Source organism: Quercus lobata, chromosome 3 (genome assembly GCF_001633185.2).
Source record: "Quercus lobata isolate SW786 chromosome 3, ValleyOak3.0 Primary Assembly, whole genome shotgun sequence".
Classification (NCBI taxonomy): Eukaryota; Viridiplantae; Streptophyta; class Magnoliopsida; order Fagales; family Fagaceae; genus Quercus; species Quercus lobata.
This window is the reverse complement of record NC_044906.1, coordinates 7,377,356-7,449,444: the sequence shown is the minus strand read 5'-3', so window position 1 is coordinate 7,449,444 and position 72,089 is coordinate 7,377,356. Positions and strand designations below refer to the sequence as shown.

The window sequence follows — 72,089 nt, the reverse complement described above, 5'->3', positions numbered from 1 at the left end:
AACAAAAAACAAGCCTCCTTCAGTTTTTTTTTTTTTAATAGAGAATTTCAACTAATGGTGTTCGCTCCTAATGATAGCTCTTTATCATTAGACCAAGACAACAATCAATTTTTAGTGTAGGCGGGAATTGAACTCCAAATCTCTTATTCAACCATCAGAAATTTTACCAATTAAGCTAACTAAAACCCACAATCAACAAAGCATGAGTTTCACTTCTCAAAAAAAAAAAAAAAAAGCACGAGTTTCAAATAGTTTAATTGATAAAATTTTTCAATAAAAAAATGTAAAGTTTTGTATCTTTAAATAAGAAATTTGGGGTCAAACGTTGCATATACTAAAATTTAATTGGTATAGATTCTAGTTAACTCAGCTAGTAAAAAATTTTTGATGGTTGAATAAAAGATCTGTGATTTAATTCCAGCCTACACTAAAAACCGATTAGTGTCTTAGTTTGATGATAAAGAGTTATCTCATCATGAGTGGATGTCATAGGTTGAAACTCTTTAAAAAAAAAAAAAAAAAAATCTAATTGGTGTTTTGGTATAACAATAGAATACAATTTTCATAGAACATACATCATAATTTAAAATTTTATCTATATATTAAAAAAATTATGATCCTAAAACTTATTAATTAAAAAAGAAACGATGATCCTCATAATTATTAGACTTTCACTTTTTAGAATTTTCTTTGCAACTCAAGAATTACAAAGAAAACATCATGGGAACAAAAGTTTTAAATTATTCTTGAAAACTCTAGAATCTTTTTAGTATAAAAATTTTCTTGGTACCCACAGACCTCCTATGTTTATATCATAACTGCAATTGGTCTTTTTATGTTTCCGTCTATGTTTTTAAAAATATTGCAATTTTCCAAAATCATATTATGAAATTTTCCCTATGAAGTACTAGAAAAATCATGTCAATAGCCTTCTGACTTTGCATTGCTCAATCCTTTCCTATAAAAGAGTTCCATTTCCATTTGCTGTAAGGAAAAATAAAATATCAAAGTTAATAAATACACAATTACACCATTCATGAGAGTTTTATCTCATAGCTTGTAATATATATAAAAACTAGTGTTATGCCCGTGCGATGCACGGTTTAATAAAAAAAATATTTTGTTAATATAATTAAATTTAATAAAAAATAAAATGAAAAAATAATTAATTCAAAATTTAAGATTAAAAAATAAATTGTACTTGTACACTTAAAAGAAATTTAATTTTTATTTCTTATTTTGATATTTAAATCATTTATTTTAGTGTTGATTTCATTCAAATGGTTATAAGTTATATCAACCCTAAACCAGCATATGTATCCATATGTAACATTCTAAATTAATAATAAATAAAAATATAATACTCTAACTTAATGTAACATTCTAACTTACTAATAAATAAATATAAAACCATAACTTAAAGTAATGTTTGTAATTGTATTGTGTTTTAGCCTTTAAGAACACATATGTTATTTGTTTTTTAATCATAAAAAAAAAAAAAAAAAAAAACACAAATATTATTACACATGAAAAAATAATAAATTCAATAATTGAAATGGTTGAAAACAAAATTAAGCCAAAACCTCAATTCATTATTGAAAAAATATCCAAAATTTTGAGCTTAAAAAAAAAAAAAAAAGAAAAAAAAGAAGGAGTTAAGTAAAGATAGACTTACATAGAAATTTGGACAGATGGATTCTCTTATATCCAATTTCATGTTTGACAGCAAATTTTGCTTTTAATTAAAAAATATAGATTACATGGAACAAAGCACCAAACAAAAACCACAACAAATTAAATCCATTATAAAATATTGATGTCAACAACAAATAATCATGTAATAAGAAGTTAAAAAATACAAATATATTGCTTGCTATATTGACTTCTAAAAAAACACTAAAAGGTGTGATCAAACATAGAATTTCAGCCTATCTATAAAACTTGTTGATAAAAATCATATTATATATAATAAAAAGACAACAAATACATAAAATTTATTCAATTTGATGAAAGAAAAAAAAATCACCTACAAGGTTGTAGGTAGGGCAAAGAGGAGAAATGAAGAATATAGTAAATAATTGTAAAGTACGTAGTAGAAATAATGAAACACCAAAAAACTGTGTATATATATAGTGGGAATTTTAGGTTATGAAGAAGATGATATGAACAAAAAGAAGTAGTTTAGGTGAAACTCAAATACTTTTTTTTTTTTTTTTTACTTTATTATTAGGAAAAAGATGACATAAGATGCAAATTTATCCATAAAAAAAAAAAAAAAACGTAGGAAAAAAAAATGCAAGTTCTATCTTTTTTTCCCCCGTAGCCTATGTGATTTATAAGTGGAGTTGCCTATAATTAAAATAAATAAATAATAATAATAAATGGGAAAGCATTTGGGAAAAAGAAGATTCAAGATTATTATTGGTAAAAGAAAAGAAATCACAGAAAGTTTTTTAAAGAAACGTAGGAAAAAAAAATACAAATTCGATCTTTTTTTTGTTTTACTTTTTTTTGTCTCTCTTTTTTATTTAAATTCTATCCTTAGATAATTCTATTATATTGATTTTAGGCTTTGTTAATAACATTTTAGATAAACACAACTGTTATAGTTGTAAATCAAATACTACTTTCTTTCATTACTTGATTTGTCATATTTATCCAAAAAATATTCATATATCTATTCTTAAAAAGATGCAAATTTATCCACCAAAAAAAAAAAAAGAAAAAAAGAAAAAGAAACGTAGGTAAAAAAAATGCAAGTTCTATCTTCTTCTTTTTTCTCCCGTAACCTATGTGATTTATAACCTATGTGATTTATAACTGGAGCTGCCTATAATTAAAATAAATAAATAATAATAAAAAATGGGAAAGCATTTGGGAAAAAGAAGATTCAAGATTATTATTGGTAAAAGAAGCACTGACATATGTTGAAATCTAAGAAAAAAAATGCGGGAAAAAAAATTTAAGAAAGTTTTTTAAAGTAACGCGGGAAAAAAAATGCAAATTCGATCTTTTTTTTTTCTTTTACCTTTTTTTATCTCTCTTTTTTTGAAAATTCTATCCTTAGGTAATTCTATTCTATTGATTTTAGGCTTTATTGATAACATTTTAGATAGACATAACTGTTATAGTTGTAAATCAAATACCACTTTCTTTCATTACTTAATTTGTCATATTTATCTAAAAAATATGTATATATCTATTATTAAAATCTAAAAAATTATTAAAATTTCTGCAATTTGGTGAAGTCACGTGGCGCAACCACGATGTCTAATCCCAACTTTTATTATATAATATATATATATATATATATAATATGATATGATATAATATGATATAAAGGGAAAAAATCAATTTACCCACTATTTTTTTTATTGTTTATTATTATTTATCATTCTTATATTTATTATGTTTTTCACACAAAAAATATTTTATATTTTCTTGAAATTTTTAAAATTTTCCTTAGGTAAGCCAGTTTCTTCACTTAATCAATCAAAAAAAAAAATGAATGAACAAAAAGTAAGAAAACATAGAAAATACTTTCTCCGTTTTCCAAAAGTAAAAACACAACCTTTAAAAAAAGATCATCATTTCATCGATATTTTTTACTACAAAAAAGTTCTAAAAGCCAAATTATATATTTCAACACATTTTCCAAAATTATATTATGACTAATTCTTCATACCAATTACTAGTAAAACAATTTCAATAGTTCATATAAAAATAATAATAATAAGAATTCCTTCATTCCTTAAAAAAAAAAAAAAAAATTATTATAAGGAAAAAAATGTAACATATCATAAAGATGTTAATAAATACACAATTACACCATTCAATGTATCTGTTACATTACCATGCAAATTTTATCTTATATTCTTGAACTTAAACTAATGAAGATTATATGAAAGAAAAAGAAAAAAAACACTTTGCTCACATTTTCATTTTTTATTTATTATTATTATTATATATATTCCGTATTTATTATAATTTTATATATAAAATATTTTTATATTTTCTTTTGGGATTTAAAAATTTCCTTTTCAAGTAATAAAGGAATATTTAATTAATTTTAACTTAATTAGCAAAAACAAAAACAAAAATAAAATACTTCTAAGCTGTAACCAATTTTGTGACTTTGTCAACGAGGTTGGTAAGCCAATTTCTTCACTTTAATAATCGAAGGAAAATCTTGAATGAACAAAAAGCAAGAAAACACTGAAAACACTTTCTCTGTTTCCCAAAAGCAAAAACACAACCTCAAAAAAAAAAAAATAAATAAATAAATCCCTCCGAGTCAGTTCCAACTTTATAAGCACCGCATTATAGAGAACCTTTTTTTTCACTGATGTATTAAATGCTTGGCCGTGTACAGAGATTGCGTATTAAAGTGCTTTTACGAAACGTGTTTTGGGATTTTTGTGTATATTTGGAAAAGTATCTGAAAGGTGGGTTTTGATTGGACAAGTTGAATAAGGTCCAAGAATGGTGATTCTAAGGGATTTGCTTCATGGGTTTTTCTGGGTTTTGGATTTCCGGAGTGGGGTTTTCTGATATTTTGTGGTTTTGATCAAATATCAATTCAGTGCCTCTGATAGTTTGGAGGAAGTTTTGGATGATCAAGAACTGAATTTGGTGATTTTCAGGGATTTTGGGATGTGGGTTTTTTATATTTTTTGGTCTTGATCAACTATTATTTCAGGGCATATGATATTTTTTGGAGGTTTTTTTTTTTTTTTGGATGATCAAGAACTGAATTTGGTGATTTTAAGGGGTTTTTATTATTGGGTTTTACCGGGTTTTGGATTTTCTGAAGTGGGCTTTTGATATTTTGTGGCCTTGATCATAATTCAGTCGAGGGCAAGTGAGATATTGGGTTATTGTAGTTCAATTTAGGTTAGTGTTCAGGGTTTTCCATTGGTGGTAGTGAAGATGGGGAAGACTGAGCTTGAAGAGGGAGCGGCTTGTTGTTCTTCTTACATAGGCAATGATCAAAACATCGATATTGATGTTGCTTTCTCTTACATTGTAAGGGTTCTTTTATTGATGTTTTATGTTGATCCTTTTATGGTGTGATCAATGCAAATTTGGTTGCTTTTTGAGAATTTGTGTCTGGATGTTGTTATCATGGGCTGCACTCGAAAGCTTGAGCTAAAGTCGAAAACAAAGAATGAAAATAAAAATAAAATAGAGCTGGAGTGTGAACTAGTGATTGATGGTTGGGTGGTTTTAAGAATTCTGATGGATCACTAAATGCCACATGCAATAGAATTTTTATTTCCTTTTATTTGTTTGCTGAGATAACTAAGGAAAATGTTTGGTTTTCATTGTTCATGTACTGGTTTTTCATTATTCAGCAGACTTATGTCAACAAATTGTTGGGTTGGGAGGATTTTTCTTTCGTGGATAATAGATGATTATGAGACTAGGCTAAATCAAGGAATTGTTTCAAGGATTATTACTGTTGATGTGTAGTTTATAAATCAAAAATATTTCTAGGTTTTATTTAGTTATTTTCTCTTTTCCTCCATCTTCTCTGCTGGCAAAAGCATTTATAAATTAGTTGTGTAATAGAATACAACTAACTCATGGGAATAGAACACGTTTTCTTTTATTTCTGTTTGAGTCTAGAGACAATGTTGGTCATGTGATTTTAGAGTTCATACCAATGCTGGTCTTCATTAGATGCCTCAAGTGATTTACAAAATATTTTTGGCTTGATTAATAGTTCAATTGATGTGATTTTGCTGGACTTTAAGATAATGGGATACTACATCCCATCTATATTGGATATTGTTTCTGCGGGGACTTCTTACTTGCTTTGATAGTCAAAGGCCGATGATCATCTCAAACTTGAATGAGGTTGCTTCTGTTAATATCTATCAAAAAGTTAACTAAGGCCATGTCCAAACCATTTGGATTTATACCTCCAAATATAAAATATCAAAAGATATGTTTGCTGTCACAAATTATCATGTTGAGGATGAAATAGCCATAATTTCCTAATTGTCACACACTGACTAGATTCCAGAAGAAGGAAAGAGATATTTACTTTGAACAGTCTTTAAATGGTAGCAGTGCCACAAGCCTAGATCCCCAACAGAGATATTTGATATGGGTTTGGTGGTGAGAGCCTAGGTTACCAAACCTAAAACTTGTGGCATAGAATATAGATCACTATGTCTCAAGTTAGGCTGTGGTTGTATTGGCTGCATGAGGAATGTAGGTGTTTTGGGTGTGAATTAAATCATAAAGAGACACAATGAAAACAGGAAGAGCTTCCACATGCATAGGGAACATCATTTGTTGGTTTAACTGTTTCCTCTATATCTGGTAGTCAACTTCAATTAAATTTCCATCTGAACTTATTCACTCATCAAATATGCTGCTAGAACATAAGTTCCATAGATTGCATTCAGTTGCTCCTTTCTTTGATTTTGATTGTCAACCTGATGGTTCTTTTGTACTTTCTGAACATATTCCATATTGAAGTGCCAATATATGATATAAAAAAGTTCTTAAATAATAGAAACCACATCGTGGTTCTTTACATTTTAACTTGTAAGTGTAACAACATAATACTAGCTCCTGACCATTTATGATGCACCTTATGTCAAAACTTTCATTCAAAAGTGATTAATTTGAAGCATAAATAATTTCAGTTCCAATTATAGCGTCTAATGTACAATCTCATTGGTTTATGTACTGGACTTGCTTTTCTATAACTTTAAGGCTTCACCACATTTTATGCTATGGTGGTTCTTGTAATTGGCCTCTTTCTTGATGTGACATTTTTTATGCAATGTATTTCAAGTAATATTAAGGTTTGGTTCTGATTTTTTTGTAGGATAAGAGGATTCAAGATGTTTTGGGACATCATCAGAAAGAGTTTGAGGGTGGACTTTCTGCAGAAAACTTGGGTAAGTGATGAATTAAGGAAATGTTCATCTGTTAAGATACAATGTTATGATTAAATTTAGTATCTCCACTGTTCAAAATGATGATAATGGGAGACAACTGATTGACAGGGGCAAGATTTGGTGGATATGGTTCATTTTTACCTACGTATCAGCGGTCTCCTTCTACTTGCTCAAAGATTTCACAAAAAGCTCAAAACAACCATTCTCATGATCTGCCCTTAGAGGTATATTGTTGGTTTCTTCCTTTATATTTTTCTTCCTATTCTAGACACTTGAGTTCTTTGCTTAATATGATCATGCAGGGTGCCCCACAGAATTCAACAGTTATCATGAGACCTGAACTTGCTTCAACTGATCGTGCACTACCTGAACTAAGGAATTCTTCTGTGGATAGTTTGCCCAAAGTTTGTAATTCAAGGAATTATATTTCAAATCACAAACCTCTCAAACTGTCAATCAATCAGTCTGATAAAAAAACACTGAAGTTCCGGATCAAAGTGGGGTCAGACAACATTTTAACTGAAAAGAGTGCTGCAATCTACAGCAATCTTGGTCTTGACATGTCTCCATCCTCATCATCAAATGGCAGCCATACAGAGTGGGAAGGGAACTCTTCAGATTCTCATAGTAAACAGAGTGAATCTCCCTCCTGCATTATTAAGGTGAACCTTTTTTCACCATTTTGTTATCTCTTCATGTGTTTCTTCAGGCAGATGTTCATATAATTCAATTATGTTTTTTGCCATGCCAATGTGATGAAGCAGATCATGACTTCTTTTCCTATTCCAAATGGTGTGCTATTGTCGCCTCTTCATGATAATTTGGTTCGCCCATTGGAAGAAAAAAATCTCTTAGATGGAAGTAGATCTCCAGCTTTTAAAGAGATGGATGCTGTCTTTGAAAATGAGGTTGCTTTAAAAATGCATTGTAAAAAGGTGGTCGGAGAGAAGAAAAAGAAGTTTGGGGATAAAAATGAGAGGTTTGTAGAATCAAAGAATGGGAATTTTGAGGATCCTGTTAATCCTGTTAATGCTGGATTGCAGAATGAAGGAAAAATTAAGATCTCAGTGAGTAAGGAGATTGCATCTGCACCTAAATCTAGTAAACATAGTAATAGTGGTGGCATGGGAAATGGTATTGCTATGGCTGCATCTGAACTCAATATGGGTAAGGCAAAGGAAAAAAAATTCTCCTCATACTTAGTAAAAGAGGAAACTTTGGGGTCAATAGCTTGCAGGAGTGGTGATGAGCAGAATGCAAAGAATGGTTTGGCAGAAATGATCCAGAAAGATAAAAATGTAGTCTATGATATAAGAAAAGATGGCAGAACCAAAGATGATAGAAGTTGTAATTTGTTTGAACAGAATTGTGACATGCCAAAGGGGAGCAAAGTTTGCGATTGGGGAACAGCAGCTCCCATAAAACAGAATTGTGAGAGCAAAGCCACCCACCAACAGGATGGAGTGAATATATCTCACAGGAAGGAATCAGCTGGGGGACAAAAGAAGTCTAAGGAAATCCAAAATCATGATAGCTCAGCTACCAGGAAGGCAAAAGTGAACTTGAAGGTTAGTTGTTCTTCTGCGTCAAAAGATAATGTCGCTTACAAAAGTGGCTTTCCATCCAAAAGTAAAGGAGATGGAAAATTACACAAGGATTTAGAGAAGGCAAAAGATAGCCATAGTGATAGAATGTCTAACAAAAAACTAGTTAAGAAAGAATGTGTAAGTGATACATCAAGGAATCCTCTCAAAGATCAGGGAAGGGACTCTAAACTTGAGGTTTTTGAGAAAAAATTCCTTGCATCCAGCAGCAAATCAAGGGATGGTTCAGGTACCGATCAGGCAAAGGACTCTAAGCTTGAAGTGTCTGGGAAAAAATCAGTCAAAGAACTATCCGGGAAAGGATACCATGCAATCAGCAACAAATCTAAGGAGACCTTAGGTAAAGATCTTGTGAAGGACCATAAGCTTGATGTTTCTGAGAAAGAATCCTATGCATTCAGTCATAAACTAAAGGAGAGATCAGGTAATAAACAGAATGATTTCCCATCATCTTCTGAAGCACATCTGAAAGGACACATGAAAGATGCAACTAAGATACCTGATCCTCGTCCTTCTGAGGTTGCTCCAGTAGTCATAGAGGAAAATTGGGTGTGTTGTGACAAGTGTGAGAAATGGCGGCTTCTACCATATGGTACAAATCCTGACCACCTGCCAAAGAAGTGGCTGTGCAGCATGCTTACTTGGCTGTAAGTTCTCTTCTTGGTTTTATGAAGTTTGATGTAAAAGATAAACTGCATAAATTTTGAATGATGATTATGGATAAATTGTGATTATGAACAAACTGAGAATTATGCTGTGGCGATTTGTGATCTCATGAAAAGTGCATGAGTTCTTGGTCAGAGAGGTCTTATAACATGGAAAATGACCAAGCTTTGGCTGCAATATCTGAAATGCTTCTTTTTTCTTTCCCTGTTGTTTTTATTCACTTGGAAATTAATTATTTAGCTTGCAAGGTTGGTTCACAACTCACGTCATAAGTGTTGAAGTCTACAATTAAGTCGACATTGGGTCTTGTTAATATGTTTACTAACGTTACCTTTTTTGTAGCAAGCAGATGGTAGTAGTCTAGTAGTAGAGTACCCATCTAGATGTTTCGATAGAGATTTTTTTTATTTTTACTAACGTTACCTTTTTTGTAGCAAGCAGATAGTAGTAGTCTAGTAGTAGAGTAGCCATCTAGATGTTTGGATAGAGATTTTTTTGTAATCCTCTCTCATGCTCTCTTCCTGATGATTGAGTGATAAAACTGTTTCAGGCCTGGAATGAATCGGTGTAGTTTCAGTGAGGAGGAGACAACAAATGCTCTGAATGCATTATACCAAGTTCCCATTTCTCAGATACAAAATAATCAGCAGACTTATCCTGTTGGAACTGCACCTGGTGGAACTTTGCTTGAGGCCCCGCATCTTAACCAAAACTGCCAAGATCTTGTTTTCAATGCAGTGACCAGTGGTGGAAAGAACAAACTAGGAGCAAAAACAGTATCAAATGAAGCTCCTCATATTGGTTCCAAGGATGTGTTGAACTTCAAAAAGAACCAACAGGTCCCTGTTAAAAGCAAAGGTTTACAGAATCTCAGCCAATGTTCCCTGGAATCGAAATCAGAGGAAAGACCTAGTAAGAACTACTAACTGCTGGCATACTGTAAATAACTTGTAAGATCTAGTATTTACGGTTGCCTTTCCTGAACTCCATATGTAAGCATCAATACATATAGTGAATTGACTTGATGGAACTTATAAAATTTTATTTTAGGATAGTGAATTCTCAGAATCTCGTAGATAAGCATGTTTTGATGACTTTAATGTTTTTAGTTAATTTTATTTGATGAATGATTCCCAATGTTTATGCCTTTAATATGACTTATTAAAAAAAAGATTAAATGCAGATAACCACCCTAAACTATGGGATACTTGCAATGTGCACAATAAACTCTAAAAAGATTGCAGTTAAAGTTAACAGGTAGATCCTTTCCATTGCGCCGATTAGCACCTTCTCATCCAAATCAATTTTAAATTTAACAGTCACATGACATGCACATGACCATTAAGTGGCAAAAGATGCAAATGCCCTTTTAGTCAACAAGTGGTAAAAAGAAGAAGTAAATAGCCCCAAACATACTTCTCTTCCCTCTCTCAGTCTCCTCACCCATCTCTTCTCACTCCTTACTAAACGCAGCCATGTTTGTATTGGCAGTGTTTATGGTCATGACTGCTCAGAGATTCTTTCTGGAGCTGTGGTGTCCTAAATGTTTCTTGAAGTCCACTATTTTGCTGATGTCTGTTTCTGTTTACAGGTAATGCCAAGCCACTGAAAACAAATATCAGGAGGGAGTATGGTCAAGGTGGTTGTAGACCCTCTAAGAAAGCAAAGACAGAAAGCACACATTATACCAATCAAGATCAGAATCCTGGTGGGTTGTCAAAGAAGGAAGTTGAAACTGATATTCAGAAATATAATGAAAGATGTTCCAGTGATATAAAGGGTGTTCCTCAGGATGGTTCATTTCCTTCTGTTAAACAATCTAAGAAACAGGGTCACAGGACTTTTGTGGAAGATAATGATAAGAGTTCTTTTGCTACAAAGAAGAGAAAGTTGAATGAGCGGCAGGGTATTCAAATTCATATGAATGACCTTCCTAGTAATAGACAGGATTTTAAGGATGAACAGATTTCTATGGAGGAGACTAGTGGGAGACAATGTGGAAAAGAAAAGAAAGCCAGAGCATTGAAGCTTCAAGGAAATGAAACCAATACTAGGAAGGCCAGTAGTGAACCAGAAAAACAAGGTACAGTGACCAGGATCCTTTTTTCAAGTAGCAAAAATAATCCTTTAGACAGAACCGGTTCATATGAAGGCAGAAAAAGTTCGAAGAAGGACCAGCATTTTGGGCAGTATGATGGATACAATTTATCTCAGTGGACTGTTGATGGTAACAATTCTTTTAGAAGGGACTTTGGAGCTAGACATCCTTGTATTGCTGCCACCTCTAGTTCATCCATGATTTCAGGCACAGGTAAAATTAAAGTGAATTTCAATGAATTTAAAGGTTCGCCTGCAGAATCAGTTTGTTCTTCTCCTTTGAGAATTTCCAACCCAGAAAATCATACAAGGAGCCTTTCAGGGAAGGATGTCAGTGCAGATGTAGGTTTGGCTCTCATTAATAGCCCAGGAACATACTTAGTGGGTGAAGATGATGGCAGAAGCCAGCATTATGAGTCCATAAGGAAGGAAAAAGCCTTCACTGTGATTCAAGATGGGTCTTCTGTGTCCCCCTCATTTGATTATCAAGGCAGGTTTACTGAGCACAAAATACATGGGAAAGCTATATCATCGACTGTCCACACTTCGAACATAAGAAACTCCCACCTGTTGAATGTTTGTACTGAAAATGACAAACATACCAATGAACCAAGCAAGAACCACCATTTCCATGATATGGCAAGAGTTAACAGCCATTGCTCTCCAAAGAAATGTCTGCCTGAGAAATCTACAAACGTTTGCTCTTCACAGGCCAAAGAAAGGCACTCAACTCCAATATCTGATTTGGATAAAAGCAATATTAGGATTTCTGAGTCGTTTAACGAGCAGGAAGAATCGGATAATGTGCACTATGAGGTGGAGAATGGATCTCAGGATATTGCACCATACAAGAAAGACATAAAGGTTAGAAAAATTAAAATTCAGGGAAATAAGTCTACTAAAATTGAGAAAAATCATGCTGGAAAGAAAATTTCTGCTGGCAAATGTTTGAGTGACCGTAGTAAAAGAGAGAGCCAAACTCTGTGTGATAGAGTTGAGGACCCACATTCGAAAATTATTACTGTTTTTCCTAAGGGTGGAGAATCTACTGCCAGCAGGCAGAATCTGTTGCAGAATCATAATGATGAGAAATATTTAAAATGGCTCCCTTCAGAAAGAAACTTTCAAGAAGAAGAAGCTACAGAGAACAGTGATGACTTTGATGTATTGCCGTTTGATGATTTTAATGGAGGCGATTCAGTGAAGGCTTCACAACAACTTGGGAAGGATGATTGCCAAAATAAACTTCATCATGTTAGTTCAAGACACCCCACATGCAATAGGGATGGGAATAGGGATATAGTTGCACCAAGTCATAGAAGAAAGGATGCCTCTACTCGTGCAGCAAATAAGACTTTAAAAGAAGCAGAAGATCTTAAGCATTCGGCAGATCAGCTTAAGGTCTGTCCATATTTTGCAACTTTGATTTTTTGTTGTTTATTTAAATGTTCATATGGTTATATCTTTAAATGTTAACATTACCCCAACTTGGACATATGGGGAAAAAAACATTACCCTAACTTTTTGTATGTTTTTTATTTGCTTTCTAGATTTCTGGTTCAGAACTTGAAAGTATAGAGGCACGCTTCCGGGCAGCTCTGAAGTTTCTCCATGGGGCATCACTGTTAGATCCTTGTAATAGCAAGAGTGCCAAATATGGGGAAATGACATCAACTGCAGCATATAGTTCTACCGCAAAGCTATTTGAGTAAGTGTTGATTGCAATCCATGCAAAGACTCTTCATTTCTCTCTTGCTGAAGGGGAAAAAAGTATTTGAAAGGGAGGACTGAAAGTTTAGAATATCGAGACAAAGAAGACAAAAATGAAAATAGCAGGGCCATAGAATAGATTGTGGGATAAGCAGCATTTCTCCTTGTAGGCTTTTGCAGTATTTTGATTATAGAAATTAAAGAAGTTATTTTAAGGTGCTAGCATTAGTATTATTTCAGAAGGCAGCATAATATACTTGGGAAACTGGGAATGAGTCTGCATTAACGTAATGATAATATTATGAAATCCTGATATGTCTAAAAACAATCAAAACAAATATCCTAAGGCTCTAACAATCTCAAACGTGTGACTCCTCGAGAGTGCTTATGAAATATTTTACGAAGAGTTACCCAGGGTTTGGTTTAATGCATTTAAGGTAGATATGGTTCTTCTCAACTTAATTGAGTTGCATCACCCTTAAGATTTTATTTTATTTTTAATTATCTAAGCTATGATGTATGCCACAATTGGGTGTATACAGAACATTCAAAGCTACATGTTGATGTTTTTGAACTGCTTAAATTTACAGATATTGTGCCCGTGAATATGAGAGATGCAAAGACATGGCTTCTGCTACCTTGGCATACAAATGCTTGGAAGTGACGTTCATGCGAATGATCTATGTTAATCATTTCATTGCAAGCAGTGACCAAAATGAGTTGCAAAAGACACTACAAATGGTTTCTCCAGGTAAAAATAAGGATGCTGTGGTTGGAAGGTAATTATGATTTTTTCTAGGTTAACAAAAATTTGTAAAAGAAGGAAGGTAGAAATGCCAGTGACAAAACTTTTTTAATTTATATGGAACTAGTACTTATCCAACTCACCCTTAACTCGGCTATATAGTTTGATTAGTGATGGAGCATAAGGTGATGATCTAAAAGAAGTATCAGAATGCACAATATAAGTCCTCAAAAGGCCAGGCCTCGCTGGGCCAGGGCCTTGTTTCTTCTAAGTGTGGTTTTCGGTTGGCTTCATAGGCCCAAGCTTGACTCAATTCAGCACTGTAAATGCTAATGAATGGTACTCTGCCCAGTCTATGGACAACCTATTGGCCTAAAATGGTTTTCCTTTCTCCTGGCCTGAAATTTTAGTGGAAAAGCTGGAGCTACCCTTGAAGTTGATCCATTTGTTGAGCAAAATTAAGTGCTTTTTCTTCTTTTGAAATTGTTACTAAATGCATGCTTATAAAAAAAAATTAAAAATAAAGGTTTAAAGAAAAAGGGGTAGTAAAGGCTAAAAATTCTAAGGAGTAGCACAATCAGCTGGGGACTACGCCTCATGTCACTAGTTCGAATCTCCCCTTCCCCCTCTGCTTAGGACCAAAAGTTTCTTATAAAAAGGGAGGAAAGGGGGGGGGTTGTTAGTAAATTTTTATATATCTTGCTATCCTTCAAACTAATTTTCCTTATGATATTTTATTAACATTGTCAATTTTTATATTGTTTTCAGTTCAGTCTCCATCATCCTCTGCCTCTGATGTTGATAACTTATATAATCAAGCAATGATGGACAAGATGGAAATAGCCAAGGATGGTAGTTCATTGCAGGTTACTGGTAATCATGTCATTGCTGCCAGAAACCATCCCAAGCTTGTGCGGCTGCTCGACTTTGTATGTATAGTCATATTAGTTTTGCTTGTTTCCTTATCATCATGAAATTCTATTTAAGGAAAAAACTTGTGCTGGATGGAAAAAAATAAATATCTTCAAAAATAGCTGTTGCACTTGCTAGTTATGGATGGTAAGGCTTAAAAGGATCCTTGGGTGCCCAACCAAGGACCTTTAGATCAAATGACATTAGCACCCTCATTGTATAAATGGAAGGACCAGATTTCGAACTCCCTGGTCCTTGGGAGTTGCATGGGAGTTTATCCTAACCAGCGGGTCTGGGATTATTAAAACTTTAAAAAAAGAATCTTGTGATGCCTAGAGGACTTAGATTAGGAAAAGGTTAGAAGGAAAGTTTTGGTCTTGGCCTTATGATATATCTGGCAAGTTCCTAGCATCGTACCTTGCATGCTAGTAATTCTTTTTACACAAACCTCGGGGCACATCACATTGCCTTTGACTATATATGTTAAAAATAATTTGATGGTCTTTGTGTGGAACTGCTTGCAGGCACAAGATGTAAACTTTGCAATGGAGGCCTCAAGGAAATCCCAGATTTCCTTTGCAGCTGCTAATGTAGTACTTGCAAAGACAAGGAACGGGGAGGTCATCTCTTCCATTAAAAGGACCCTTGATTTCAGCTTCCATGATGTAGAGGAACTTTTACGGCTAGTACACCTTGCAATGGAGGCTCTTAGTAGCAGTTGAAGTCCTGGATGCTGTAGGGTTCTCATGAATGGTGAGAGTGTATTCTCTCTCTCTCTCTCTCTCTCTCCAACTTATAAACATGTATCAGCATCCATGCTTGAGGAATAGTTTCATGAAAACAGAGAAACTGCAATGAAGTCCAATCTAATTTCTGGACCTGAGCAGGTAATGACAGAGAGATGTTGCTATTGGTTATGATTTTCTAAGGTTATACACTGCATATATACAAATTAAATTTAATGTGCAAGTCTTATGGATTCTAATTTGTGGGCTCTCAGGTCTGACATGAATAATGCAATAAGGCCTTGATTGTGGTCCAGACTTGTACTAGAACTTTCAGAGGTTATACACCGTGCAGCCTTTGCAGCTATCGAAAATAAGGATCAATAATGGAATTGGAAATTTTGAAATGATGCAGAGGTTTACAAGCAGAGTCTGATTGCTTCTGGTTTTGAGGTTCCACAAGTTATGCACACATCTTTCAGAATTTTCAAGCTCAGCTTTACCAATTCTTTTCCCTAATCCCTTTGGAGGTTGGACACAATAATTTTGAGCATGAAGGGGACAGTGACCTTAGGTATGTGATCTTACTATACTCTTTCTCTCTCTTTTTTAAAACTATTCTGATGCATGTTATTCTTTGCAGGTTGCGGCACGTTCAATTTTCTTACTGTGCAGTTGTGATCAAGATCATAGTTTTTGATAAAGGAAACGAACAAGTGTAAAGAAGTTAGTTAGATAGGAAAAACAAATAATTATCACACATACAAAGTTAACACATTAGGATACGATAGAAGAAACAAATGAACATTTATATATGAATATATCTATACAAAATACTTAACACTGTAACATTGACCACAGTGTTCCCAAATTGAAGATGGCAACAGATGGAGTTTTTAGCTTTTCCATGAAAAGTTGCAAAGTATGTTTCTTCTTTCCCTCTTAAACTTGTATTTAAGCAAGACGTGCAATATATATATGCTCTTTCAAAATTTGCAAAAGATACCACCCTGCAATTGTGTGTAGTGTCTCCAACCCACTGGCATGTGGGCCTCACTGAAAGTTAACTAGACTGAGTTTTCAATGTTAATTTCACTGTCTCAGTTCAAAATAAATAAACTTACATAACCAATAGTATAGAATGGGGGAAAAATTCCATGTAATCAAATTTGATTAGTTTGTTGATATCTATAGACCTAAAGTTTTAGAATTAAGGCTTGATTATTGTTGCGCCCAAAATTTTAGAACCAATTGATTATATTTTTTGATAAGAGAACTAATTGATTATTGCTGTGCTTGTATTAACCAATGATACCAAAAAATTTAGACAAAATTGACAAATCCAGAGCTGGAAAAATGTGGTATACGTGTCTTGTTAATAGGATTAAAATATTATTTAATATTTTTCTCAAAAAAATAAACATCATTTAAATATAAAATTTTGCTAGATTCGTTTACAAGAAAAAATATTTCTCAACCTTATTAGGTTGGAAAAACAAATTAAATATATGTGTACTACAATACTGAATCAAAATCATGAATGCTATACTATTATTTTTAAATTTTTTTTTTTTTTTTAAAAAAAAAATCATGTATGCTATACAAAAGCCACCATAGTTTTCACTAATGATTGTGGAATAGACATTACTTGACTTGGGAAAAGGGTCTTTTTTTAGTGTCTAATCATAAGATTGGAATCTCGTATTTAATGGTTTCAATCAGAGTCTCTTCATGTCCTCTAACCACCCGACCAAATTGCTTGAAAACCCTTCCAAGACAGTGTGACATTTCACACCAAATACTAAAACTTTATCACTTCATAGCTTGACTTCTAATATCAAAGATGGCCATGTCCTTGTAATCGTACAATAAAAACTTGTGTAAGAGCACCTCAGGCCTTGCAATGTGAAAATTTTAATAATTTCTTTGAAAAAAAAAAATGAATAGAAAAGGATTGAGATTACTTTAGTGAGAAGTCTAAGCGTGTTGAATTAGAGATAATAGAGATTCAAATGTCAAATATCAAATGTCATTCTTTGAATATTAGCAGTCACAATTCAAATAAGTTGAAAACAGTATCCTATATTGATGGGCACACTTCAAGTTGGTCCAATCAACCTTTTGGCTTTGTCAAAGTGTAGGACAAGCAAATGAATGGTGTATTTTCTATTGCACAGTTGATCGATGTATTGATAACAATACTTTCAACCCAAAATTGAGTCTCACTTTTAATTGATTTTTCTATTCTTATTCATAGCAAGTGTCCAGTTTGAAAATAACTTATCTAACTTTTTGCAACAAATTTTTTTGCTAAAATTGTGTTAAATTATACTTGTACCTTAAAAAAAAAAATTTAAATGAGAAAATGCAGGAAAAACGATGTTTTAAAAAATTGTACATAAAAACTAAAATCTAAAAACTAAACTTATAAGCTGATGCTAAACAGATACTAAATATTAAAATTAACTCTTATTTACAATTTAAAATAAATAAATAAATAAAAATCATTGACAACAAAAAGTATCTTATATACGTATAACTAACCATAAAAAATTTTCCACTTTCTTATAACTAAACAAAGTGATTAAAAAAAAAAAAAAAAAGTAAACCTTTTGCTTGTGAATTAAAAAACCTAAAGATTATTTCTCTCTCTCTCTCTCTCTCTCTCTCTCTTCCCATAGTGGTGGAGCTACCCGTGAATCACGGTCAGCCTAAGGCCCACACATAAATGGCCATGATCTCTGGGGCCCAGTAACACATCACTTCATCACCGTCCAAATCAACTTACCCTATCCCATCACATCTCATAAACCAAGTCCACTATTCTTTTTTTTTCTTGGGTAATTTGGTTGGGTACTTTTTTTTTTCTATGAATTTGATTGGATGTTGGGCTTTGATTAAGAAAGCCCGCAGTCTTTTTCACCTTCTAGGAGACCACAGTCCCTTGACTCTTCTCCCTTTGTTTTGTCTTTCACTTCTCTTTGAAAGAGAAATGTATAATTTTTCTATTGAAAATAACATGATGATTATTATAGGTCTTGGCATCAAATAGTATATTACTATTCATCACTTAAAAACATGGGTATTGACGGGTGTCTTCAAGGCATAGAATTAAGAATATTCACTGTTAATTTCTTAATGATTAAGTTGTCTACATACAAAATTCTCAAAAAAAAAAAAATCGTCTACATACACAAATTAAGATCATGGTTATATGTAATTTATTTTTTATTTCTATACAATTTGATGATATATTTGATAGGTAATAAAAAAAATTATTTTATAGTGTATTATACCTTAAGTTATATTCTTTGAGTCTTCCCACAAAAAAAAAAAAAAAAAACCAAAGCTAATATTCTTAGAGCACTTGTTAACAATATTAATCTATAAGTAAACATTCTTCATATTCTATACTAGCTTATATGATAGTTTATAAAAAAAATTAAAATACTAACTTATATGATATGTTTTCTTAAATAGTTCAATTCATATGCGCATAACAAATTGGAAAGTAATTAGAAATATATTCTGTGGTTCATAATTGTTGGCTGCCCAAAGGAAGAAAATGATAAATCAAGTTTGGTACAATAAAAAATAATAATAAGGGATTATCAACTAACATTTGGTTAAGTTTCTAAAAATTAAAAAAAAAAAATAAAAACTAACACATTTGGTTAATCAATAAGGTTACATAGAGCCCCATATAAAAAAAAAAAGTTACATAGAGGAATTGTGAACCCCAAAACTATTTATTCCCTTCCCATATCCTGCATAGAGCCATAGATCTTTCCTCAGGGAGGAAAAAAATTGATCATTCTACATAACATTTTATTTGAAGGTACCGTACGTATTGTTTCTCAGCCAAACAAAAAAAAAAAGGCACCGTACGTATAAAATCCTAACCGTTCATCTATATTAAGTAAAGCTAGTTACTTGTTTAGTAGGCAATACTTACATTTTTTCCATATTGAAGAATCCATTTAGGTCACACTTTTTTTAAAACCCCCCGAAATTTCATCAAAATCACACACACAAAAAACTCTTACATTTCTATAAAACCTCAAGGACAATTTTGTCATTTTACACATATATTTATATTTATATTCTTTCAATCATTGTCACTAGGTTAAAAATACCAAAATTAAGTAAAAGAAGAGCTTCTCCAAATAAATAAATAAATAAATAAAAAAGGTAAAAGAAGAAGAAGATATAAGCAGATTAATCAATTTAGAAACTAGTTATCATCCTGTTGTGTGTGTGTATATTTGTATAGTTACAACAAGGAAGGGAAGAAAGAATCCTGGATGTCATTGACACATTGGAAGGTACCAACCAATTAAATTACAAGACTTTTAGTTATTCAATTTAACTTATTCTCATCATAAAAGATAGTGTAAGGACTCAATTTGTAATGACCCCAAATTGGTGTATTGGGTTCGAACGTTAAAGGTCCAAATAATAAAATTTGTAGAGAGTGGGATAAAAGGTTAGGCCTTGGTTATTGGACAGTAGTCAGTCATGGTGTTCACAATAATCGCACAGTGGTGAACCATGCTTACCCAAGAAGACTTTCTCTTTGGCATGGCCTGAGTGGCTCCGGTCATTGGACCTTGTCCGAGGAGCTTAATGTTCTTATTATACCATTTTTCTTAGGTTACAATGGTCCAAGAGTCTATACATAATGCTCCCCCCCCCCCTTTCTTGGGGATAAATTCTTACGTTATATAGCCCCTCTCAGTTGATCCTAACCTTTCATCTATTGATCAGGCAGGTAACTACTCGAGTGCTTGTCCCATCAGCCGCCTTTCCCCACTTTTTATTAGTTGCAATAACCGAAACCACACTGTTCAGGGGTCTTTTCTCGTCAATGCGGCCAGGACGTTTGTGGGCGCATTCAATGCGAAGGTGACAGCTTTTCCTTGAATCGCTCCCACACTGCACCCCCGTGCGAGTTCTATTGTACTCGTCTTTTCTTTTGGGAGCGCTTTGGGGCCTGCCTTTGATGGCGTGTCGTTCTTCCCTTCTAGGTTTTGGGATGTTGAGGACAGGATCGTCCTCAGCTACATTTCTAAGCCATTTGGACTTTCGCTTCATGTCCTCGGCAACGTCTCTCCTCGGCGCGGGCCTTGGACCCTAATGTATAGTGAGCCGAGATCACAAATTCTCTGGCCCCACAGATAGTATACATTTGTCAAGAGCCTTATAACTTAATAGCACTATATTTGGCCTCCCTTATCAAAAGAATTGAGATTCAAATCCCTTTCTTCTACTTATTGTAACCATATGTGTGAGAGAGAGAGAGAGAGAGTAGTATTTCAAGGCATCAGACAAAGACAAATAACTTTCTTTTTTGGTGTAGATAATATTCATTATACAATACTCTAATTTATAGATAAGAAACTATACTTAGCTTTAGCAAAACATACTAATAAGAATGAGTTATACCAAACTAATACTTTGATCACTCATATACGACTCTTCAATCTAGCATTTTAGCTAAATTAGCCACAACGTAGCAAAAAATCTCCCATGCCCAATTAGGCAATAGTATTAAAAAATTTATAAAAAGTTAATGTACATCTTACTCTCTCAAAATAAAGTATTATAGCTTTTTGTAAATCCTTTATCTTTTTTTATTTTATTATTCACATCTCTCTCTCTCTCTCTCTCTCTCTCTCTCAATGATTAATCTGGTCATGGGGTGTTGAGGTGGTCATTGCATTGTGGGTGTTGCCCTAGGCATTGATATGAAATTATTTACGGTGGTCGATCTCTCAATATATAGTTGTTTGGCACTATCATCGATTGCAGTTATATGTAAGTAGCAAGTTGTTGATTGTGGTTGTGGGTTGGACAATGGGGTAACATGGTAAAAAAATGTAAATATATATATATATATATATATATAATTATTTTAAAATGTTTTAATAGGAATACATGAAATGTAAGATATATTGTAAAAGTGGACAACTAAAGTAACAACTAACAAAAGAGACAATATGGTAAAAAAAAAAAAAAAAATACAAAACTAGACTATTATAAATTTATAAGTGGACTACAATTTATTTCATTTTACTTTTAATGTGCCATAAAAAAAATCCATATAAAATTATAAACACAGTTCAAAAGTAGACACTCGGAAATATAATTTTTTTTATAAAATAAGAAAATATAAATTTAGAAGAATATTGTGGGGTCATGGGCCCAAAATCATACAATGGGGCGTGGGGCTTTGGCCGAGAGCGTGGAAGTCCGAGTCCGAGGAGGAATATCTCCTCGAACTAGCTAAAGCACAGTCAGATATAAGTCCTAAATAGTCAGTGACCTTCCAGGAAGTTCTAAAGGATAGGAACTCAGGAATATCTAAGGGAAAACTGCTAACACCACATTTATGTAGACAAGAATCCTGAACAGTGCTACCTCGATTATCGTAACTCACAGAACGTCAGAGAGGATGTCTGATGAGATAGGCACTCAAGTATAGGCTTGGATGATTAACAAGTGGAAGACCAAGATCATTCAAAGGGGACTATATAATAGGAGAAACCCACCATGGAGAGAGGATCCGGGGATTAACAGAGAAAGCACTGTAGCAATCTCAAGAACTCCTGTAACCATTCTCATCAATATTTACTAGAACAAAACTCCTCAGATTGTGCCGAAAACAAACTTTCTTTGATAAATTCAGCTCATCTCTGTTTGATTGTCATAAACACCATATTAACTGTTATCCATGCACTAAAACCAAGCTCTTTGACACACTCTCTACAAATTTATTGTACTGGGCTCATTAGTCCGAGATCCCATACACCTTGAGCTTGGGCTGCAAAACGTGTTCCTACAATTGACGTCGTCTGTGGGAAAAGTTTGTGTGTTAGTAAGTGCAACGGTTAATCATGGTAGGATCAAGCTCCCATCAGCAAGAGTCCCTAGAGAAGGCCATTTTGGTGGTGGTGCATGCTACACGAAAGCTTTCTCATTATTTCCAAGAACACACACAGTTGTTGTCATAACTCATCTTCTGCTCAGGTCTACACTTCGAAGTACTGATGACGCTGGGAGGATTGCTAAATGGGGCACAGTTCTAAGGGCTTCTGACATCAAGTATATGCCCCGTACCTTTGTCAAGGGGCTAGTTCTCGCTGGTCTAGTAGCCCGGTTCGCTGAATCCCCATTGGAGAAAGAAGTCAAGAATCAAGGCATGAATGGAAAATTGGTTGGCACAATCTTCTTGCAAAAATTTATATTCTGGAAGGAATATATTGATATCTTCTAATCTTTTGAAGCGGTTAAACAGAACCTTAGCTATGCCGGGTCCTCAGACCTCCTGCTTTGGGAAATTAACACGCACTGGCATCTTTTGAAGCGGTTAAACAGAACCTTAGCTATGCCGGATCCTCAGACCTCCTGCTTTGGGGAAATTAACACGCACTGGAATCTTTTGAAGCGGTTAAACAGAACCTTAGCTATGCCGGGTCCTCGGACCTCCTGTTTTAGGGAAATTAACACGCGCTGGAATCTTTTGAAGCGGTTAAACAGAACCTTAGCTATACCGGGTCCTTAGACTTCCTGCTTTGGGGAAATTAACACGCACTGGAATCTGTTGAAGCGGTTAAACAGAACCTTAGCTATACCGGGTCCTCAAACCTCCTGCTTTGGGGAAATTAACACATAGTGGCAACTTTCTTAGTGTTTAAATTGAACTCAATCATGCCTCGGTCCTCAGACCAGATGATGTAAGAAGGTTAACACTTCATGACAACTTTTCAAGTGTTTAAACAGAATTTTAGTCATGCCTGACTCCTCAGACCACATACTTTGGGGAAAGTAACGTTCCATGATATCTATTTGTTTCTCACTAAGTGTCAAGACAGATCCAAGATTATAACTGACTCCTCAAATTGGTAGCTCTGAAAGGAGCAATTTACAATACAAATATAGGGCGCATGAAACGGCACTCCCACAGGTGTAAATCAAAGGATTAAGTAGAGCTAACTCTTAAAGAATTCAAAACCCCACTTTTCTCCTCGGATGAGAGGAAAAAACTAGAGTTTTAAGGGGCTATTGTGGGGTCATGGGCCCAAAATCATACAATGGGGCATGGGGCTTTGGCCGAGAGCGTGGTAGTCCAAGTTTGAGGAGGAATATCTCCTCGAACTAGCTAAAGCATGGTCAAATATAAGTCCTAAATAGTCATGACCTTCTAGGAAGTTCTAAATGATAGGAACTCAGGAATATATAAGGGAGAGCTGCTAACACCACATTTATGTAGACAAGACTCCTGAACAGTGCTACCTTGATTATCGCAACTCACAGAACGCCAGAAAGGGTGTCTGATGGGACAGGCACTCAAGTATAGACTTGGATGATTAACAAGTGGAAGACCAAGATCATTCAAAGGGCACTATATAATATAAGAAACCCACCATGGAGAGAGGATTCGGGGATTAACAGAGAAAGCACTGTAGCAATCTCAAGAACTCCTGTAACCATTCTCATCAATATTTACTAGAACAAAACTCCTCGGATTGTGCCGAGAACAAATTTTCTTTGATAAACTCAGTTCATCTCTGTTTGATTGTCATAAACACCATATTAACTGTTATCCATGCACTAAAACCTAACTCTTTGACCCACTCTCTACAAATTTATTGTACTGGGCTCATTGGTCCGAGATCCCATACACCTTGGGCTTGGGCTGCAAAACGTGTCCCTACAAATATAAAAGTAAAATACGCAATTTAAAACTAATAGTGGACAACTAAAATAAACATATATGTTTTTTTTAGAGAGACAATATGGTTAAAAGAATACAAAACCAGACATGAATGCTCTTACTATTAAAATTTAAAAATGTATAAGTGGACAACAATTTTTTTCGTACCAATTTTTATGTGTTATCAAAAACATCTATATAATAAAACTATAAAGAGTTTGATTAATATATACTTTTAGAGCACATGTTAATCATCTATATTTGTAAACATATTATGAGAAATTAAAAAAATTGTCAAATTATAAGTAAGGTTCAAAGAATCTGTAAAGTTGTGATTTATAACTAATTTGTGTTGGCTTTAATTTCGTACCAAATTTGATTGCAATTCTGTTCAATCTTTTATACCTTATATTTTATGTGAGATTTCTTTGTATGAGTTGTGTGTGAGAGAGAGTGTGAAGACTCAAGACTTATTGAAGATCAAAGGAGTTTTCGTAGGTAGCTCACGAGAAGACTCCCCCCGAAGTGAAGCCATGTGCTCAGCACATGACTAGAATGCGAAGAGTCATGACAGATGGTAACAACTAGTTTTCGCAAGTATTTTGCGAGTAAGGCCTTCCAGCGAGATACCCGCGAAACATTCTGTTTTACTATTTTGTCATATCTGATACATCATGTCTCTACCCACACCATGTCTCTATCCACACTATATATACTCACATTACCCACATATTGAGAGGAGTGTTTTTCAGAGAGAAAACCCTAGCCATTAGCTTTGAGAGTGAGAGATTGTCATACCTACAATCCTCTACATAAACCATTGTGGTTTTCCTCAACTCCTACCTCTTCATATCCAAATCCTTGAGAGGTTGATAGTCCAAATACTTACCACTCCTATTCTGAGTGTAAAGTGAGGTTTTGGTGCTACTGAGAAGTATTGGAAGAAGCCATTTGTTTGGTGGATGCAATTAGGATTGAATTGCGTCATCCGGAGAGCTAGAGAAGACAAGGTTTCATCAAGTCAATTGGTAGCATGAGCTTAGAGGGCTCAAATACACGAGGTAAACTAGGCTTGGAGGGTCTTTTGTTATTCGTGTACTCCAACTCATTCTCTAGTGGATCGGTTTACCGCTTGGAGGGTGGCGGAGAAGTTTTTCGCCGAGTTCTTCGGTTTCCTTTTCGATAACACATCGGTGTGTTATTTTGTATTTGCATTCTTCTTCCCTACTCTTTTAGGTTTCATTTTATTTTTGATATTTGATGAGTATGGCTTAGAGTAATTATAGTATTTGTTCACTCGCATTTATTCTATTCCGCATTTAGTTTAATTTAGAGTAAAATCAATCAAGCTGTAATTTTAATTTGAAAATCTAAACAGTTCCTATATTTTCACACAAATTCAAATTTCCATCGTCAAAAGTAAACACTGGGAAATATAATTGTTTTTTAATAAAATAAGAAAATATAAATTTAGAAGAATATAAAAGTAAAATACCCAATTTAAAACTAGTAGGAGTAGTTGTTAATTAATAGCATTTTGGCATTTTGTTCCCCTTTTTCCTTTCTCTCTTTTACACTTTTTCCTCTCTCTCTCTCTCTCTCTCTCACACACACACAGATTCCTCATTCAGAGCCCACAAAAACAAAAACCCCCTCGAAGATCCAACAATGCCACACACGCACACACACACTCTCTCTCTCTCAGCTTCCTTTTGCAAAACTAGGGTTCTCTCTGTGTGTTTGTCTCTCTCTCTCTCTAGGTCACACTTTGTAAACCCCCAAATTTCATCATAATTACACCAAAAAAATAGTCTTTCTCTAATTCCCACTTCTAATTCCTCGTCAAGTTTCAAAATTTCGGAGCTTCGGATTCGATTCAGCTCTGAATTCTTCATTTCCTGTCAGATCAGAGCTTAATTTGTGGAAAAGTTTGAAACTTTTTTTTTTTTTGTGGGGTTTTGTTTTTTGATTTGGGGGAGGTGTTGGATTTTGTGGGTTTTTGCATGTTGTGGTTTTTGGTGGAAATTTGAGTGATTTTGTGAAATTGGGGATTGATGGTTTGGTTTTGTTGAATATAGAAAATTAAAAAAGAGTAAAAATTAGGGTTTTTCAGGGTTTGGTTTTGATTTGGTAGGGTCTACATGTCTAAGCCTTAGGGGGGTCCTCCTCTGCTCAGTTGTGGAGGATCCCTATTGAAAATAAGTTAAAAAGAGAAAATAAAAATTGGGTTTTGAAGTTTGGGATTCTCTGTGATGAAAATTGTTATGTTGGTTGAGTTCTGGGTGGAAAATCAAGTGGGTTAGTAGCTGAAAAGGTTTGTATATTTCCTGTGGATTGGTTTTCTTGTGGGTTTTGTATTAGATTTTGGTGGAAATGTTTGGTTCTGTTCCGGACAGAGGCCATGATAGCAGTGGAATTTCGGTTCCGGTTTTGATTCCCTGTACATTCCTGTGGCGAAATGGGGGAAGAAGCGTGGCACTTTGTGGCACTTTCACAAGGTTGGAGGCTAAAAATGATCATATTTTGATGTTTATGTTAATACCCAGATCTGTATTTTTTTTATTATTGATACTTCTAAAGGTTTTTCATCTTTTGGTGATTAAATTATGTTTCACTTGTATTTGTTTGGATGTGGCTTTTAGTATATAGATTAAATATGTGATATGGGGTTTTTATTGGATTTATTGTTTGAATAGGTGGTCAGGAAGTATACCCATGTCTCCGGTGGAGGGGCGCGATGACGTGTTTCAAGTTGTTTGCAATTTGACACCGGGAAATCACCAGGTTAATGAGCTATTGTGATTGATATGGTTATACTAGGCTCTAGGAAACAGACATACCCCTTATTTTTAACTGCTGTTATGCCTCAACTTTTTTTGTAACGTAGAAGTCAATATGATTGGATTTTAGGAACATAAAAATCAAAGATAGTTAAGTATTAACAGTCAATTTTAGCTATTAAAGCTGCTACTAAACTTATTTCAAGCTTAATATATAATGCCAAACATGTCATTCCACTGTGAGCAAAAATGGATCATGGAACTAAAGTATTAAACCTACAGCCTACTTGATATTATATTTGAAGTAGATATGATTGTAGAAGTTTGAAGTTTGCCTTCACTTTCCAAAAAAAAAAGAGAAGAAGTTGAGGTATGTCTTCTGAATGCTGACTCTTTTATTTTTTTGGGGGGTGTGGCTTGGTGGTTGTTGTAGAGACATATAATGGAAAACATTTTGAAATTAAGCAATAACAGGATCATGAAATCTACAGCTTTCCCAATATTTTATTTGAAGTGGAAATGATTGAAGAAGTTTGAAGCATGGCTCTTTGGGCATTGATGGTTCTTTGTGATAGATGAGTCGGAGTTCATATTCGCTTGCAAGGTCCATATCTTTTCCTGATCACTGTGTGCTAGACACTTTTATCTGCCGTTCCATTGCTACATAGTATTGAGTACTGTGTACTTCTAAGCCATAATTCACTTCATAGCTTACAGTTTCCCTACAATCAATCAAATAGTCTTAATTTTCCCATCCTTAATCCTAGCCTAGTAGGCAACTGGGGCTTTTTTTTAATTATTTTATTTAAATAATTTTTTATTTGAAGAGTAAGGGGATGTAAAATCTTGGTGGAATTTTAAATAGTGTTAGGTAGTAGAGAAAATTATTTAGTATGACTGGTTTTGAGATATCAACAATTGAGGATAAGCCCAATATCTTAAGGAGGCTCGATTGCCAAAAAAAAAAGCTTTCAAGGAAAACTTAGGTAGTCAAAGGCTTAGTAGCTATGCCGATAGATGTTTGGAAGAGCTGCCAACAGATTCTTAGCATCACTGATGGTGTCAAAGAAACATTTCTTCCCTCCAATGAGCTCTAGTTCAAACAGTACCTCCTCTCCCTATAAAAGTGGTTGGAGGTAAGGTCATTGCTCAAAACTCTTTGGGTGTGTGTTTTCAACATAATAATAATAAAAGAAAAAACCTCTCTTGTCATTATTTGTAAAGCCCAAACACGATTGAAGGATCTGTAGATATAGGCTCTGTTTGTTTCATTGTAATATAATTTTCTGATGTAAAAATATTTTACAACCGAAATTTTTTCATTATACAACCTAACAAACACTGGAAAATGTTTTCCAAAGCATTTTCAGGAATTGTAAAATATTTTACAAAGAAACAAATGTAGCCATAATTGTGACTGGCCTAGACATGAAGCATGGCCTTTAAAAAAGTACATGGTAGTGTTGTGTGCGCTGTTGTAGTGGACATTGGAGCATCTTTTGTAATGCTATAAGGTTGCTTCTGAGTAGTGGAGCTTCTTTTTTCATATTTTCTGGTTTCAGTGGGTGCTCCCAGAAAAGTTTCCCGACTTTTTGTTTAGTTGGCAGAATTGGGTAGGCAAGCATTCTTTGGATGTTTGGAATATTTTCCTGTTATTTGATGTGGACTTTGTGGAGGGAACGAAATTGTCATATATTTAAGGACATCAAAAATTCAAGGGCTTAGTTGATAGTTTTGTTTTCTCAATTGTTGTTTGATTGGTGCTGTGCATGGGTTTTACTGGTAGTAACTCCATTGCTGATTTCTTTGAGTCTTCGTCCTTCTGTACGTAATCTTTTGTGATTCTTTAGATTTTGTCCATTAAGGTGCTGCTGCATATTCTTAGGCACAAATATATACTTCATTGTTGTGCTGAGTAATAATGGATATTAATACATAATATAGTTATTGAAAGCTGCTGTTGATGCTGAGATTTGTTGTTTTCATTCCCATGCAGTACAAGTTTTGTGTTGATGGAGTGTGGCGGCATGACGAGAGTCAGCCCTTCATAACAGGGGAATATGGGTTAGTGAATACCATCTTAATAAGAGAACCGGATATGATTCCCTCTACTTATAGTCATCAACCACCTGACATAGACATGGATTATGATGTCGTTATGCCCCCGGTAAGGCAATATATATATTAAAAATTTAAGTTCTGTTTCTCAAATGCTGCTAGCGTTCCAATAACTGTTTTATTTTTCTTGTTTGCGACAGTAATTATAGTTACTGTCCAAGTGTCATAATATGGCAATCAGACGTAAGTTTCCCCCACATCCTTGAAAGTTCTTCACACCTATGAATAATTCGTGATGATAATTTCTTACTTTGCTTGCAACTGTCCAAGTGTCATAATGTGGTGATCAGACAAAGTAATAAATTGCAGAGAGATAAATTTCCCCCTAAAAAAAGATGAAGAATTAAGGGACTTGAAAATTTTCTGAAAAGTCTTTTTAGGTTTTGATTAGCCAGAAAATCTGTTGTTGATTTTGCTTCTTTCTGCTTGCCAGAAAAGAACAATCCAAAGAGCCATATACATTGTTGATAATCATGATAGTGTTTCATGGTAATATTTTTCGCTGTTCAAGTTTCTTGGATTTAGTATTAATTTTAATAAAAATATTTTTAATTGTAGTTTATAGGGGGAGTTCTAATGTCATTGTTAGTATTTTGTTTTAATACTTTATGTTTATTATTTGGTAATATAAAATAGGTCACTTTGTTGCATGGTCCTTTGCAGGAAGCAGTTCCAAGGATATCAGTGACTGATTTGGAGGTTTCTCGACACCGTATATCTTTGTTCCTGTCTACACATAATGCTTATGAATTGCTTCCTGAGTCAGGCAAGGTTTGAATGCTTTTACCCTTTTAAGGAGCTATTTATGTTTTAATTATCTATAATTTTGCCACTCATTACTTGGTAAACTCATCGCTTTCAAGTTCAATTGTCTTAAATCTTTCATTGTGCAGATCATTGCCCTGGATGTTAACTTACCTGTGAAGCAAGCGTTTCATATTCTCTTTGAGCAGGTGACTGTCCTTTTACATGCTGAAACCCATTTAACCAATTAGAGCACATACACTGACAGAAGAGTGTGTGTGTGTGTATTGGTGGTATTTTTTTTTTGGGGGGGGGGGGGTGTTGAACTAACCCAAATGCTTTATATTAGTTTCTAGGACCTGTCTTTTTATTATGAGAGTTGTTTGGCTTTTTCATTTTTCTTTTGAGAAATTCCAAGGGGTGTAGTTGATCTTTTGATGCTTATAAGTTTGATGCTTATTATGCTTCTCCTTTGGGTAATGTAAATTAGCAGCTTTGGTGTTTCTTTTTTATTTTTATCTTTATGCCTGTCTTTAGGTTTTGCTGTCATTCACTTTTTTAATTACTATTTTGTTCTAGCATATGATCTTTTTACTTGTGTGTCTTTGCTGATTATTAGCCTTTCTTTTTGGGTACTGAATTGCTGATTATTAGCTTAGATGTACGTCTTTGCTGATATAAGCTGCTTCCAGGGAATCTCTGTGGCTCCTCTCTGGGATTTTGGCAAGGGCCAGTTTGTTGGAGTTCTTAGTGCGTTGGACTTCATCCTAATATTGAAAGAGGTATCCTTGGCTTGAAGTAAACTTCTACGTTACCTTGTGACGTGGTGGTTTTGAAGGAAAACTGTCCTTTGTTTTAAAGTTTAAAATGTACATGGATTGACATCAGAATATCAGAAAATTTTATGTGCTGGTGATAGCTATAAAGGACAACTATATTTGTAATTTGAAAAAAAAAAATGAAAAAAGAATGTACTGGGGTTTACATAAGAAGTATTAGAAAATTATTGATTTTATGAAAATTTACAACTCTCCTAGGACTTGTGGTTGTGCAAAGTACACTATGCTTCTTAGTCTTGTGAAACTCGCCAAATTAAAAAGTAGCACCAATGCGGTGCTACATTACTGCCATAAGACTGTTCATTTAATAATTCTATATTCTCTTCATCTGCTGACATCACAAGTCACTGTATCATGAGCTTGGGTAAAAAGGGGACTGCTTCCGGGTCACTTGATTTGTTATGATTCTAGTAAATAAACCACTTTTCAAGGTTTTCTGATTTATGCATCTTTGAAAGATACCTATCAAAAAAAAAAAAAAAAAAAAGCATCTTTGAAAGATTAGTCAGTTAAGATTAAATTCAGTAGCTTATTTTGTATGTTAAGGAGAGTATTTTTTAATGGGTATACATCCACCTGCTTTAAGAACTATTATTTGATTGCTCTTATGAGGAGAGGAGGTGCCATTTGAGCTAGAGTTTATTGGGAGAAAGTAGTTTGGGCAATCATTTGCTTGATAGTTGTAGTTTTCATGCATCATAGTTTTGTTGTGTTGTTGGTACCTTAGTACACTGCCTGTGTGCTTTGGTTCCTTTTATTATTTTAATTTTTCAATAAAGCATTATTACTTATCAAAAAGGTAGTTTGGGCAACCATTTAAAAAAAGATCCATGCTTTGGAAAATCCTTCTTGGAATTTTGGCCTGTAGTGCTGTACACCTTAGCATGGTTAGCTTTTGTTATGCTCATCAATATGTTTATCCTTCGCTCGTGAATTTTCATGGCTGCCAATCCCAATTTATTTTTTTTGATAACTTCAGCTACCGCAATCCTACAGAAAAGCATTTGTAAACTGATTCTTATATATTTGTATATTGTCAGTGGTTCATCCCTCTTATATCTTGACTGCTTGCTTGATCGTCCTAGTTTATTTTGTCTTCTGGATGCTCGTTTCCTCAATGTTTTCTTTGAAAAACAAACAAACACTTGCGCTTGTAGATGAAAGCATACCTTAGGTCCTTTTAACACGTGTAACCGTCTGAATTTCAGCTTGGGAGTCATGGATCAAACTTGACAGAGGAAGAGCTTGAAACACATACTATAGCAGCTTGGAAAGAGGGGGGAAAACTACATCTTACTAGAACAATGGATGGCAATGGGGCATCATTTTCTCGTCGACATCTTGTTCATGTAAGTGCTTCTTGAGATTCTGTGCCAAAAGGATCTAGCAAGCACATCTGAAAACTTAATTTTCTAATGATTATCATCTTTTGAGCTATTCGAAAAAAGGTGCTACTTAGCTGCATTTTGACTGCATATTCTGCTCTTACATGAATGCGGTGATCATATTGCTAACTTGTAAAGATATAGATATAAAAATTTGAAAAACGTGATGAGGGTGCCAGAATTTGCAGCTTTTTAGTGTCTTCTTTAGTTTTAGATTTCCATAAGAACCGTGTGTAGTGTTGATGGGATTGGAGGGAGAGAATTCGCTTCACTTGTCCCGACAATCAGTGCTTCCTGTCAAATAAATTTACACTACCTTACACTTTGTCAGATGGTTGGACTTCCCTTTTATGTTGAACTTTTTTTGGAGGTTTACATCAAGAAAGTCTTTGATCAGATGGTGCGAAGGAGTCTATTGTATATTTTGGCATGCAGGTGGCATCTTGTGCAATTTAGCCAGACTTGTGTTATATTGGACTCTGGTGTTAATATGCATCAACATATATTGCAACAACCCTAGATCCTAGCGTTTGTATCACCCCTCTGCAATTTCTCCCCACATTCTGTAGTTAGCTGGCTATGTGTATTTGTTAACCTATTTTCATTGTAGTTCTGTTGATTGGTTAAAGATGTTAAAACTGTTTATTGATTGTTTAAAGTATGAGTTTTATAATCAAATATCCTTTTTGCTGATTGATGGGAGAACTAGGATTCAGTTACCTCAAAATATCTTGATGCTGGAATGTGCTGTCTCAATAGTCTAATATTTATTACTTCTGTTTTCCACAGGCTGGGCCAAACGATTGTCTGAAAGATGTTGCTTTGAAAATTTTGCAAAACAAGGTGGCGACAGTTCCCATAATCCATTTTTCTTTGCAGGATGGTTCAGTTCCACAGTTGCTACATCTTGCTTCCCTGTCTGGGATACTAAAATGTAAGCTTCTTCCAGGTTTGTCACTTAAAAGTTACATGTTTTGAAACTAATCCATGGGCCTAATTTTCAGGTATATACAGGTATTTTAGACATTCGTCTAGCTCCTTGCCCATTCTTCAACAACCGATTTGTTCAATTCCTTGTGGAACATGGGTTCCAAAAATTGGTGACTCGAAGCCATTTGCAATGTTAAGGCCAAATGCCTCTCTTAGTGCTGCTCTAGCTTTGTTGGTTCAAGGTGATTTTCCTTCTCTTCTGTAACAACTGCATGAAGGTTTTGGTGATGTTCTTGGAATGAAAATGATAAAATCTTACTGTAAAAACTAAGGTTTGTGATTGGAGGATTAATTTTTTCCCCCCAATTTATAGGAGGAAAAGAAAAATCAATCACATGTTTTTTATTTTATCTTGTAAGAATTGGCTTGTTTGTTTTGGTCTTCTGCATCACATACCTGGACTTAATCCTCTTCTTACTGCACTTTGTTTTTGGCCTTCAAGTTTTTATTGAGGATTGTGCTAATCCAACCGTATCTGTATGAGAAGGCATCTTTCTTCCACATATCCATTGATGAACGTTTGAGAGGAATGATATTTTTTCCAGGCTAGGAGTATTCTAGCTGCTGAGAATTCTATGTTCCTCCTGATTTTAACTTCATTAACTTTTGCATTATAACACTTGACTTTGTAAGCAGCAAGCTGGTTTCCTTTCAATTATTCTTCCTCAGCTGTTGGCCTTGTGTTATTACATTTTCCCTTTTGCAGCTGGAGTTAGTTCAATACCAATTGTGGATGATAACGGCTCGTTGCTGGATATTTATTCACGGAGGTAATCTGCTCTCTCTCTTTTGGATTTGTATAAAGGTATTCTTTATTACTGCTTTGGCAAAAGATAAAGTATATGCAAAAATTCACAGATGTGTGCTATTTCCTTCTCAGTGATATTACTGCTTTGGCAAAAGATAAAGTATATGCACAAATTCGCCTCGATGAAATGAGTATTCTTGAGGTAATTTTTCATTGGCACTCATCTGATTGCATTAGGCACATAGACTGTATGGTAGCTAGCCACCTCTTTTGTAAGAAGATATTTCCTTGGTTGCATAATGTATGATGTATGACAATTTAGTATTTATGAGGTTAGTTTCTCATTGTCACTCATCCAACTGCGGTACTTAATTTACAAAAAAAAAAAAAAAAAAAAAAAAACACACTTATCCAACTGCATTAGGCATGTAGATATGGTAGCCATCCAGCTCTTTTGAAAGAAAATATTCTTTTTGTTAAGTGAGCTTTTTACTCCAAGAAGATATATCCTTGGTTGCATTAATTGATGAAAATTTTTAATTTCTGTGATTACTTTGACTTGTCATTATTACATTAGTGTTTGGGTTTCTATTCAGTTCAATCCAATGCATCTTCTACTCTTAGAAAAATGTTCTGCTTGATAAAGCTTTGAAGATAAGAGATAATTTTATATTCTTTGGGCTTTTTAGTTAAAAGCACGTAAGCATGGTGCCACTGAATCATCACTTATTATTAGCAGTAAAATGAAGGGAGAGTTTCATGGTTTATAATATTTATGAGGGTGATTGGGCTTCTTAAGTTGTGACGCTTGTTAGGAGCTGCACGCCATACTTGGTGAGAAATATATTTGTAATGTACTTTATTGTTCTTGCTCTTATTGATGGTTGTTACATTTTCCTGAAAAAGCATTATTTGTTATGGACAATAATGGAATATCTTAGTTTTATGGGGATAAGCTTGCTTATTCACAAGCTTACTCCCACCCCAACTGGCAGCTACTGTCTCACCATCTCTTCTAAATTTTCATTATCCTGATGACTCAGAAAAGTGAGGATTTCCCATTGCTTTGATTATGGTTATTTGCATTTGGTACTTACTAATCCAATAATTTTGACCAAAATGCAAAGAATTGTTCCACTTACTTCTTTTCTGAGCTTGCTTGGAGTCTTTTTTCATTGGGTAACAAGTCTAAATAGCTACATTTGTTGATATAAATTTCCCAGAGGAATGTGCTTATTTTTAAATTCTCCAAGTGCAAAATTTTTAAAAATTTGTAGTTTATTCTTTGGTTGGAAAACAATTATGAATTTTCATTGTTATACTGATTTTGAGGATCAATCAGTAACTGTGTATTCTCATAATTTACTTGAGCCAGTTGCTGCAGTGTCTGCCCAAACTTCTGGATGTCAAATGTTCAGTCGTTAAGTCAGGCACAATGCAAGTAGTTTTACTTACACTAGTAGTTAATTCGGGCACAATGCTTTACCTTATCTTTCTAAGTGTGCCAATTTTTTCTATGCGTTTAGGCATTGCGATTGGGACAAGATGCAAACTCACCTCATGGGGTCTTCAATGGACAGAGATGTCAGATGTGTTTGCGATCTGATCCCCTGCATGAAGTGATGAAACGGTTGGCAAATCCTGGTAATTTGCTTAGCTCCCTTTAAGATGGTTTATGTTATTTCCCCTTGATCGATTAAGTAGCTTGTTCATGTGTATCCTTTCAGGGGTTAGGAGACTTATAATTGTGGAGGCTGGCAGCAATCGTGTGGAAGGTATAATATCATTGAGTGATGTGTTCAAATTCTTGCTAGGTTATCCAGAATTTGTTGGCCACCATTTCACATGAAGGGGCTGATCATGGTGCCATTTGGGAAGTCCCATTGATTTATTGACATCTTGTATCTTTGAGCTGTGATCTCCTTCCCATTGTGAAAGCTCTAATTTCTTTCTCCAAGTCTTGGTTGGACTAGCCTCATGCTTCTGAGCACCACCCCCATCTTTAGGATAGAAAATTTTAAAGAGAAAAAAGAAATCTGTAAATTGTGAGGTTTCAATTTTTTACCTTTTCAACACCTAATTATTATCAACTGTGCAGCTGGCACAGCTGCCATGTTTGTGTCTAGTGCTAACAGAAAATGAGGCAGGAAAAAAGAAGTGAAGACTTTATATGGCACCCTTTGCTGCTTGTTCGGCTGTACGTAAAAAAGTCTGTTAGTTCAATTTCAATTTCAGTTGCTGTTCTTCGATTGTTTAATTGTAACATTGCTGTTTGTTGGGCTGTGACAATTTATGTCACGGGGTTTAATTGTCTATAAATTTAAGATGGCTTGTTTGTGTCTCTTGTTTAGAGCTTCAATATGATCTCATTGCTTTTTCAGTCTAATTTACAGTGAAGAGTGAACCCTACTGTGTTGTAGAGATCATGTCCAACCACTAACTAGGCTATCCTAGTCATAGCTAGAGTTAAGATTTAAAAGTGACCATATATTCTATTATTTACTGTTAGAATTTTACAAATCTTATTAATTTATGTATATGGATTTATCTGGGATTAATGTGAGATTATTGTGAAATGGAAGGTTCAGATTTCATTAGGGGTTGTATGCTTATATTCTCAATAAAAAGAAAAGGGTTATGTTAATCTTGGTGTTGAAGCGTGCACACGGTTTATGTTTGTAGAACAAAACAAGGCCTTTCTATAACCTAGTTTATGTTATGTTAATCTTAGGCACCATCTTTCCGGACCTGCGCAACAGTTCACACCACCAACCCTAATAAACAATTACTTGCCTCAATTTGTTTCTGTATTTACGTTAGGTGTGTGGATTGCACAAGGGGAGGTAGGGGTAGGGAATCTCCAACAGCCTAGCTATACTACCTTATTTTTGTTTAATTTAATTGGCATATTTCCTTAAAACTCTTTTTGAAAAGCCTTAAGAATTGGCAAGCTATTTTGGATTAGAAACTAGTAAGTTACCCGTGCATAGTACGGAAAATATCTTAATATTTGATTTAAGATAGTTTTGGAGAATATTTTACATGTATTATAGCATAGCATTATTGTTATAGAACTTTATTAGTAATGAGTTTATTATAAAAAGCAACCATTATAAATGGTACATATATCCATTACAATTATTCAATTAAAGTATTGAAGTAAAAAAAAAAAAAAAAAACTTTGGATGAATATTGTAGAATAAAAGTTGATATGGAACATGTTTATCTCTTTTTCTTTAATTCTAAATCAAACTACACATTCCAAATATCTACAGTCAATCGCATCTTTACAAAATTCACAAATCTACAATATCTAACCTTAACATCAAGTCAATCGCATCATTACAAAATTCACAAATCTACACTATCTAACCTTAACATCAAAATCATAATTGTTGTTGTCACTTGATATAAAATGTATACCCCCTTCTTCGTTGTAGTTAATTCATATGGGTTAAGATGCGGGTTAAGATTAGATGAGACAACCATATTAGAGTGAGGTAGGTGTTGTTGAAAGATTGAAGGTAAATAATATCATTTTTTGTTCGTGCGTATTTTACATGGAAAGATATGAAGGGCTATGAGTAGGTATATATAAAAGGATAGAAGTGCAAGATGTGAAAATGGTAAATTAAAATGTAAAGAGTTTTGTGTGTATGTGTGAGGGATGAAATGTTTTGAAACATTGAAACAAAAGATACAAAGAATATTTATTTTTTAGTTAGAAAAGTCTTGAAATATTGAACCAAATGAAACAAAAATTCAAAATTTAATTTGTGTTATATTTGATGTAGCACTCGAGAATATTTGAATTCTCTTTACATAGAACACGCCACTTGATAAAATCTCAGACTTTTCCACGTGAGGTCTTTGTTTTTATATCTATATTGATTGATGATTTGATACAGGAGTCAGCCAAATGTGGCTAGCAGACTTGGACTTGCCAAAAATTTTATAGGGTAAATTACAAATTTGTTCTCTAACCCTTTCGTTGCGCGTCAATTTGGACTTCTAACATTTTAAACGTGTCAGTTTAGTCTCTTACCTTTTGATATTGTATCAAAATAATCTCCGCCGTTAAGTGATGGATACAAAATGTTGTTATAGCTAACGGTTATGTTATTTTCATGACACATAAAATGCCATGTATACTGCCACATCAACGTAGGCTTCTATATATATATATAGTGCAGAATTTATCACCGACCACCAATCCACCTGTTTGTCGACCAGATCTTCCCTCGAAATCAAGGAAGAATGCAGATCACAAAATTGAAACAACCCCACCTCTTCTTTAAACTCTCCCTCTCTATATTTCTGCCTTTCCCAACATTTAGTCACACAGGTTTTTTGGTATGATTATTTTGTTTCAAATATTGTGTGCTGATAGAAGGATGTTTTTGAAATAAGTGTTTAATCAGTTTTAAGGCCTAGTTGTTTAATAGATCTATTATGAGAGCTTTACGTTAAACAACCAAGCATACACATCATATACAACAGAATATAAATATGACACAGGATGTGATTACTTAGAAAATCTTATGAAACAACTTGTTCCAAAGGAAAAATTTGGGAGGACTTGACCTAATCAATCTTAAGGTAACAGTTCCACTATAAGCCTATAAGATGAAGGTTTGCAATTAAGAATAAACAATTTACAGTAAACCTAACTTCAGTTACCAAACTAAGTTTTGAATCCCATAGATCTCTTTTATAGTGAACTGCTGCAACATGAACCTCCAATTCACACACTTCAAAATCCCATTGAAGATTTGAATCTTTAGTACACTTGATAGATGAAGGTTAGCAACTTGATTTCACCAGTTTAACGAGTGTGTGAGATATCACCGGTAGTGATTTTGAAAAAGCAATAGACACAAACCTCTAGATCTCAAATTGAGCTGCTGCAAAGTTTCAAAAACATGACTTACAGTTTCCCTTAAATTCTTAGTGAAGTAGGTCTGAAACCTTAAACATATGATGGACTAATGGGCTGCCAAATAAAATCTACAGATTCGACTTTCGATCAGTCAAACTTTAGTTTCTATTGGTCGAAACTATTAAAACTTGATTCCTTGAATTTGTCGCTTCTTTCTTCTTCTTCTACATTGAATACCAGCTTCTTGAGCATTATATACTCAATTCTATAGACTCTATGAGCTATATCTAGACAAGTTTGTATTCATGTGTTTGCCAACAAAAAACTATACAATTATAGAACCTACAAGTTCTTCACTTTGTTTTGCCGGAGGAGCTTGTCAACGGTGGTAGGACATGCTGGTTTTGTCGCTGAGACCTTCAACGCATACAACACATCCCTTTTTGATAAAGTAGCTTTTGCCTTTCAAGCTTCCCAACAGGACATTCTTGCCAAAAAAATATTTGTTGAATTGCTCAGAGTAGAAACTTTTCTTTTGCCCCTTCCCAAAATCAAACGTTAAATCATCAGTAGCAATACAACAGTGAAAAAGTGTACTTTAATATTTTCAAAAAAGAAAAAAAGAAACTCATTTCGTATATGGTATACAGCACAGAGAAGAGGAAGGAAAAGGAAAAAAAAATTTAAAGAAAAATACAAAGCAATCGATCGACTGGGTTGCGTTCACATAATCACATTCCATTGTTTTACCTTTCTGGGTAACTCTTAATTCTTTTTATTTGAGCGGAAGAAATTCAACAAAAATGAAAAACCACAAGAATGCAAATAAGATGTTCTTTTTGAGGGAGAGCTTTTTAAAGAAGACGTGAGTTTGTTTCAATTTTGTGATCTGAATTCTTCCTTGGTTTCGTGGGAAATATGGTCGGCAAACATGGTATGCTTAGCGGAGCCACGTTGAGACTGAAGAGGGCTCTGGTCCCCTCAAAATTTTTATGAATTCACAGAAACGTTATGAGCTTGACTGTTTCTTGTCTCAGTTTTGTGTCTCTGAAAATTTTTCTTCTTTTGTGTAACTTGTTTTCTGAAGCCTTTTGTACTTTACAGACTGTTAAGTCCAAAAATATTCTAATATTTTCTCTAATTCTAAGAGATCACCGTGTGTATGGTTTAAAAACAATACACTTCAAAAGAAAAATTGATCTCATTTCTTTCACAAGTCCCCAGGTATGTGGTTTTCCTTCTCTGGATCTTGTATTGTTTATTTTTAAATAAATTAAGACTATACCATTTTGATGAATGATAAATATACCATATTCTATATAGCATATAAATATAATACATTATTATTAATTTGACAAAAATATATGATTGGTTATTCACTTATTTGATTATATATTTTTTTTATGCTTTCAATGATAGTAGTATTTTATTTTAGACTATTGTACATAGAAAAATGTTATGTTCACAACATTTCACAATAAGGCTACTTAAGATTTGTTTTAAAAATAATGTGAACATAACATTTCTCAGTATATAATATAGATATAGTATATAAAGAGAAAAAAATTATGGCCTCATTTTATACTTGGCCTTCCCCCCCCTCCCCCCCCCCAAGACAAATTCCTAGCTCCGTAGCGTGGCTATGTGCTACTGTTTTGTTTTTTTTGTTTTTTTTTTTAAGCTTAGGCTGATGTGGCATTACACGTGGCATTTTATGTGGCATGAAAATAATATTTTATTTTATTTGTTGGTCATGTCATCATTTTCCATAATGACAATGATTATTTTGATACAATACCAAAAGATTAAGGAATCAATTGATACATTTGAAACATTAGGGACCAAATTGACCCAAGTGTAAAAATTAGGAACCAAATACGTAATTTTCCCAATTTTATATGATTGATCTTTTGTATTGTATTGCGTATCTGTCTTGTACTCTATATTTCTAATTTTTTAATTTTTTTTGTTGAGAAACTCTCTATATTTTTAATTAAAAGAGATGAAAGAAAGAATATTTGAAAGGTGACTAGTGAAAACAGAGAGCTATGTTGGAGTGTTGAAAAAATGGTTAGTTAAAATAGTAAATGTCCTTTTTGCTTGCTATTTCAATTAGTAGGAAAAAGTTTTGTTATAAATATATATCTTTTTCCAACTCACTATGTGATAATTGAAGAAATTATTTATGTGTAATTTTAGTCACATCAGTCTCAAACTCGCATAATGTGCAAAAAAAATTGACAAATATTTTTTTTTTTGTTAAGTGTAAAATGAAAATAATAGATAAGACTTATAAGTGTTAATCTCAAACTTTTCTTAAAATGATGCGATTATTTTCTATCAAAGTATATTCGGTTTTCTAAATTAAGATATCTATATTTGTTATTTGAAACTATTTTTAAATTTTGTAATTTTTTTTTTCCAAGAAAACATAATACATTTTACATTCAATTTTTATATAAGGCGAGATATTTCACAAATAATGTAATGTGTGAGTGAAATTTGTTTCTAGTACTCCTTATAAATGGTTTATCCTTTATACGTCTTGAATGACCTAAAGAGAAAGACAATATAAGTGAATCCATCACTTATAATAGGAAAAAAAACATACAAGAATTTAATAACATAAAAAAGTAATTTTATCAAGAATCTACCAACATTATGCTGAGAGAAAACATAATTGTCAATAAAATAGCTCATCTTTCTACACAAAATCTCCTCTCAAAACATCACCGAAGTGGATTGAAATGGATCATAGTGGACCGAAATAGACCAAAATGAATTGAATGGACCAAAGTAGATCGAAATGGACTGAATTTGATAGAAGTAGACCGCAATGGACCAAAATACTTTGCTGATATAGCCCAACAGGGGCATAGCAATAATAAATACTACGATTTAGTTTTTAAATATATATAGATATATATGACTTTGTTAATGAGTCATGGAAAGTATTAGAAATAATCATGAAATAAGTTGAATAAGATAACTCTAAATATGCTTGAAGCCAAACTTTATTCTTTCAATTAATGCTATTAGAGATGTTATTGTCTTTTTTCTTTGGGTCTAACCACGTGTTCTAAGGCATTTGATAATAAAGTATTTAATAGGATATATATCCCATGCAATAACTATTGCACGAGGTGCAATACCTTATCAATGGTTGGGAGGAAAAAATTTAAAAAGTTTTAACTTTCCTCTTTAGTCGTGATCAAAACAAACAAAGTAACTTTTTAATTTTGTACCTTTTAACTTTTATTTTGATCAGATAATTAAGAAAAAAGAAGAAGTTAATTTTAACTTTTTCTCCCAATCATCCTTTAGGTATTACATCATGTGCAATAACCTAGTGATTGCATGGGATTCAAATGCCATTTAATACAACTCGTTGCAATCCTGTTGCAGCCATTTTTCCATGCTTTTATTACACAAATGTGTGTTTACCACTCTACTTTTCTCAATCCCATAAAAAAGAGGGTATTTTGGTATATATCTAATGCAATCTTAATAGCATCTAAGGGCACCTGTTAACAAGTGCATTTTTCTTTTTGTAACACAAGCCTATTTAATGTTAGAGATTTAACATTTTTTTTCCTTCTTTTTTAAAGTTATTTAAAAAAATATATATAATTTGATAGTTATGGGTGGAAGGATGTAGATATCTTCATTAAAAAATCATGAAATGTTAGTTGACCCATAAGATTCTTAGTGAGATTTAACCTTGCACCACCATTGATTTTGAGATTTTCATTCTCCACTTTCTTTTCTTCTTGGGTCCTTAATACTTTTACGAATAACAAAAATTTTCAACCCAAAAAAAAAAAAAAAAAAAAAAAGGTTGGGTACTTTTTGGTTTTTGGATGAAATAATATGAGAAATTTAATTTGTGTAATAACAAACTGTACATGATAGGTAAGAAAGAAATGGAGAAAAGGAGCACTGCCAACCCATTCCTCATCCCTATCCTTTTGCCAAATTTGCAACAACATTTGAAGAGCCCCAATCATCATTCATTCATCAATCAACAACCCAGTAGCCCGTTGTGCTAACAGTAGACCCTCAATTCGTTGTTGAATTCGTTTCTGTTCCCCACAGATACCATAGAATGTCAAGCAAATTATTACAGATCCTGGTTGTTCACAGGTTGCGTAAGAGCCCTCCTTGAGTAAAAAACTCTACTAGTTGAATTGATTTGCCAAGCAATGGAAGAGTTTCTGTGAGCAGGAGCTTCCAAAAAAGAGCAGTGGGGGAAATATTTTGCTCTATAGACCTGGTAAAATAAAGAATCAGTATTGTGAAGAAGTATCCGAAACAGTGACGGCTCTAAGAATTTTTTTTTTTTTTCAGTATGATCATTAAGAAGCTTAAATTATACAAAATCTTTAAAAAAAAAAAAAATCATATATTGTGAAATACAGTCTTATAACTTCCTTCTACTAAATTTCTTATTGTGAAATCATTGCATTATAGTCTCATTATCAATTCTGTAAGTTACATCTTTTTAAAAAAATTTAGCTAAATAAAATTTTTCTTGAGTTTTTTTTTTTGGCTTGTAAGGTCTAAATATATTGTTAAGGAGACCAAAGTTTAAAGATAAATTTTGGCTACAAACTTAGTTGTAGCCTAAGTTTATAGTTTTCACTAAACAAATTAACATTGCTATATATTTTAAAAATCTAACCGTTGAATTGTATATTCTTTATGTTCTTAAAACATATGTCAAATTTCATGCTAATTGGATTTTATTTACTATTTGCTCCATAAATTTATTTTTTATGTATAATTTTAGACTACAAAAACTCAAAATTTAAACAATTGATTGATAATATATCTATTGATCTTTGATTTTTTTTGAAAATTTTCAAGAATGGAGAATATAAAAAATGTAATCAAATGATGGATTTGTCAAAATTCATATCCAATAAAAAACTATTGAGTGGAGTTTAGCCTTGTCCAAATTTTAATTATGTTTTGCCTAAAAAAAATTTATGGTGGTCACAAATTTTTTTTAAAGATAAAAAAATCATAACTTTTTAAAATTTATATATAATAATTTTTTTTTTCTAGATCAAGGTGGTCCTGTGACCACCCTGAACTCAATGTGGAACCGATTTTGATCTGGAAAAAAAATAAATTGAGGGTAAGATTGCGTATATAACCTCTCTTAAATCCAGCAAAAGTAAGAGTTTTGTATACTGGATATGATATTTTATTGTGAATGAGTCTCAATTTTTGTATAACCAGGTTAGCCACGTTAAAAGTCTTTGAGATATATGAAATCCATACCCCCTTTCTGTTTGGATGTCATGTGCACATTTATTCTACTGAACCAAGGTAGTGTCCTATGTTGATGATATTGACTCCACCAAAATCGACTTACCATTGAATTCCAATCAACACATAACCAATCCTCTAATCTAAAAATAACTCGTAGCATAGGTTGGAATTGCTTGATTGGAATTGCTTGAGTCACTGCCATAATTAAAATTTCCTTTCCAACTTATTGATAACAATTTTTCTTTCCTACTCTGGAGTCTGTACCACACCTTTGTCCTAATTTCTGAAAATGTTGGCCTCCTAGAATGACCAACTACTGGGGGTAACCCTAAACATTTCTCCATATTCGAATAGGCTTGGGCACCCAAAGTAGTTGTGACTTGTGATGTTTCTTTGTATATTTGGAGGGATATTCTCACTAAAAAACTATAGTGGTCTTGTCTGAATTCACCTTTTGTTCAGAAACTCCTTCATAAACCTGTAAAATTTGTTGTAAAGTCTAACACTTACCGCCAATGCTCTACTAAACAATAAACTATACTTAATTATAAAAATTTAAAAAAATAAAAATAAAAGAAGGGTGATCCGTGGGAGTAGAAAGAGATAAGAAGATAGAAGATCATTTTCTCTTAATCATCTAGTAGGTTGGATATATCCCTAGGTATTTCCATTTATTATCATAGAATAACTAATACAAGATTCGCACTCCATAATCATATTAACAAAATCAATATGAAACCTCTTTATTTATTTATCTATTTATTATAGTTCTTAGTAAAGCCCATTCAACCCTATCATAAAATGGGTCATTCTACCGTACCCCCTCCAGAAAATGGGGGGTATGGTACCCACCTTAATCTTAACCGTTGGTTTAACATTGTTTAAATCCTGACCATTGGTATAATTTTAAGGGATACTGGTGACTGGCTAAACAGGTTATATATATAAACCAAAAAAATCAAAGCAAAAGAACGTAGAATCATTCACGCATCAACAACTCCTCTGTTTTCCTCTCTACTCTGTCTCGTCTGACGTCTCAACGCTAAAGCCTCTCCAGCTCTGTCTCGTTTTCCTCTATCTTGTCTCATAACAGTATCACGTTTGCCTCTCTAGCTCAACAAACCCATACCCACAATAGAAGAACCAGACAACGGCGCACCGTCAAATCTCAATCCAACTCGATGGTGCCACCCTCTAGCTTCTTCTATTCCAATCCAACCTCAAATCCACATCCAATCCAACTCAGCGGCGCTTCTTCCGTCTCTCTGCCCTTTTGTTCGAAGTTTCCAAAAATCTCAGTACGTCTCATCCTTATTCTTTAATTTTCCATATGGGTTTTTTAATTGTTGCCGTTTGTTCTCTGTATGGCTGAATTGTTATTAATTTTGTTTTGTTTTTGTTTACCTTTTGGTTTCGCAGGGTTGCTAGGAACAAAACCAATCTATTATTCCTTTTGGTTCATAGCAGGTGAGAGAATAAGTTATTGTATATACTTGAATTAGTAAAACTTCTAATTGTATGTTTAATACTGATTTCAATTTGGTTTATTTTTCTTTGTTTTGTCTGGCTGGGTTTGTTAGTATTGCCGTTTATACTTTTTGGGTTATTTATCATAGGTTTTTCTGGCTGGGTTGAACAATTTGGGTTTTTTTCTCTGGCTTGGCAGGAGTTGGATAATTTCTCTAGGTAAACCCCTTACAATCAGAATTAAATTGCTTACTGAAAAGAAGAAAAAAAATAAAATATGTGTGTGTGTGTGTGTGTGTGTGTATATGTATATATATATATATATATATATTGATAACCTTTGGGCCAAATTATCAGTTGAAGCAGTGAAGTGCCTCGCTTTGACCCTGGTCATTAGAGTGTGAGGGGGGTTTTTGTTGTGGTATAAACATAAGTGTGCAGGCGTATTGAAAAGAAGAATATATGTATTCTTGGTCATTAGAGTGTGAAGGGGTTTATCTTCTGGTATAAACAAAGGTGAGTAAAAGAGAGGAGAGCACTGCCTATGCATTAGACCCAAAAGTTACTTTCAATGTTCATTGTTAGTATTTTTAAGTTTGTTGGGCATCCCATTCAACCGAGCTCTATGTTCGGAGGATGGGAGAGTAAGGGAAAAAGTGACCAGAATAAACTATAAAGTTAAACAGTAACTAAGAAAATGAAACAAACTAGTCAGAAAACTCAAAATACCTAACTGCTGCATTCCAAGTTTACAAAGTACAACAGTGGTTTTCTGTGACAATGATTTGCTTGCCATTATTTTAATGAAAACCAAAACCTCTATAATAGCTATTCACAAAAATTAAAACCATTAGAAAAGGAAATCAAGGAAGACCATTGTCCATTTCAGGGGGTATAATGGACAATGGTTTGCATGTCTTAAATATATCTTGCTACCTTGAGAGTATCGTGGCAATGGAGGACTTATGTGTGACTAATATCTTTTCTACATTGTCATAATGTAATCAATTCAGTTATCCTGTAACTTTGAATTAAAGCTTTATGGAATCAATGGCTTACTAGGCCCAAATTCTTGACATCTTTTAGGAACTTATTGAAAAACTTCACAAAGGTGAACTGTCAAAAGATGATTATCCATGTCTGAATGACCCGAGTCAAACTTTTCATGACATCCTTTTGGTTTGCCTAGATCTCTTATTGAATTTTGACCTTTAAACTGCATTCTCTGATTTTGTATGCGAAAGAACCTCTCTCAAAGCTTGTGGTAAAATTTCTGTATAAAATGTTGTGCTTGTATCTCATTCTTCTTATTCTTATCATCTTTGTATGATATATCAAGCTTTCTGCTTGTTATGCTCAATCTTCTATAGTTATTCTAGATGTTGCTGTAGTCATTTCCATATTTAAAATCAATATCCCAAATTTCAATATATCTCCTATTCAGAATTTGATCAGCTGAAATTTTCTAAAACTTGTACCAGAATTGTTAGGATCTAAAAGTTGATTCTATCAAGTCTTCCTTGGAATTGAACGTGCTCAATTACCTTTATTTTCCAGTAGACAACAAGTTCATGCTCTGTAGCATACTATTTTGTTTCTTCACATGTCAAGGATTTACAATTATCATTGTCTAAAATCTGAGACTGGACACTGGTAAACTTGCTCTGTCATGTTGTGTGTACTATCTTTGGTTAGAGTATTGCTAGTGTGCATGTCATTGATTTATTGAAAAAAAAGAAAGTGTGCATGGCATTGACATATGGAACAAATGAGAGTACTTTATTGACTATATCACCCGTGTCATCACCTTGTTAAAAGCAGATAAATGAATTTTCAAGTAGTACTGTCTTGTTAGGCTAATCTTTAAGAATCATATATTATGTGCATATGAAGTAAAATCACATCTCTTGAACCATATGGTATAAAAAATATTACTCCTATCACAAACTTAGTACACTGGCCTTTGCTTGGTTTAACTGGTGACTGCAAGGATCATATCCTCTTCATAATTTTTTCTTTAAAGGTTTGACAGTTTGCTGAATTTGGTATTTGAAACAATTATACACTAACAGAAATTCTTACAATGATAAGTTCCAGAGAAGGCAGGTAGAATCCTCTTATGGATGATAATAGTGACCCATTTCTCAAGCTCACAATTATATATAAAGCTCTCGTCCACAGGTCAATCAGTTGAAATTCACAATGTGTCTACAAGACCCAATTTTCCTCAAAATTCTACTTCTTTTGCATGGGGACATCCTGATGTGATTCAGAAGCTCAGTGCATGGTACCAGCCAATCAGGAATGGCTAAAGGCAATTCCATGAAGACACAAAATGCTGATCTTAAGAATTGCAGTGACAGAATGAATGCTTGAATCCAACACACTAAGAGTTCTTGGCAGAACAATGACACGGGGTGACAACCTGTAGTGTCTCCACCCCTATAGCAAAGGTCATATTGGTCTGCTAGAGCTGATCACACTCAATCCAAGTATTCAAAAAATGGGTAGTTGAATGATGCAATCATCCCAAACCCCCCACTATGTTGGTGTTGAGAGTAATGGGTGTTGATGAATTGATGATGAGTGATGACTCAAAGATTGTTTGTGATAGTGATGACCTCTCAGTCATGACTCTGATTTAAATTCAAGTGAAATGAGCTTATGAGACACTCAAGAAGAGCAAGTGGTTCATGGCATACTTTGAGGAAATGGATAAACTGTCTACCAGGAGATTAATTCACCATCAATGTAGTGGCACTGCCCAGCATCCCCGCCGGGGGGGGGGGTGTTCCTGGAGCCATTGATTGGTTCATATGGCAAACTTTGTCCAATTCTTAAAGATATTAGTTTGGTTTAGCAAAATTTGCTCTGGCGGGCATTGTGTAAAAGAGTTCTTTAAAGCTTTTTAGTAATATTTGACACCCATTTGGCATTTTGCTGAAGGTATTTTTCTCCCCTCTTAAAGCTGAAAAGTGAAAAACAATTTTCAGTATGTAAAGTGGAGAATTCCAAGCTTTTAGTTTTCTATATGCACTATTTTATCCTTTAATAAAAACAAGACTAAATTATGTTTTTGACCTTTAAAGTTTGGATTTGTTTGCATCTCCCTGGCCTAGCCTCTTGCTTTTTGGCTTTGAAGAAGATATATTCTCAAAGAAAGTGAGGTGAAAAGGGTATTGACATTTACATTATTATTATTATGCATAATCCATAAAAAGTGGGTTTTGAGGTAAGTTACTTTTTGGCAAAAATATACTATTGGTTTTTAAAGTTTGTTTGCTAAGCCCTTTTAATCCCTGAAATTTAAAAAATGAGCACGTTTGGTCCTTCCATTAGTTTTATTGCCTATGTGTTTAACAGAATATTGACATAACATTTTTTTTAAGTGATGTGACAACCTTTTTATTGTTAAAAAATTACACATTACATTGTACACATCTCAAACGGGTCAATCCAAATAGTTTGGATCTTTTAAAAGCAAAAATGAAATTTGGGGGAGAATAAATGCCCCTTGTGCGATGCTGCAGAAGAAAACTATATTCATTTATTTACCAAGTGCTTCATTGCAAGGTCAATATAATTTGCATGACAACGGATCATATATATTGATGAGATGGGAATCCAAAACAATATTGATCTGAGTAAATCTGCAATATGGCCACCTGTTTACGAGGTAAAGTTGAACATTTTACTCTTTATGCAACTAAGATTATGGATGTGATATGGGAACTGCGAAACCAAGTCCAACATAATGGCAGCAACTTAAATTTAAATGAGGTGCCTTACAAAGTAACCAAAAGAGTTGCATTTCACTATTTCCAAATTCATACATAACATTTCTAATTATGTCAAAAAGGATAAATTGGAGGGGGAGGGGGAAGTACATGGAATTGTGGAACAAAATTTTTTTTTTTTTTTTTTCACTAAAAGAGATCTAATGCCTCCCCCTAAAAATAGAGGTACAATGAATAGATCCGCAACTCTGCCTACAATCTAAATGGTGCTTCTAGATCATCACTCTTGACTTCTACAACTGCCATCAGAAGTTAAGAACTTAGTGGGAAGTTAGAGCAATGAATAAGAATTTTGCTTCTACTTCAGAATAGTAGAACGTGTTCCAAATCATAAGCTTTTGGATATAGATTCACTCTGAAAATTTCTAAGTGTTTGGCGGTCATCCAGGTGACTCCATGCTGGACGACCTTCTTGCACTTGGATGACCTTTCTGGTCTTGGACGATACTATAGACAAATTGGAGATAGTCTAATTTTTGGTTCACCATCATATATAAATAATAAAAATATAAACATCAGGAAAATGACCTTAACTATGATATTTTATAGGGAGGTATGCCCCTGAATGTGATGGAAGCTAACAAGGGAAATACGTCGGAAGTTAATTGGTATATTCAAATATTTGTGGAAGAAACCAAGATAATTCTAGCTGATTTTTTTTTGTGAACAAGAGTAATTATTGTGGTTGGGCTAATTTCATGGGATGCTTTTTTTTTTTTTTGGTTTTCGATTTTAGATCTAAATTTTTTAATAACTTTAAAAAAATTACTATTGTGATAAGTGGTTATTAGTAAGTAAAAAAGTGACCTCAGTGATAGCCTAAATGTAAAATTATGGTCAGATGTGATATTGGTAATGCTTACTGTGACAACTAAACTATCAATTGTAAGGAAAAAAATAGGGTACCATTGAATGTGACAAAAGTATGGTCAGGAGTAATGTGGGTATTGCCTAATGTAATAATGGAACGGTCCAATTTGAGAATAAAAAAATAAGGTACCACTGAATGTGACAAAAATAGAGTTAGATGCGATGTTGGTACTACTTAATGTGACAATGGAACTATTAAATGTGAGAAAAAAGTAAGGGAACCACCAAATGTGAGAAAAGAACTATCACATGTGATGTTGGAACTGCACAATGTGAGGATGGAACCGTCAAATGTAAGAAAAAAAAGTAAGGGAACCACCAAATGTGAGAAAAGAACTGTCACATGTGATATTGGAACTGCATAATGTGAGGATGAAACCGTCAAATATTAGAAAAAAATTGTCATATGTAACAAAAGAACTATCACATGTAACAAAAATAGAACATATGCGATGTTGGTATAGCTTAATATAACAATGGAACCGTCAAATGTGAGAAAAAAAGTAAGAAAACCACCAAATGTGAAAAAAGAACTGTCACATTTGATGTTGGAACTGCATAATGTGAGGATGGAACCGTCAAATATGAGAAAAAAGTAAGGGAACCACCAAATATGAGAAAAGAACTGTCACATGTGATGTTGAAACTGCACAATGTGAGGATGAAACCGTCAAATGTGAGAAAAAAGTAAGGGAACCACCCAACGTGAGAAAAGAACTGTCACATATGATGTTGGAACTGCACAATGTGATGATGAAATCGTCAAATGTGAGAAAAAAAGTAATGAAACCACCAAATGTGATAAAAGAACTGACACATGTAATGTTGGAACTGCACAATGTGAGGATGGAACCGTCAAGTGTGAGAAAAAAGTAAGAGAACCACCCAATGTGACAAAAGAACTGTTATATGTGATATTGGAACCGCACAATGTGAGGATGAAACCGTCAAGTGTGAGAAAAAAAAAGTAAGGGAACCACCAAATGTGAGAAAAGAACTGTCACATGTGATGTTGGAACTACACAATGTGAGGATCGAACCGTCAAATGTGAGAAAAAAGTAAGGGAACCACCAAATGTGAGAAAAGAACTGTCACATGTGATGTTGGAACTGCACAATGTGATGATAGAACTGTCAAATGTGAGAAAAAAGTAACCTGGTGTAGCAGGTTACCTACTAGTGGGTACCGTACCCCCCATTTTTTTGGGGGGGTACCGTAGAATTACTCTCATAAAATATGTTCATGTCCAACTTGACTACCATGTAAGTGTTTCTAGTTCTCTTATGCTTCATATAATGCATGATTCAAAAGCTACTAAAATATTAGCAGTAATTAATCTAACCATAATCTAACTAGAACATAAGCACTTTGATTTTCTAAAATAATCAAGGATAGAACTCTTTTTGAGTCTATTAGCCAACACCTTTGAGACAATTTTGTAAATGACATTGGACAAGCTAATCGGACAAAATTGGGTCATAAAATTAAGAAGACTTTTGGTATTACCACAATATATGTAAGATTTAGGCTTTAATTAATTTGCCTCATTTAAGACAAACACTTCTAAAGTCACATCTACACCTATATGCCATTAAGTTTGGTTAAAAAAGTGTGCAATCATACCATCAAGCCCTGGATTCCTTTCGGGTGCGTCCAAAAGAGAGCATCTTTTACCTTATATTTGCACAAAATTCTGGCACAAGTTGAGCATTCTTTGGGTGTATTTTCCATCCAACTGGGCTAAAATAATTTGAATAGCAAGGCCACGAGTGACTATATTAATAGTGTCAAGTTTGTAGCCAAATTTTGTCCTTCAATTATTGTTCGCTAATGCATTATTTTCCATCAGAAAATATTTTTCAAGGACGAACTGCAAAAAATCAAATTTTCCCCTTTCCCCCATCCTTTTCTAAACAATAACATGGAGGAAAATAAAGAACTACAACCGATACACAATTTGGTGGTCACAGGTAAGACAATTTGATGCTACCGAAAGTCACTGAGAAGAATTCAAAAACTTCTCATTAGGCTCACATGTTGCCATGTATCTTAATCACAATTTCCTTGCAAAAAGAGGATTGTCCTTTCAGGATGTAGCATTCTCTTCTAATAAATTCAAAATCGAACGCTACTTGGGAAAAGGGAAAAAAGGGAAAAATAAATTACAAGATGAAGCTAAATTACATTATCACTGTTCACTAGTAAGTATTAATCCCAGCTAGCTAAATCACAAGGGGGGATGGGACTGAGGTTTAAACCAAATCTTCCAGCATAATATTTACAAGGTTAATTGTACAGACTGAACGGCGCAGCATAATATTTAAGTTGTTGGTACAAGGGCTAATATTTGAGTCTTGATTCTTCCCATACACATTTGAATCTCTCTATAAATAGAAAGATTCTGAGTACAGTATGGATGCAAGCTTTTAAGAGCAGACTCTAATATCTGAGCCACATCAGCTGGAGGATACTGTCTTTCAGTACAAGTCTGCACATTACAAGAATATTATACTAAGCATTCATCCAAAAATAAAACTAATACCCAGTATAACAAGTATTTATGAGAATAAAGATGTAAATGGAAATTCGTAATCTTTGCTGAGGAGAAATAGTGAAAAATGACAGCAGCAAGTATCAGTCACGGTTGAGTGGAGTACTCTCAAAACTATATTTTGTTGGCATGGCATTGAGACCAAAATTAAATGATAATCCACTGAACAAAAATAATAGCTACATTAACTTGCAAGTTTTTGTAAGTCTCATAAAATCTGGATATTACATGAGCATATCTTGTGATGTAAATACAAAAAAGGTTACTGTACCAAAAAGTGCCGAAATATAGCTTAAAGATGGTTCATTAGTAAAAAGAAGATACCAAATTAGAAGTTGACAGCTGATCATGACCAATCAAGACATTGTCATGGAATCAAAGTGCAACAGGAATTACTCAAAATTCAATGTAGTATAGAATGCAACAAAGTTAAGATTAATGAATAATAAACAAAAAAAATACTATAATGGCTGAATTATCCATAAGGACACAGATTGAAGATGTTTCCCGAAGATTTTGGCCAGATGCATCAGCAATCAAGAGTGTGGTATCAATTATTACCCATCATGCTCAAGAAAGAACTGAACAATTAGTGCATATGTGAGAAACAGCAATTGATGGAAAAAAAACCCGTTATGCTTGGGGCAAATGATCGAGTATTGCCCAGCATGTTCAAGAAAGGATATAATTTAAAATGATTGCATGCGAGAATTAGCACTAAATGAAACAAAGAAAGAAAATTGAAGATGCTTTGGCCGTGCATAAAAATCAACAATATGCCACAAAGAAGTGACTGTTTATATTATGGTATTAAGATCTGAATTGAACATTCACTATTGCAGTACAATAAAACAGTATTTGGGCAACATAATTTGTGTGTGACATAGTAACAAAACAATATTAAGCAACATAATTTGTGTGGAAATATATAAGGCTTCATCACAGATATGCATGCAAGAGAGAGAGAGAGAGAGAGAGAGAGAGATTGCTTTTTGAATCCATTAGCGTTAGAAAATAATCTTCAAATTACCTGTATCATGAGCAATGTAGCAACACAGGAAGTGATAAGCCCTGATGGTATTCGTGCCTCATTTTCATCAGAATCATTACATGGTTTTGCACCAGATGCATCACTGGAAAAAAGGGGCTCTGCTTTGCAGGAACTCAGCTGATTCTGGTTACCCAGACCGCCATTGATCTGCTGCTGAGACCTGATTACCGGTACACCAGAGTCAGATGTTAATTGCTGATTATCAATAGAATCTAAAGTCTCTCCAATCCTCACAAAAGCGTCTTCCCCTTCCTTCCTCAATGTGAATGCCTGAGATGAATATTACATCATAAAGTGTAATTAAGCAAGTACTTTTTCCTTGAAAAAAAAAAAAATCAATAAAAAAATAGATTCTTAGACTAAGGCAAACAAACAACATATAGCTGCATTAGAAGCGGTTAATTCAGGCCATATCACAGCAGAAACATTAAAGACTAGTGTACCCACAAAATAAATGATATCATATCCTACAAGCCCAACATCATACACCATATTGAGCATTAAGAAATAAAATGCGTAACATAAACACTACTGATAATATAGCAATATAAGGGCCCATCAATTATATGAAATCCATGTTTGCCATGTTGGACCAAATAAAGACCAAATGAAAAAAAAAAAAAAAAAAAAACCCTATTTGGATTGTAATTTTGGAGAATCACCTGTAACTTAACTGTGTATTTTGAGCATTCTCTTCTTACTAAGAAAATTTGTTCTTTGAAAAAAAAAGGAAACCAACAGTACATAGTTGTGTTACAACTTGCAAAAATGAGAATATAGGAGAAAATAAAATTATAAAGTTCTTCATCACTCTCAACCCTGACCCCCCAAACATAGAGAGAGAGAAAGAGTACTGAAGCTCTTCATACCTGAATAGCAGCATCTACCATTGTATGTGCTCTCAATCTTGACCCGTTGACAATTTCAACTACGCTAGATCCTGATTCTTGAGATATGAAAGAATTATCATAACAACTTGTAAGGCTGCCATTTAAACAGGAATTGCTTGGGGGCTTCAGCCAGGGATGCAGGGTGTTTCCTGGATAAGTATTGCGCTGCCTCAAATTAAGTAAAGCAGAAGAAACCTGAACATGAGGACAATCAATCAAAAGTTGCTTCAACCTTTTTTTTTTGACAGGTAATAAAACTTTTAGTAAAAAATGCTGAGCATCATGTTCACGATGGTGAACATTCTGATCAAGAAAAAATACAGCAGGTTCAAAAACTTAATCTAATAGTGTAAGAAATTAGAAATGGAAATACAATTCGTAAAACCCCAAACATGCGCCCACTGAAACAAAGTACCAAAGAGAAGAGCTTTTAAAAGATCTAAGGGTCTCTCATTGTCTTCAAAGACAAAGCAGAGAATAGTACACTAATGCAGGGATGTCAAGCATAATAAAATTAATGGAAGCCACATGCCTGGCCACTGGCTTCCTTTAGCTGTACAAGTACCATGGCGTAATGCTTCTTGAAAGGTTCAGAATCCTTCAAAGAGCAATCTCCCTCATTTTGGTTTTCCACTATGTCATTATTCGTACTCCTAAGTTCCATTAACAATGCTTCCTACAAGAAAGCAACAGAAAAGCTTCGTAGCATGAGTATTACATGCAACAGGAAAGTTTCCATTAGAACCCCACAGAAAAGCTTCATACTCTTAATTGACAAAGTACCAGCATGTCTGACCACAATGTCTAAAGTGGATGAACAAGAGTGATAAAAATTACAATGTCCAATAATTATGAAATTGATAAGTTAGGTTGGCAAAAGCTTGCTATTAGGGTGAATTTAATCATTTAACTATCATTCTATCACTTCCTTCACATATGGGTGCTGACTATCCCTCAAGTGGGGCCCAACACATGTAATTTTTAACTTTTAAATGGGGAGCTGGAGTGGAAATAGGGTTCAAACCAAGGATCAGCTGCTCTGCTACTTACCACCATGTTAAACTATCACTTTTCCATAAAGCTTATACTGACAGGAAAGGTCAATTTAATCATTTAACCTTTACTACAACACAGGCACATATTGAAGATAGATTAATCCAATAAAAGCCTTGAGATTTAAGGTAAATGCATGGGATGATAGAGAATTTGAACTTTAACACCCTAGTTCCAACTGAACATTAATTTTTGAGATGATTCACATTTCTATGATCAGTTGCGCATATATTATAATGTATGACCTTTTTATCAAGAGCACGAGTCAGCTCAGTAAGAGCTCTAATATCAGCTTCCTTTGCATGATTTTGGGGCAGCATAGAAGGTTGACTATAGGCTTCTTGTTGTAAACTACCAATATCAATAGCTGCTGTCTTAGCTTGTGCAATGGCGTGGTTTGTATCCACCTGGGCAAAATATTGGATTATTTCAGAGAACATTTAATATTCTTAAGTTCAAAAATATTCACCCTATGATAGTGAATTTCCAATATAGCAAAATAAGGCACTAGCTTCAGTCAACGCCATTACCATCACACAGTTAAGAACTTAAGATTGTGTCTTAATTTTACCTCTGATGTTCTTATTTTGCGAAAGAAAAAGACATTGGAACCGTAAGTGAATTACAACTAATTAAGGTATTTTTCAACCCACGCAGGACAAGGGACCAATATGTAACTAGGTTGCAAAAAAAGGTGCTGTAAAAGATCCTAATAACCAATGGATTGGTTGGTCGAGTATCTAGAGCTTCCCTCTTGACTTTACAGTGATAGGTCAGGAGTTCAAGTTACATTGTGATATGTAGGGTAAAAGTGCAATTTATATGTGCCAAAGAAAACAACAAAGTTTGTTGCCTGAGACCCAATTTTTCTGCTAACATTGAAGTCTAGCGCCTTCTTATATCCATCAATCTCCAAAGTCCAGCAGCATATATTTTGGTAACTAGACTTTGGCAGGTGACAACATGCTAAAATCTAAGCAACAGAACAAGGTCAGAATTTAAAAATATAGAAAAAGAAAATGACTATCCAAAAAAATATAAAATATACTTATAGTTGATTGTGATTTAATGGGCATTAGAGTGTGTTTGCAATTATCAAAATAAATATACTCTTGTATTTGTTAAGCACTCTCACCTTTCCTTGCTGTACAAAGGTATTCTTGGGGCTTGTGACCTTGTCTAGATTCCCACTTGAAGCAAACATCATAGATCCACCAAAATTTGGATGCCCGTTCATTTGTGGCTCCTTGGATAGAAGAGAGAATTTGTCAATGGTAATGTTCTGTCTCTTGAGAGCTTCCGGCATATTGTCCAATGGATTTAAAGGCATGCAATCAATATCCTGGAATGAATTTTCTTGTGTCATTTGAGAGAGAATATATGGATAATTCCATATCATTTCTAAAATTTACTGGAGGCAACAAGTTCTTCACTAGAAAAAGAAGATTAAAGAAACAAATAGCAAACCAACACTAGGTGGACAAATAGGAAGCCCACCAAATATAACAAAAGAACTGTAAAACAGAGTAACTTCAATTAAAACAATGTCACTATGTTCTAACCCAGAAATGTTCATCATTCAATCATAAAATTGTAAAAGGTAAAAGATTCTGTTTCCTGTAATCCTCATGACACCACTCATTTCATTGTAGTCTGTAAGCTTAGAAACAATCAAAACGAAGTAATTTTTAAGACAGGCAACTTACCACATATGGAGAATAAATAGCAGCGGATGGAGATGTACATACTTGAATAGCACAAAATAATTTTATTATGGAAATAAGATCAACTAATTCAATATTATAAACTTAAGCTATTATCAGCATTCTATTTTGTGCTCTAAATGAATTAAGAGCCGCAACAGACAGGCACGTGAATCTTGTTTGCAGTTAATGTACAAAAGGAAAAAAAACTCACCTACTGTAATAAAATTGTACCAACCTCTCTCACAACTCACAACACACACAAACAAGCACATGCACACACACGAGCAGGTACAAATGCAATGAAATTATGTCAAAGAAAGTGATACCTTGACAAACCAAACTCCTATCTCAGGACGGTCAAACTGAACCCTGCACTTATCTTGATCAACTGTGAGCACACTTCCATCATGAAATTCTCTTGTTTTTGGATGAAGAGCAATTACTCGTTGTCCAACTGATAGAGGTCTGGCTAAATCTGTTGGAAGTCCTTCCCTAATACCAGTACGAAGTTCTGTATAATGTTTTCTCACAGAATCCCGATACTGTTTAAGTTTCTCCCTTTCTTCAAGAAGAAAATGTTCAGAAAACCTCCTAGGCTTGCCAAGGGAACTGCAATTATAAGAAAACGTTATAAATGTGTCAACAGCGTTTTCAATAATTCCAAGCCATATGCCAAGCTGCATAGACATGTAACAGCAGTAGATGACATACCTCCTTATGACACCCCATTCAACACGAGTTAGTCTTGGGATGTGTCCCAGTCCAACATGATTTAAGTACTCCACAAACTCCCTTTTTGCAAACCAAGGGTAGTCAATTGCACTGTAAAACCATTCAAAAGTGCACCATCTACGGACCAAAGAAGATGAAAGGCAACAAAGAAGCATTTGCTGCAATTTAAAAAATAAATAAATAAATGAGGCTCTAAGCTTCAGAAAGCTGCATATTTTAAAATATAAGAGGATGGGACATTTTACTTTTAGATAGGGTGGTCTATCTGATGGTGAGGTGGAGTATTTACGTCGATTTATAAACCTGTTCCCATGAGAAGACTTTGTCTCTTTCAAGAATGGTTTCGGTTGACCCATTTTACGCCTACTCTTTCGTTTAGAAGGTAAACTACTTTGACTTGCAGCAGGAATTTCTGTGGTTGATACTGATAGATCAGTCTCTGCTCTTTTCTGATCACTATCCAAGGAACCGTCTGATGATCTGACTGATTTCCAGGGCTTCAAAAAAGTAAAACTTTGATCGGTACGTTTTCCTATGATCACTGGTTTATTCTCTTCTTCAGCTAAGACCTAGAACACATACATATGAAATAAAGAAAATCACATCACTTTGATTACCCAAATAAAAAAAAAAGCTGACATCCAACATATAACCAGAGACTTCCCAAATATAAATACACCCAAATATATTACATGATCATGTGTGTGAATACATATCTATATATGGCTAAACAGAAAACAAGTTTTATTTTTTCCTTGCTTTGTTGGGATAGCAGGATTGGTAATAACTTAGGCACCTGCATGGGATTGAACCTTTGACCTTACCTCCATCCCCTATGGAGAAAGAGAAGCCATTTGACCCAATGACCATTGGAAACAAGTATTCCTACTTTTTCCCTTTATTGGCAAGAAGTATTACTAGCACTACTTTTAATGCAACAAAACTAACAATCTTCTCATCTTTCGCATACACAATGTGTATGTGTCTGTGCATCTGTGTGAACATACATATGGATTAAAAAAAAAAAATTTGTTGGGATAGCTGGATTGGTAAGGACTTAGGCATCCATACGGGAATGAACCTGTGACTTTAGTACCTCGATCCAATGACCATTAGCCAGAATTATTACTACTTCTAATACAACAAATTAACAATCTCCTCCTATTTCACACATATATTATTGGAAGAACTGGATAACTATATAGTTTCTACATAAATGAAGGCAATTTGGGCTTAAAGCTTGTCTCTAATAAACATTGAAGACAAGCTTTTTAACTGATGATCCCATGACAGAGGTGGAATTCGTTACCCATTTGTAGATTTGACCATATATAAATCATTAAAGGTCCGCCTTTGAGTCCACGGCAGGATAAAGGTAAGAAACCTCTGCAGTATTCTCATTTTCACCTTTATTTTTTTGGGTAACAAACATCAAGAGGTCAGATTAATTCAATTGCAGATGTAATTGTGTATATCACCTAAACAGGAACAAAGCTATTCTAACTATTATATAGCAATATAGCCAGAAATACTTATAAAACCATATTAAGGTAGTGTGAATTGTTAGAGAATTTAACATTACAAATCAATCACAGAGATCGTACACGTCTTTATAACGACAAAACAAAGGCATTTGTTCTCGTACCTCAGTCTTCAAAGGTTCACTTAGAAGAGAATCGGTATGAGCTTTGTCATTTGACATCTGCAACTTGAACAAGAATTGGCTTGTCATCAATCAACTAATAGAAAAATATATTCAAATGAAAAGTTTAATGTGTGTGTGAGATAATTTATTCATCCACAGCATGACAATCAGTCCTTATTATACCTTTGATACCATGGACTTGCGCTTTCTTTTCCATGCTTTATCGGCAAGCTGAAGCTGTTCTTTCTCTTCAGAAGCAACATTAACATCAATAGCTGGGTCCCTTCCAATTTTCAATTTTCTGGAGGTTGTACCATCAACTCCAGCAATTGTATGATGTGCCTTCTGTTTTGACCCCAGAAATTTATTTTTGTCTGCACAATGGCTTGTAGACATAGCTTCTGGTAAACTGGCCTTATCATCCATATCAAGAATTGCTCTTTCTTCCTTCAATTGGACAGATGAGTCTAGATCCAACATATAAACAGTAAAAAATAAGAGAAAACAACAGACTAAATCACTTACCAGGCAAAGAGATATTTAAAGAAAGAACAAGAATAGCAATAGCAACAGCAATGTCATGTACATCCTGGGAAGCACACTCCAAAGCAAATAGAATACACTCATAAATTACTTACCAGATTCCATTCTTGATATGGGCATCTTTAGAGACAAATCAGCCAGTTCCAGCAGAGCATCCAAGCCAGTACTTTCACCTACAAGAACAAACCAGACATTAGAATATCATTGATTCATTGTATGAAGATTTGTCTATCTAATTAACCAAACAACAGCATGCATTCAACCCAACCAAAAGATGACTTGTAATTAAAAATAGAAAGATGCTATTTAGAACAAATCCATTAAAAAAAAAAAGAGTAATAATTCCCAAAGTTTATATTATCATTAAATACCAGAGATTACTTCACTCTAAGATATGTTTATCTAGACCGTCATCAAAAAATGACTCAGTTTTAATGTGGTACCGGTAAAAAAATACCCTGCTGAGGTTCTTGTACATACATAGCTGCAGATATGTTTATCTGGCCTGTTTGGCAATATCAGTGAACTGAATATAAGGATCAAGTGTCCCATAAATTTAAGCCATACCTCCACTTTTGCTTCCTATGTTATAATCCATCACCTTACTCCAAAATGGTGGCTATCGATTTGAATAAAAAATAAATAAAGAGCAAAAGAGAAGCTTCAAAAAACTTGGAAAGCATTTTCCTTACAAAGATAATATCAACTTCGCTCAATGAAAGAAAGGAAATATTTGAACTTGCAATTTCAGAAACAAAATAACAGGGGATTTATTAGTGAGGATTTGAGTGCACAAATATTTGTAATATGAAAACAAAAAATAAAAAATAATAAAATGAGCAATCATATAGAACCCCCACTGGCCCACCCCCAGCCACCCATCAGAGAATTAAAGAAATAATTAAAAAATTATGGGCATAACCAACTTATAATTCAATTATTAGTAAGGAAGGTACCTCCAAAGGAGAGTTTCTTGCTTCTCTTCCTTTGACCTTGTGGAGAGAATCTCTCAGATTTTGAATTTGAAACTTCAATGTCAAATTTTCCTTTGGAGACACCAGAGTTAAGTCCTTCCTCAGTACCACTACAGGCTTCTCCACCATCATCATACTGATGGTTTGCAATGTCTTGAACTTTCTCTTTCTTTCTGTAAAACTTCTTCCCCTTTCGACGAACTTCTACCGTGCCTACACCTTCCATATCCATCAAGGAGCTAGTATCTCTTGCATAATCGCCATTTTCAACTCCTCTACTTCCTATACTACCTTCCAACCAGTTTTCATCCATGGCAGCATAACGAAGGTTGGCCTGAGCTGTGTCAGATTGTTGATGCTAAATCACATCAAAGAATAAAGATAAATAAATAAGTCATTTTAAGTGATAATAAAAGGAAGGAAAAAGGTAATAGAAGGACATGTAAATGAATAGTTAAATACCATTTTTCCCCAGGTCCGAAGAGGTGCAGATTTGATGTGCTCTGTTCTTCTGTATGGTGTTTGAGAAATCTGGGGAGAGCCTCCTCTCTGTGAAACCTCAGCTAAAGCCAATGCTGCCCCATGGGCGACTTCATCATCATTAGCATCAGAATCAGACTTCCGGCCTCTTTTATTTGGTGATACATTAATTTCTGCATCATCTCTCTTAAGTGAATATGAAACGGGAAAGCGAGGTGTCCTTTTCCCCTTTGCACAAGGCTCATTACCTAATGTGAGATTTGAATTTAGAAACACTGGAATTTAAGCTTTAAAGAGGTTCAGGTTTCAAACGGTGATATCTCTAGAAAAAAGAATAATGTTAAGTAAAATTTTAGTGCGCAAATCTAAATGTACAGAATTATAACTACTAAAGAACCAAAAATAATAATAATAAAAAAGAAGCTAATGCAGAAAACTCCAACTGCTTAATAACTACTTTCGTAATTTTGATTAATGGGAAATGAACCCTGACAAACATATCCTGCAGAAGGAGAAATGGCAAGTAGCATGTCCTGACACTTGGAATCAAATTCCAGGATATAAATTTTCAAACTCCCTGACTGTAGTTTAAAACAAATTCTGTTAAGCATTCTGCTTATTACTTCATCTTGCCTTCTATTTATGATATTGGTACAATTTTGGGCAATTCCCCACCCCCACCCCTTCTTTTTTTTCATATTAATAAATTCCCCCTCATTTTTCCTGTTTTTGTATTCTCAAATGGTTTAGCACAATCAGCTAGGAACCATGCCTAATGAATCAGAGGTTACTGATTTGAATTTCCCCTTCCCCTCCCATGGGGCCAAAAACATATCAAAAGAAGTAATATTTCTTTTTTGATATGATGGACATCCCAATTTCCACCATATTAAAATTCAAAACAACTAAAATTACTGCTTTCTTTATAAGATTTTACTGTGGATATCCCATTTTACCTTCCATTCTCCATATAGGAAAACAACATTATTGATATAATGAAGACAATAACATAGTCCAAGCATGAAGCACCGCCAACATATATAACAAGTGTACGATGCATAATAGAATGCCAGCAAGATACCAACTAGAATCAAATAACAATGTAATTAAATTATACCATCAAAGCGTCTCCTCTTCAAAAAAGATAAATAACCATCACTAGATGCAATTGACCGAGACTGGCAAGGATCTTTTGAGACACTTGGCTGAACTTTACCCCGTTTGCGTTTCAGAGGTTTTTCAGATGTCAAAGCTTCATTGCTCTCTCTTTCACTATCACTCTCTTCCTGTTTTACAGTTCGCAAAATTAAAATTCATATAAACCTACTTTAAGTAAAATGCAAAGACACTCATTTAGCACAAAAGGCATGATAATTCACATCAAAACTAAATTATTATCAGGCCAAAACAAAGTCAAAGATATGTACTTTGGTGCAAACGCCAAATTTGACCTATTAATGCTGATTGATGCTATTAGGAAAAATTTATTGTTGTTTGAATTTTATTTCCATACATTATGTAATCTCATTATGAATTATTTTATTTTATTATTTTTACCATATTTGATATATTTTGGGAACTCTAATTAAAGGACCCAAAAACCGTAGATGTTGATTCCTAGGACATATCCTTGTATTTTCTTTTTCTTTTTCTTTTCCCCATACACATCCTTCTCTTAGAGTTTTTTTGTTAAGATAAGTTTTAATATCAGAGCAAACTTCAATTCATTATACCCACTATCTGAAACCAACAGCCAACACACCCACACCAAATCAATCCCAGCAAACTTTGCCCCACACTAGCCAACCACCAATTTTGTATAAAGGTTGTACCCAATGCACAACACTCCCACCAATTTTGGATCAAAACCACAAATTCCAAATCAAAACAACCACTACAATCAAATCACCCATACTCACCATCATCAAGTTGCCCTTTATAGAAATAAATAAAAAGGACAGACACAAAACCGATTAGTTTCACTATGAATCATCAAGATCACACTATTGCAGCAACTTAGGCCACCACAAAACAAGCAATATTTTTTCAAACCCAAAATCCAGAGTCATTGGGCCACTGTTAGAAACTCTCAAGACCCAAAATCTACAATTTGCCAGAAAATCTCGCCAATGTTGTGACGTCACAGTCCAAAACCCATCACTACATATTTCCTTTTTTTGTCCCACACTCGCCGCCATATCTCTGATACAACAAACCCTCATTCACATCCACCGTCATAAAAACAACCCTAATTACTCCATCACTCAACATGTGATCTACAACAATGCAAATCAAGATCCCCAATTTTAACCACTTAAGACCTAAACCAATTTAGCCTAAGCCCGAGCCTGTTATTAGTAGTCAACAAGACCCAGCTGGGGAAAAACCCAATCATTACAAAACTTGAAGTGATCTATTAAAGTCTGACCCAATCCATACAAAAAAAAAAAAAAAAAAAAAAAAAATTTAAAACAAATTTAATCGGACCATACCTATTAAAAAAAAAAGCTTTAGCACAACCCAACCCACCTCAAAAATACCCAAATCCTTGATCCTGCGCCATCCATTAAAAAATACCCGAGCACGAGCCCTATTTAAGCCCCACCTAGTCCAAGGTCTACAACCATGAGCTACACTCTATGAAGTCGAGTTTTCTCCCACCATGGGAGAGTTAGTGCAGAAACACGAAATTTGACCTATTAATGCTTAGTGATTTGGTTGGACTTATCAGTTTTTGATCCTCAATTGACACTTTAAACTTTATTTCCATATCAGTATGAGTTTATTTTCTTTCCATGATTGATGTAATTTGGAAACTCTATTTACATGCCCAAAGTTTACTATTGTAGGAAGTTGATCATGCATTGATGGAAATATGGGTTGGAAGTTTTCTTCTAGTACGTGTTGATTTCATGCAAGCCTAGGTGTTGATTCCAGGATTTTTATCATTATCCCATGCTTGGTGCTAATTCCAAGCAATCAAGGTGTTGATTCGTAGGTTTTATTTTTCTGTTTTCATTGCTTGGTGCTAAGTACAAGAAACCCAAAGTGCTAATCCATTTCTTCACTTCATTTGCCCTACTCTTGTGCTATGCTTCACATCCTCTTCAATCCCTCCAATCCTTATAAATTATTGATCCGAGATATCAAAAGTACTCAACCTTTGGTATCCCTTGACCATCCAGTTTTACAATCCCTTTCATTTTTATTCCTCCTATTAAAAGGCTTACACCCCATGTACTCTTTTTTTGACCTACTTAGCCTAAAGCCTTTAGATTCTAAAACATCCCTCCAAATTTCTAACTTGGTGCTAACATCCATCATCTGCAAAAAGCACAAGACTAAATGACTTCATCTTGAATCAGTCTAGTAAGTTTTTCATAACCAACGTATAGGGATATGGACTTAAGCTGATACATGATGCAAACCTACCGTGATAGGAGTCAACAACTAAAAATGCAGAAAAGAAAGGTAAAGAAAAATTTATGAAGAACTACTTGCTTTTTGCCTAAGAGAACTCTATAAATACATTCCAACACAATCAACCATAGCTGAACACATAAGTGCCTTCACCGTCCAGCAAAAATCAATTTATCTCATTCAAAATCAAAAGGCAGCTTATTGTAAAGAAATAGAAATAGCGTGCCACACTAGCATCTATTTAACTTCCATTCTAGAACTCATACAACCACCCAATCTTGAAATGCAGTGTTTGGCTTATAAATCCAGAACTGATATTTTGCATAAACAAACTACTAATTGTATCTACTAATATGATGCCAAAATAGGCCAAATTTCAGTCAAGTCTTACAATATCGTTGACAGATATATCACAGGACCAGATTAATATTCAAGCAGCCAAGCTCAGTTGAATAGATGATAAAATAAATTTAATCTCACCAGGACATTGTAGTAATCTGTCATCATTGCTATAAGGCCAACCACAGAAGCCGTACCCTCTGGCAAGGATAAGTATGCCTGAAAATCAAAAGTAAGCCAAATTGAAATGCCAATAAGTCAAAGACACTGAAACCATAAGAATCCAAAAGGTAAGTCCTCACAATTAACAGTTCAAGCAAATGCAAAGACATTGGAAAAAAAAATTAAGGACAACCCCAACTGTATAATTGATATCCAATTTTTCAAAATATTCAACCAAATTCAATTCATGTCACCTAACTCCTTAAGTACACATCCAAGTTTTGCCCAAATTACTATTATAAACCAACCATTTTCATTTCTGAATACATGACCACATTTCATACAAATGCATAAAACTCATTTTAATTAAGAACATTTTTTTTATATATAAGTACAAATAATTTTATTGAACTAATAAAACAAACAGTACAAAAGGTGCAACATGAGGTATACCAGTTGCAGTCCCATAAGAACCCCTACAGATCAGCAGTACAATGAGTCAATAAAATCACACAAATTTGATGCAACAAATACATCCAATAGAATAAGGATGCAACAAATTGGGAATTTAGCCTTTAATATTCAACTCTAGCCCTTCAAATGTCTTACTATTTCTTTCCCTCCAAATGTGCCACATCAAACAGAAGGGAAACACATCCAAGCACTATTTCTAAGCAAATAGGCCTTCAACACCAACACGTAAACCTTCCTTGCACAGCTTTAAACATCACCCACTTAACTCCAAACGTAGCCAAAATACAACTGCATAATGCCGTTGCCATCACAGTGCAGAAGCAAGTGATCAATGGACTCCCTGTCCTGTTTTCACATAACACACCAATTCACAATAAACATACCTCGATTTATGAGATTGTCTATTGTAAGAATCCTCCCCAAAGTAGGTGTCCACCCAAAAAAATTATTAACTAATAACTGAATTACAATAAACTATCAAACCGGCAAAAATAGAAACTCTTTGCTGCCCAGATCATTTAGCAGATTAAGTAATCCAACTTTCAACTAGGTCAAGCAGTATAGCAATGAAAATTTTTTAAGAAATAAACAAAAGCAACATAAAAACCACAAGGCATAGATTGTAGAAGAAAGCTGCATATAGATCTTCAGTTTTTTAAAAAAAAAAAATTGCTTCAAAACAAAATTATTCACTGCTTTTGCAAGGAAGGGAAAAAGAAAGAGTCGTGTACAGAACCATTGGTACATAAACCCAAACCCTCCTAAATGAACAAAAACTATTATTTATGTTAACAGATCTGGTTATAAATCTAGCACTCACACACACCACATACCCGGTTTGTAGTGTAAAGGGCCTCCACCATTTCAATGGATCTGTTATGCACTACGGCAGCCACCTGGGAATGCACAGAATCCAATAATACCACAGAGAGAGAGAGAGCACTATAAATTTACTCTTTAGAATAGAAAAGTATATAGTAAACAGTATCATGTTTTACAGCTTAACCAAGTTAGACATCAATTTGCACAAAATTAGTTTATTTATTTATAATTCGATTGTTATGAGTGAGGATTTGAAGCCTGGATATGACCAGGAGGTGCCAATCAGTTGAGCTATAAGAACCTTGGCAATTTACACACCATATATTAGAAGATGATTATCATCAATTTGCACCACATATTTTAGAAGATGATTATAATCATAATAAGGACACAATCTGATGGCAATTAAGCAAATTCCAGAGTGCACACTCACAAAATGTCATACCTTCTTCCAGTCTTTCCCATACTTCCGATAGGCTTCATAAAACCGCTCAAGCTCTTCCTTGCTCCATTGAGGTCCTAATTTGTCATAATATTTCTTCTTCTGCGCATAAAATAAAGCAACCAAAACATTAAAAATTTAAAATTCTATATTTTCAGAATTCAATTGCAACTCAACTAAGCCTTAATCCCATTACATTGGAGTCGGCTTATAGGTCTTCATTAACTACTTAGGATCAGCCACATGTATACTTTTTCACTATTCTATCCTATCTATAATCATATCCCCCCATGTGCAGTACTAGAGGCCATCACTTTTATGATCCTCAAAGATACTACAAAAACTTCTTCATATATAGCCCACATCTATATTCTACCCTTTCCATAAATAAAAAAACTGAGCAACCAAAATTCATTTTCAAAATATCTCTTTATAAAGAACAATGTTACTTGAAAACTTAGTTAACAAATGAAACCAAGTCTTGACAGAAATCATCCACTAACAAAGTAAGATATAGAGAATCAAATGCAGAACCAAAAAGAATTTAAGGACTGAGTAAATGATTTTTTATTTCTTATTTTTTGTTTCAGTCCCAGAACATGAGCAAGACTTACCCGCTGCTTACTTTTGCCCAAGTTCCTACCATCTTTCTCATGAGGTACCTCATTTATGGTAGAAAATCTTTTCACACTTCTAGATTTTCTTGTCGGAGCCATTAAAAGCTTTTTACTTATCTATCTGAGACACAAAAATAACAAAATTAGCAGCCTGTTTTAGCAATTACTAAATTATATCAACAAGACAATGTAGCACATTCCATTTTTAAGAACATTTAACTCCAAAAAAGAGAATTCATTTTCACTAAAAGTTATCAAGCTTTTGTCTTCCACAAAATAATAATTTTTTCACTGTACATCTAATAAAATACTCAATATTCCACAATGAACTAAAATTCAAATTCCCAATTGAAGCAAACAATACAAGAATGGGTACAAGAACTTCACAGCAGCCTTTTGTTGGTTAAAAATTTAAAAATAAACTTTTGTGCCATACCCCTTTTTTTTCCCAAAACATAAAGAAGGCTCAATTTATAAAAAAAATAATAAAATAAATAATAAAATAAATAAAAAAAATCAGAATCACCGCAAGAAATCACTTCCAGAATTCACACTCAAATTCAAGCTCTGATTACCCAAATGAACCAAACGGCATGCACCAAAAACCTCATATTCAGATTCACAACAAGAAACCAAAAGCACCAGTCCGAAAAAAAAAAAAAAAAGCTTTCCAATACCACTTTCTGAAAACAGCCAAAACAATTCAAAAAATTTAAAATTCATCAGAATTTCCAAGCATAGTAATTTATAAATCACATTAACAAAATCAACAACAAGAAGAAAAAATCAATTTCCTTTCATTTTATTATGGTCTTTTTATTTTTTATTTTTTTTAAGTCAATGCTAGCCGTAGACCATTACCCAAAAAGAAAAACTTCGTGAAATGCTCCAACTTTAAAATGAAAATCGCATAAACCCCATTTCATACTTAGCATTTCGCAATCGAATTCAACAATTACAACCCAAAAAACAGAATCAAACACAAAACCCAAAAAGACTAAGAGAGAACCAAACGCAGGAAAAAAAAAAACAAAAAAACTTGATTTCAAAAATACTTTCTGAAAACAACCAAAGCACTCTATGAAAAAACAAAAATCACAAAGATTCAAAATTTCAACCAAGAACTCGAAAAATCAAACAAAACAAAACCTACCCAATTAAAAAAAAAAATTTAAAATTTAATTTTTCATTTTTTATTTATTTTGAATCAATGATCAGCCTTTAGCAACCTCAACAAAAAAAACAAAATTTCGACAATGCTCCAATTTTATTTTTTTTAAATAAAAAAGGGACAAACATTCAAAATTCCAACTCCGAACTCGAAAATCAGAGAAACCAAAACCCTCAAAAACTTGAAAAGAAAAAGAAATCCTCGAGAGTTAAACCCTAATTGACAGATCGGAGAGTGTAATCTGACCTGCTGTGAAGCTCATCCCAATACGAGAACCTAACCATATACATGTACACACACAATGAGAGACGGGAGAGGAGAGATAGAGAGAGAAAGGGTTTTAGAGAGAGAAAGAGAGAGTTTTTAGAGAGAGAAGCTCTGAGACTGTGTGTGTGTGAGAGAGAGTAAAAAAAAGTTTGGTTTTATTTGGAGAGAGAGAGAGATAGAGAGAGAGGGTTGCCGCGAAACTTGAATATAAAGAAGAGAGAGAGAGAATTGGAATTTTTTTGTTTTTGTTTTTTTTGTGTTTGGGCTTTGAGGGTGATGTGGCCGTACACGTGGACAGAGTGGAGGGTATGGACGGCGAGGATTGGGTTTTGTGGGGGCGCAAGGGGATTTTGGATTTGGATGGAGTGGAGGGTTATGGTTGTGCACGTGATCTTTTAAACATTTGAATGTTTTTGGGAGGAAAAAAACAAAAATGTGATAAAAGGTTTTTTTATTTATTTAAATAAAGTTAGAAAGGGATTTTTTTTTTTGCAAAATTAATTTGTTAATTAATTTGAGTTTAAAGAGAAATATTTTTATTGCAACACTTTTATTTTAAATGACTTGGTTATGGTATTAAGTACTCTTTTTTTTTTTTTTAAATTCTATTGTTGACATTTATGGAAGGATTTGAACAAAATATTTGAATAATATAATTAAAATTGATTGATAATATAGATAATAAAAATGAAATAAGAAAATTACTCTTTTTTATTGAGAAGTAAGATGAAAATTACTTTGTGTAAGGACATGATTCGTAACGAACCGCAACGATATTGGGTTCGCTCGTAAAAAGGCCCAAACAATATCATTTGTAGAGCATGGGTTTGAAAAGCTAGGCCTTGGTCACCAGGCGGTGGGTTTTTTGTGATGTTCATGCATGGTTAAGTTGACTTCGCCCTTGGAGTCTTTCTCCTGGAGGCGGGCTGGGAGGCTCTGGTTTTTGGCCATTTTTCTCAGCCCCCTCTATGAATTACCTACTTTTCCTTTTATACTAGCTTGTGTTTTTTATCCTTCGTCCACGTGTAGGATCGACATTCCAAGACTGATACTTGTCCCATCAGCCCATACCCGGAGTGGTTGGGGGTGGTTGAAAAAGATGGAGAGTGGCTTTGTCAGGTGCAGAGTATTGAATGGCAGTAAGGGCAGCTTTCCCTGATCGTTACACTTTCCAGCATACCCTTTTTTATTGGCACAGATATTTTAGATTTTTTTCCAAGTTGTTTCTATACCATTTTTGCCCTTTCTTCCGAGGAGACTTCGGACATGCCGAGGACTGAATCGTCCTCGGCTGTATCCCAAGGCTATTTTGTACTTGTATTACCGAGCCTGGACCATAACCTTCCTCGGCTTGGGCCTTTGGGCTCCAATGAATAAATGGAGCTGGCCCAAAAATCGTTGGGCCCCACACTTTGAAATATATTATGAATGAAAATTATATAAGAAAAACTTTCGTTTTTTATAATAAAAAGCCATATATTACAATAGATTAGAAAATAATTTAAAATCAATAATCAAACTACATTTAAATTTCATAACACTTTAATAATTGAGGTTTAATCAAAGTAATATATTAATTTTAGTAAACCTTTGGCGATGGAGTTTTTATTGAAAGTAAAATATATCAATAACTTTAGTGTACATGCAATAAATCACATAATGATTCTTAAAAAAATGAAAAAAAGTCATACGATGAAATTATGGGTAACTATTAATACATACATTGAGCTACATAATGCAAGTAACATGTATACATACTGATACTGTGGCATATTATTAAAATAATAATAAAATTTGTAAAAACTTGGGTATTATAATTTTTAATTAGAGTGGGTTTTCATTTTTGAACTTAAAAGCCCAAATTTTATAATACAATATATAATATAACATAGATTTTAAATGATTATGTTAAGACATTATTTCCAGTCCATTATATCACATATATTTATGTTTGAGTAAAATTTCCAAAATTCACATAATTATGTGTTGTTAAATTTATATTAAGTAATTGATCTTCAGATTCCCTGATTTAAATATGCGAATCTAAACGAAATCATAATGTTTAAACTTTAATATTCCCTCTCTCCTTGAGGGTATGCATGAATTGAATTTGGTTGAATATGAGGTATTTTCCAACCTAATATGAATATTCTTGTCAAGAGAAAATCTTAATTTAACCCAACTTAAGTCCATGATAGTTCAAGAAATCAATGCAATTCAACCCATAAATATCAGGTAAAGTATTTGTGTAATTCTTAAAATAAATAAATTATATGTGTGTGTATAAAAGGTTAACAAATTTATGTTTGAGAATAAAAGAAAGTGTGTATGATATTCCTATTTCACTAAAATTAATTTAAAAATATTAAAATAAATCAAATTAACAAATTTAAACTAAATCTAAAAAAAAAAAATCATATATTTTTCAAATTGTTGTTAGTTTGGGTTTAAAAATTTTCCAAATTGACTTTTACAAATATATACATAAAAATAAAATACCCAATTCAACTTAAAAACTCAAAGAAAAAAAAAAACGGGAGGAATTAAGTTTGGTTGTATCAAGTTCATCAAATTGGTGTGTGAATTGCACATTGTTACTTGCTTTGACCTTTTGTTTTTTAATTGCTCAAACTTCACAGAAGAAAAACAAAGAATTTTAATTTCACATATTTTTTCTCTAGAAAATTTTAAAATTTTAAAATGAACAAGAGGGAAATCGTTCCATGTCTAATTTTAAGTAAAAGAACATTTTAAGAAGATTAT

At 33.9% G+C, this 72,089-nt stretch overlaps 3 protein-coding genes and 1 long non-coding RNA gene across 14 annotated transcripts; 3 read left to right on the top strand and 1 right to left on the bottom strand.

Annotated features, from left to right (window-relative positions):
• The first annotated feature begins 4,191 nt into the window (after positions 1-4,191).
• On the top strand, positions 4,192-16,106 carry LOC115979899. Of its 2 annotated transcripts, none has more exons than XM_031101984.1 (13): positions 4,192-5,025; positions 6,845-6,917; positions 7,026-7,141; positions 7,220-7,579; positions 7,682-9,168; positions 9,738-10,099; positions 10,779-12,685; positions 12,835-12,992; positions 13,585-13,745; positions 14,508-14,668; positions 15,176-15,404; positions 15,652-15,950; positions 16,020-16,106. In XM_031101984.1, exons 1-11 carry the CDS (start codon positions 4,930-4,932, stop codon positions 15,371-15,373), a joined length of 5,079 nt encoding a protein of 1,692 aa, XP_030957844.1. In that variant the 5' UTR covers positions 4,192-4,929; the 3' UTR covers positions 15,374-15,404; positions 15,652-15,950; positions 16,020-16,106. The 2 variants fall into 2 exon arrangements, with proteins under 2 accessions (XP_030957844.1, XP_030957842.1); XM_031101982.1 differs by having other exon boundaries at positions 15,176-15,538.
• A 9,560-nt stretch (positions 16,107-25,666) lies between these two features.
• LOC115979867 (sucrose nonfermenting 4-like protein) lies at positions 25,667-36,076 on the top strand. Of its 3 annotated transcripts, XM_031101936.1 has the most exons (14): positions 25,667-26,590; positions 26,789-26,876; positions 28,869-29,039; positions 29,654-29,761; positions 29,884-29,943; positions 30,427-30,516; positions 31,782-31,922; positions 32,748-32,892; positions 32,963-33,130; positions 33,655-33,718; positions 33,829-33,898; positions 35,072-35,133; positions 35,223-35,340; positions 35,424-36,076. In XM_031101936.1, the coding sequence occupies exons 1-13, from the start codon at positions 26,466-26,468 to the stop codon at positions 35,317-35,319; spliced, it is 1,389 nt and encodes a 462-aa protein (XP_030957796.1). In that variant the 5' UTR covers positions 25,667-26,465; the 3' UTR covers positions 35,320-35,340; positions 35,424-36,076. The 3 variants fall into 3 exon arrangements, with proteins under 3 accessions (XP_030957796.1, XP_030957795.1, XP_030957797.1); XM_031101935.1 differs by lacking the exon at positions 35,072-35,133; XM_031101937.1 differs by lacking the exons at positions 25,667-26,590; positions 26,789-26,876; positions 35,072-35,133 and adding an exon at positions 29,131-29,173 and having other exon boundaries at positions 28,920-29,039.
• Positions 36,077-44,852: 8,776 nt separating this feature from the next.
• On the top strand, positions 44,853-47,808 carry LOC115982822. Of its 3 annotated transcripts, none has more exons than XR_004089746.1 (4): positions 44,853-45,150; positions 45,272-45,319; positions 45,469-45,538; positions 47,417-47,808. It is a non-coding gene; the product is annotated as an uncharacterized LOC115982822 (long non-coding RNA). The 3 variants fall into 3 exon arrangements; XR_004089745.1 differs by having other exon boundaries at positions 47,411-47,808; XR_004089744.1 differs by lacking the exon at positions 45,469-45,538 and having other exon boundaries at positions 46,406-47,808.
• A 4,316-nt stretch (positions 47,809-52,124) lies between these two features.
• Positions 52,125-69,441, bottom strand: LOC115980086 (protein ALWAYS EARLY 2-like). Of its 6 annotated transcripts, none has more exons than XM_031102355.1 (20): positions 69,306-69,441; positions 67,886-68,009; positions 67,275-67,373; positions 66,841-66,903; positions 65,513-65,590; positions 62,730-62,898; positions 61,595-61,860; positions 61,115-61,490; positions 60,254-60,331; positions 59,799-60,082; positions 59,616-59,678; positions 58,216-58,539; positions 57,950-58,128; positions 57,565-57,847; positions 56,668-56,874; positions 55,778-55,939; positions 55,012-55,155; positions 54,459-54,674; positions 53,569-53,859; positions 52,125-52,475 (listed from the first exon to the last, which is right to left on the bottom strand). In XM_031102355.1, exons 2-20 carry the CDS (start codon positions 67,985-67,987, stop codon positions 52,308-52,310), a joined length of 3,552 nt encoding a protein of 1,183 aa, XP_030958215.1. In that variant the 5' UTR covers positions 67,988-68,009; positions 69,306-69,441; the 3' UTR covers positions 52,125-52,307. The 6 variants fall into 6 exon arrangements, with proteins under 6 accessions (XP_030958215.1, XP_030958218.1, XP_030958217.1 ...); XM_031102358.1 differs by having other exon boundaries at positions 55,045-55,155; XM_031102357.1 differs by having other exon boundaries at positions 59,616-59,672.
• Positions 69,442-72,089: the final 2,648 nt, after the last annotated feature.

Excerpts from the sequence above, each read along its gene's own strand:
- LOC115979899 (XM_031101984.1), top strand. The coding sequence starts at position 4,930 with ATGGGGAAGACTGAGCTTGAAGAGGGAGCGGCTTGTTGTTCTTCTTAC. Across the intron at positions 10,100-10,778 it reads GAAATCAGAGGAAAGACCTA|GTAATGCCAAGCCACTGAAA; the intron begins GTAAGAACTACT and ends TTCTGTTTACAG. Across the intron at positions 14,669-15,175 it reads TTGTGCGGCTGCTCGACTTT|GCACAAGATGTAAACTTTGC; the intron begins GTATGTATAGTC and ends AACTGCTTGCAG.
- LOC115979867 (XM_031101935.1), top strand. The coding sequence starts at position 26,466 with ATGTTTGGTTCTGTTCCGGACAGAGGCCATGATAGCAGTGGAATTTCG. Across the intron at positions 29,040-29,653 it reads ATGATGTCGTTATGCCCCCG|GAAGCAGTTCCAAGGATATC; the intron begins GTAAGGCAATAT and ends GGTCCTTTGCAG. Across the intron at positions 35,341-35,423 it reads GAAACGGTTGGCAAATCCTG|GGGTTAGGAGACTTATAATT; the intron begins GTAATTTGCTTA and ends GTATCCTTTCAG.
- LOC115980086 (XM_031102355.1), bottom strand. The coding sequence starts at position 67,987 with ATGGCTCCGACAAGAAAATCTAGAAGTGTGAAAAGATTTTCTACCATA. Across the intron at positions 60,083-60,253 it reads CATATCAAGAATGGAATCTG|ACTCATCTGTCCAATTGAAG; the intron begins GTAAGTAATTTA and ends TGTTGGATCTAG. Across the intron at positions 58,129-58,215 it reads ATAGACCACCCTATCTAAAA|CAAATGCTTCTTTGTTGCCT; the intron begins GTAAAATGTCCC and ends TTTAAATTGCAG.